The 72,089-nt window shown below is 41.4% G+C and overlaps 2 protein-coding genes across 2 annotated transcripts; one reads left to right on the plus strand and one right to left on the minus strand.

Annotated features, from left to right (window-relative positions):
* Window positions 1-32,830: 32,830 nt before the first annotated feature.
* Window positions 32,831-34,977, plus strand: LOC105034155 (adenylate isopentenyltransferase 1, chloroplastic). The gene has a single exon (XM_073259326.1). The coding sequence runs from the start codon at window positions 33,284-33,286 to the stop codon at window positions 34,295-34,297; it is 1,014 nt and encodes a 337-aa protein (XP_073115427.1). The 5' UTR covers window positions 32,831-33,283; the 3' UTR covers window positions 34,298-34,977.
* A 4,871-nt stretch (window positions 34,978-39,848) lies between these two features.
* On the minus strand, window positions 39,849-53,210 carry LOC105034147 (nuclear pore complex protein NUP43). Its single transcript, XM_010909194.4, has 5 exons — window positions 52,441-53,210; window positions 50,915-50,984; window positions 42,455-42,689; window positions 40,406-40,479; window positions 39,849-40,278 (listed from the first exon to the last, which is right to left on the minus strand). Exons 1-5 carry the CDS (start codon window positions 53,079-53,081, stop codon window positions 40,204-40,206), a joined length of 1,095 nt encoding a protein of 364 aa, XP_010907496.1. The 5' UTR covers window positions 53,082-53,210; the 3' UTR covers window positions 39,849-40,203.
* Between the last annotated feature and the right edge of the window lie 18,879 nt (window positions 53,211-72,089).

Raw genomic sequence — 72,089 nt, forward strand, 5'->3', positions numbered from 1 at the left:
TCATGATGATCAAGGGGTAATCGACGCCCTCTTATGCACTGACTTTTCGATAACTCTTCGGAAGGTTACTCGATTCTGTTATTCCGAACTTCAGTCGAAGAGTATTAACACTCTTTCAAGCAGCTAAAGCATTCTTTCATGGCCCACTTTAGCACTAGCCGAAGGCTGCTACGGATATCAGATAGTTTCTTCTCAATCAAGTAAGGTAAGACAGAGACTTTGAGGGATTTCATGGCTCGATTTAATGTGGCCACACTTGAGGTCAGGGACCTCAATGAAGATATGGTCATATCGACCATGAAAAGGGATCTGAGGGGGTCGAGTTTCACCTACTCTCTTGACGAGACTCTCCCTCAGCCTTATGTTGAACTTTTAGAGCACGTGTACAAATACATTCGCATGGATGAAGCTGCTTCTGACTAACACCAGACAGACAGAAAAGGTCAGAAGAAGAAACAAAAAAAAAGTGAAGCTCTGCCGCATCAAGTAAGTCGACCATCAATAAGTGAGCTTCACCTCGACGAAGGAGTCTGAAGTCAAGTAGCTACGATAGGTATGACTCCTATACTCTTCTTTCTGCTCTCCGTGCACAGATCCTAACAGAGATCGAAGGAGAGAAATACTTACGATACTCCCCACCAATAAAAGTACTATCGAGGAGCCAAGACAAAAAGAAGTACTATCGGTTTCATCGTGATCACGGTCACGATATCGAATAGTGTATCCAGCTCAAAAATAAAATATAGGCCCTGATTTGATGAGGCTATATCGAGAAATTTCAACATGATCGTCCGACTCAACCTCCCACCGACCAACAACCTCAGCCACAAGCTGATGAAACACTCAACAATCGACCAACAGCGGGAGTAATCAACATGATCTTCGGACGACAGAAGAATTGGGGGGCAATTTTTGAAGAAAAGTTGACGAAGAAACAATGACTCGATGATGTAATTAGTTTTTCGAAAGAAGATGTTCGGAGAATACCAACTCTCCATGATGATGCTATCATTATTTCGATAATGATAGTAAATTATTATGTAAAAAAATTTTAATGGATAATGGAAGCTCGATGGATGTTTTATTTTACTCTACTTTCTTTCGAATGCGACTACCGACTGATCGACTCAGGAGAGTCTCGACGTCATTAGTCGGCTTCACTGGAGATGCAGTTACTGTAAAGGAGAAATCACTCTCTCCTTAACCGTAGAAACTGAACCATAATAGAGTACTATTCTTGTAACATTCATGATTGTCCGAGTTCTCTCAGCTTATAGTGCCATACTCGGACGATCTGGACTGAATGCTCTGAGAGCAGTAGTCTCGACTTATCATCTACTAGTTCGATTTTTGACAAGAAATGGAGTCGGAGAGATATGTGAAGATCAATAATTTGCCTGATGCTACTTCCTAGTTTCCACATACAATAATCAACTTGAAGACTCTTTGTCCGTCGATAAATTGGACTAAAGAGAAAATAAAAAAAGGAGTGAACTGGCTGAGTAACTGATTTCCATCCACTAAAAAAAGAGGATCCTGAGAAGACAGTCCAAATTAGATCGTAGCTGTCTGATCCGGAGCAGCAGCAGTTAATAAATCTACTCAAAGTAAATGTTGATATTTTTGCTTGATCGGCTATTAATATGCCAGGCATTCCTCCGAAAGTAATAACTCATCGGCTAAATATTGACACAAAGATTAAGCCGATGAGACAAAAGAAAAGGTCTTTTGCTCCTGAAAGAAAGAGGGTCATCGATGAAGAAGTTGACAAGCTCCTTGTAGTTGGCTTCATCAGAAAAGCTATCTATCTCGATTGGCTCATCAATGTAGTGATAGTGAGAAAAGCTAACGAGAAGTGGAGAATCTGCATCAACTATACAAATTTGAACGAGGCTTGTCCGAACGATAGTTTTTCTCAATCAAAAATTGATCAACTAGTTGATACAACTTCAGAACACCAACTTCTGAGCTTCATGAAATCCTTTGCAGGCTACAATCAGATTCGGATGGCATCCGAAGTTGAGAAGCACATAGCCTTCGTAACTGATAAAAGCATCTACTGATATAAAGTAATACTTTTTGGTTTAAAAAATATCGGAGCCACATATCAACGACTAGTCAACAAAATTTTTAAGATATGGATCGGACGAAATATGAAAGTTTATGTAGACAACATGCTGGTGAAAAACCCTTAAACTACTGATCATGTTTGGGATCTAGAAGAAGCCTTCAGCACACTTCGACGATATCAGATGAAATTGAATCCAACTAAGTGTACATTCTGAGTAACTTCTAGGAAGTTTCTCAGATTTTTTATGTCGCAACGAGGAATCGAGGTCAATCCTGAGAAAATAAAGGCTATCATCAATATGAAGCATTCAAGTTCCAAGAAAGAGATACAGCAACTCAACGGAAGGATTACCGCACTCAGTTGATTCATATTAAGATCAGCAGAAAGATGTCTACCCTTCTTCAAGATTTTGAGATAATCAAACAACTTCATATGGTCAGATGAGTGTCGACAATCCTTTGAAGATCTCAAAAGATATCTGGCATCTCCACCATTGCTTACAAAACTAAAGATCGGAGAAATTTTGTATCTATACTTGCGACATCAACCAAGACGGTTAGTTCGGTACTCATCCAAGAGGATAAAAATCGAATTCAATGATCGATCTATTACACTAGCAAGATGCTTCACAATACTGAAGTAAGATATTCAAGAGCGAAGAAAATGATCTACTTTCTAATCATATCATCACAATGACTTCGTCCATACTTCCAAGTACATTTTATCATCATCTTGACAGATCAGCTGTTGAAGGCAATCTTACACTGACCTGATACGTTGGATCGAATGGTAAAGTGGGCAATAAAGTTTGATGAATTTGATATATAATATCACCCATGTCCATCAATGAAGATGCAAGTTCTGGCTGACTTCGTCGTCAAATGTACAATACCTGACAATAATCCTGAGGATGAAGCTAATGACAAAATAAAGCCAGTTGAAACTCTCAAGCCCGACTTAACGTTGGCATGGGTGCTACATATTGATGGAGCATCTAATATACAAGCAGCGAAGTTGGTCTCATCCTCATCAATTCCAAAGGGGTTATAACTGAATATGCCTTTCGAATTAATTTCAAAACTTCAAATAATCAAGCCGAATATGAAACACTCCTAGCCGGATTAAAAATTATCAAGAAGCTAGATATTGACAGCCTGAAGGTCTTCACTGACTCACAATTGACTGTTGGACAAATCAAGGGTGAATTTGAAGTCCGAGACCCTGTTATGATGAAGTATCTTCAGAAGGTGAAAGATCTTACGTCCACTTTGAAGTATTTTGAGATCTTTCACATCCAAGAGTAAAAAATGCAGGAGCCGACACACTTTCACGACTCACATCCACTTTTTTCAACTCGTTGGATCGGACATTCGTCGAATGCCTTGAACAGCCAAGTATTGATAAAGTCGAAAAAGTGCTACAAATCACTGATAAACCAAACTGGATGAATCCGATTATCCAGTACTTGACTGATGGAACTCTCCCTATAGATCCCTCAGAAGCCAAGCACTCAAATGGCCGACCTCTCAATACATTTTGATGGATGGTCTACTGTATAAAAGGTCGTTCTCTCTCTCTTACTGAAGTGTTTAGGATCGATAGATGCTGACTATGCACTCAGAGAAGTTCACGAAGGGATTTGTGAAAATCACTTGAAGGGCAAATCTTTGGCTTACAAGATCTTATGACAAGGATATTACTGGCCCACCATGAAGAAAGATGCAGCTGAACTTGTCTGAAGGTGTGAATCATGTCAGAAATATGCAAATATACAACACCAATCGACTAGTCAGTTGACATCAATTATTGCACATGGCCCTTCGCACAATGGAGAATTGACATACTTGGTCCTTTCCCTCTGGTATCTGATCAGAGGAAGTTCATAGTAGTCATTATTGATTACTTCATCAAATAGATGGAAGCTGAATCTCTGGCACAAATCACTGAGAGTAAGATAGAAGACTTCATTCAGAAATCAATCATATGTAGATTCGATCTACCACACATCATCATCGCTAACAATGATCGATAATTCGACAATTAAAACTTCAAAGAGTTCTATACGAAATTCTACATTACGTACAAACTCACATCAATTGACCATCCACAATCCAACGGTGAAGTGAAAGTGACCAACCGAACAATCTTGCATGGACTTAAAACCAGACTGAATGAAGCTAAAAGCCTCTGGATGGAAGAATTATATCCTGTCTTATGGACATATCGAACGAATCCTCACATACCAACGAGAGAATCACCATTCAATCTGGCTTATGAAACAGAAGCGATGATCCCACTTGAGATCGAACTACCATCAACAAAAATAGAACAATACAGTGAGTCGAGTAATTCAGAATGTTGGAGAGCCGAACTAGACTTGCTTCCAGAAGTCCGACAGTAAGCTCAAGTTCGGATGGCAGCATATCGACAAAGAGTAGTCCGATATTATAATGCAAAAGTTAAGCCGAAAGTCTTCCGTCTAAGAGACCTGGTCCTAAGGAAAGCAGAAGTCTCAAAATCGTTAGATCAAGAAAAATTATCTCTGAATTGGGAAGGACCTTACAGAATAACCAAAATGCTTAGATCGGGTGCATATCGGCTGGAAACTCTTGAAGGAATAGCTATTCTACGAATATGGAATGCTGACAACTTAAAGATGTACTATCAATACAGTTATTCACATGAACAGTATTTAGAATAAAATATTAAATTTCAGAATTACAAGTGTTGGGTATAAAATACCCACAGCCAAAATCCTCAGCGGAATCGACTACGAACAGGACAGCCCCGCCCGGACTCCTACGGGAGCCGGGCTCCGCCGTCGACATCGACTGCAGGACAGCTCTGCCCGGACTCCTACGGGAGCCGGGCTCCACCGCCGACATCGACTACAGGACAGCTCCGGTCGGACTCCTACGGGAGCCGGGCTCCGCCGCCGACATCGACTGCAGGACAGCTCCGGCCGGACTCCTACGGGAGCCGGGCTCCACCGCCGACATTGACTGCAGGACAGCTCCGGCCGGACTCCTACGGGAGCCGGGCTCCGCCGCCGACATCGACTGCAGGACAGCTCCGCCCGGACTCCTACGGGAGCCGGGCTCCACCGCCGACATCGACTGCAGGACAGCTCCGCCCGGACTCCTACGGGAGCCGGGCTCCGCCGCCGACATCGACTGCAGGACAGCTCCGCCCGGACTCCTACGGGAGCCGGGCTCCGCCGCCGACATCGACTACAGGACAGCTCCACCCGGACTCCTACGGGAGCCGGGCTCCACCGCCGACATCGACTACAGGACAGCTCCGCCCGAACTCCTACGGGAGCCGGGCTCCGCCGCCGACATCGACTGCAGGACAGCTCCGCCCGGACTCCTACGGGAGCCGGGCTCCGCCGCCGACATCGACTGCAGGACAGCTCCGCCCGGACTCCTACGGGAGCCGGGCTCCGCCGCCGACATCGACTGCAGGACAGCTCCGCCCGGACTCCTACGGGAGCCGGGCTCCACCACCGACATCGACTGCAGGACAGCTCCGTCCGGACTCCTACGGGAGCCGGGCTCCGCCGCCGACATCGACTGCAGGACAGCTCCGCCCGGACTCCTACGGGAGCCGGGATCCGCCACCGACATCGACTACAGGACAGCTCCGCTCGGACTCCTACGGGAGCCGGGCTCCGTCCTCAGCATCGACCGCTGGTAAGTCTCGTCCGGACTCCTACGGGAGCCGGACTTCGCCTTTGGCTTCAATTGCAGGAAGACTCCGCCCGGACTCCTATGGGAGTCGAGCTTCGTCCTCAGCTCCAACAGCTGCCAGTAGCCTCCGTCCGGACTCCTATAGGAGCCGGACTCTGCCAACAACGTCAACTGCAAGCGGATTCCTACGGGAGCCGGACCTCTCCTTCGACTCTAATCACGGGGGGACTTCGTCCGGGCTCCTACGAGAGTCGGACTCCGTCTTCAACTTCGACGGCCACAGACAGACTATGTCCGGACTCCGTCCGGACCCCCACGGGAGCCGGGCTCCACCCACGACCCCGATCGCAAGGAGGACTCCACCCGGATCCATACGAGGGCCGAACTCCAATCGCTGTCGAGCTTCAGCCAGCAGATCTGCACTACCAGGCCACAATCACGGCCACGATCCAGCTCCACTTCCTGCGGCGGACTCCGTACAGCTCCATCACTCCCTGACAGGCCGCAGTAACGGCCGCAACACTGCTCCACTCTCTGCGGCGGATTCCGCGCCCACGCGACTCCATTACTGCCTGACAGGCCACGATAAATGGCCGCGATCCTGCTCCACCTCCTGCAGCAGATATCGCACGATTCTCCCATCCACTGGCAAGACGCTGCAGCATCTGCATCCCACTTCCCACGGCAGATTCCACGTGGCACGCCCCAGTGATGGCCACGACTCTGCTCCACTACTCTTCGCAGTAGATTCCTCCTGACTAAGGGTGGCCCACTACCTGGCTGTTACAAACGTCACCATCAATCCGTTACCTCCCCCGCCTATAAAAAGGGGGACCTAGATACGTTATTCTCTAAGCTCAATTTCTTATCTCAAAACTCTGCTAAATTCTTCGTTCGAGCACTCCATTCTTGTTGAGGCAGAGAACTGACTTGAGCATCGGAGGGTCTTGCCGGAGCAACCCCACCTCCGATTTAGACTTCCTTTGCAAGTCCCGACGGCGACCGTGGCTTCCCCGACTCCAGCTTCTCCGGCGCAAGCAAATTTTTGCACCAACAGGATTGACGCTAGAGGAAGGGTTGAACCTTCGCAGTACCCTTGTTCTTGAAGGAGTGTTCAACGGAGCCACCTCCAATCGTCTCTCCGACACCCACTCCTTATTTTCCCCTGCGGGATCCACTCTCGATGCCTCCACGCAAGGCGTCCACACGACGGTCCACGGCCTCCGCAGTCAGATCTCAGGCTCCGGCCTCCCCTCCTGTTTCTCAACCTCCTCCTCCTCCTCCAGCGGCGGCGGTCGGCGCGGAGCAATTCGACTTGCTGGCACAACAGGTCAGAGGCCTCGTCGAGGCTGTACAAGCAATGCAGCAGCAGCAACCGCAGGCGTCGTCGCATCTGGAAGGGGCATCTCCGGAATGCCAGAACCCGGCGACGGGGCGGGCCACCTGGGCCAGCCGCCCCGTCCTTCCCGGGAAAACAAATCCGAGGGTAGAGAGCCCTCAATCGGATCACGACTCCACCCCTGGAAGGTCCCTGCCCCCGTTCTGCCAAAGGACCCTCGAGACTCGAAGTCGAGAGGATTTCCTGGACCAGAGGCTCCAGGAGATGAACCGGCGGATTGAAGAACTCCGCCACGCGCCCCCCGCTTATGGTGAGGATATTTGCACTGACCCTCCCTTCTCTCAAATGATCATGCAGGAACCGATCCCGCCGAACTTCAAGCTTCCCCAGTTCGAAAGCTACGACGGGACTTCGGACCCGGTTGATCATCTGGAGAACTTTCGGACGATGATGCTGCTTCACGGCGCTCCTGACGCCATCTTATGCTGGGCTTTCCCGTCTACTTTGAAGGGAGCGGCGAGGAACTGGTACTCGGCTTTGAAGCCGGGTACCATCTTTTCCTTCGATCAAATGAGCCACCAATTTGTGGCCCATTTTGTCAGCAGCCGGCATCCCCGGAAGGGTTCGGAGTCCCTCATCAACATCAAGCAGAGGGAAGGGGAGTCCATACAGGCCTACATCAACCGCTTTAACATCGCGGTGTTGGAGGTCCGAAACTTGGACCAGTCAGTTGTCATGGCCGCCCTGAAAGGTGGCCTTCAGAAGAATGATCTTTTGTACTCCTTGGAGAAGAAGTACCCCAGAGATTTTGCCGATTTACTGGCTCGGGCTGAAGGATACGCCCGAGCGGAAGAAGCCTTCAAAATGAAGGACGAAGAGACAGCAAGGAAGCGTCAAGCGGGAGATTCGAGTAAGCCCGCAGTTGAAAAAAGGCCAAAGAAAGCCCGGCCGCGTTCCCGATCCCCTCCTGGACATAAGCACACCCATACTCCACCCCGGGCACGCAGGCAGAGAAGCTCGGACCGCGGGGTTCGGCGGGGCTCCCCACCAGGGAGATTTCGCAACTACGCCCCCCTCAACGCCTCAAAGGTCCAGGTATTAATGAAGGTCAGGGAGCATCTCCCTAGGCCAGAGAGGATGCGCACACATCCCGGTAAGCGCAACCCCAACAAGTTCTGCCTCTACCACCGCGACCACGGCCACGACACCGAAGAATGCATCCAGCTCCAGGACGAGATCGAGGAGCTCATTCGGCGAGGTCGACTCGATAGGTTCATCCGCCGTAGGCCTGAGGGTAGAGGAGACCGGCCAAGAGCCCTCCCACAGCCTGAACCGCAGAAAAGGGAGGGGCAACCCGGGGACCGGCCTCCCATCGGGACCATCGACTCCATCACCGGAGGGCCTCAAGGAGGAGCGAAAAAACTGTAAATGTATCACTTACGATTTCGCCTTGAATCTAATTTTCTTTCTACCAAACGTGCTCTTCCCACCTGGCATGGATTTGTTACGACTGGATACGACCCCTCCAAAAACCACAGCCATGTCAGGAACAGGAGGAGAACCTCGTCCTGACATGAGCAAAGTCAAAGGCCCGGTTCTTTTAGACCGGATGGGGGGAGAGGCCTTACAATGCCCCAATGTGCCCCCACAGCCCTGTTAGGGACAGGAGGAGAACCTCGCCCTAACTTGAGCAAAGTCAAAGGCCCGGTTCTTTTAGATCGGATGGGGGGAGAGGCCTTACAACGCCCTAATGTGCCCCCACAGCCCTGTTAGGGACAGGAGAAAAACCTCGCCCTAACTTGAGCAAAGTCAAAGGCCCGGTTCTTTTAGACCGGATGGGGAGAGAGGCCTTACAACGCCCTAATGTGCCCCCACAGCCATGTCAGGAACAGGAGGAGAATCTCGTCCTGACATGAGCAAAGTCGGAGGCCCGGTTCTTTTAGATCGGATGGGGGAGAGGCCTTACAACACCCTAATGTGCCCCACAGCCATGTCAGGAATAGGAGGAGAACCTCGTCCTGACATGAGCAAAGTCGGAGGCCCGATTTTTTTAGACCGGATGGGGGAGAGGCCTTACAGTGCCCTAACGCGCCCCCACAAACCAGGCTGGTAACGAGAGGAGAACCTCACGCCGGCTCGAGCAAAATGGGAGGCCCGGGCTCCTACGGGAGCCGGGCTCCGTCCCCAACTTCTACCACAAGGAAGACTTCACCCGGACTCCTACGGGAGCCGGGTTCCGACTACAAGGAAGACTCCACCCGGACTCCTACGGGAGCCGGGTTCTAACGCCAAGGAAGACTTCACCCGGACTCCTACGGGAGCCGGGTTTCGACTACAAGGAAGACTCCACCCGGACTCCTACGGGAGCCGGGTTCCAACGCCAAGGAAGACTTCACCCAGACTCCTACGGGAGCCGGGTTCCGACTACAAAAAAGACTCCACCCGGACTCCTACGGGAGCTGGGTTCCAACGCCAAGGAAGACTTCACCCGGACTCCTACGGGAGCCGGGTTCCGACGCCAAGGAAGACTTCACCCGGACTCCTACGGGAGCCGGGTTCCGCCTATAAAGAAGACTTCGCCCAGACTCCTACGGGAGCCGGGCTCCAGCCACGACTTCTGCAGCGGGGGTTAATGGTGGCGAAACCCGGCCGCCTAACAAGATCGGATGAAGGAAAAAAGCCCCCACCCCCCGACGACATCTACATCAAACAAGTCAAACGATAAGAAAGGTTCAACAGACAACAATATTAGTGCAGCGCGTGGACGAGGTAACGCAAAATGCTCTTTTCATTTTATTTTCGATATGCACACTACAAGGCCAGGACGGCCAAGGAAAGAAGGGCAAAACGACAAAAAGGAAATAACTACATGATAAGACAGAAAGATAAAAGAACTCTAAGGAAGCCCTGCTCCCTCCGGTCTAGAGTTATCTGTTCCGTCCCTTAATCAGGACTGCCTCAGGTTCTCTATTGCTTCTTCTAGTTCTTCCCTCTTCCGCAGCGTGTCCTGGAGCGCCCGACGAAGTTGCTGGCTCTCAGCCTCCGCTTCTCGATGCCTCTTCCGCAAAACTTCGGACTCCGCCTCTGCGTCTGCGACGGCCTGCCGCTCAAGTGCCAGTTGGATCTTCACTTGTTGCAGCTCGACTGTCTTTTCCCCGAGGGAGACAAAAATCTCTTCAACAGTGCCTCTCAGGGCTTGGAGCTCTTCGGAATCTTGGGCGGAAGTAAGCTGCGCCCTATTAGCCAGCTGCCTCTGGAGACGAACGACTTCATCAGCCGCCGTCTGGAATCTCCCTTTATACTCTTCCACTTGCCGGCGCCAGCTGGCCCGCTGCACGTCGTGGCTTATCTCGGTGTCTTGAAGCTGCTTTTGAAGGTCGGAGACCTTCTGCGACCACTTCTGTCCATCATCAACCCGGGCCAAGAGCCGGGATGAGTTTCCTTCCAGCTGGCCGATCTTCCTCTTCGCAGCTGACAGTTCCACCTTAAGGGCGCTGATCCTGGCTTCTTGAGCCCAAATTCGGTCGCTGGTGCTCTTCTTGCATTCCTCGAGCTCCTTTGTGAAGTTCGCCTTCCTCCGGCTGTAATCCATGATCGCCTTCACATGGAGACTCCGAAAGTGGGCGGCCTCAGCGGTGGCTTCAGAATGGCCTTCTCTTGATTTGCGGAGCTCGCCTTCCGTCTTCTTTAACTTCTTCGTCAGGTGAAGGACCTCCTTTTTCAACCGCTGGATTGTCGATTTCAGCAGGACCCCCAGGGGCAAGGGGAGTGCTTCAGCAGGGCACTGCCATCGGAAGGTGAAAGCATCAAAGAATGGCTCATTGCAAGGAGAAAAGCAGAAAGAAGGAGGAGGGGGAAGGAGAAGCCATCCACAACAAAAAATTCGACTTTATTGATTGAATAATTTGAAGACAAACAGAAAGGAAATATGACGACAAAATAAGGGCACAAGGTCAGAGGTCTCAGACCTCAGGGGCGGGAGGTGGAGAACTCGGCGCGAGGGGTGCGACCGCGGTGGCGGCAGACGAGGGGCCAGCCTCGTCTTCAGACTCCTCGAGAAAGTCGAGGTCGAGTTCAGGGAATTTGCTGGCCACCTTCTCTTGACAGAGCTCGAACCCCTTGGTGAATGCCTCCTGGCCGAACTGGACATTCAGGTTCCTCATCTCCGCGGAGGCCTTGAATTCCTCCACCGCAAGGGCCCTGGCCTCCGAGACCAGAACCGGAGTTTGCTCGACCAAATGAGCGACCTCGGCCTCCGACTTCCTCGCCGACTCCTCCAAGATCCGTCTCTCCTCTTCCCGGGCTTGTCTCTCCTCTTCCCGGGCTTGCCTCTCTCTTTCCAGGGCCTCCTGGAGGGCGACTACTTCGGCCGTCTTCGCTTGGAGGCGAGCAACCTCGGCTTGGTAGCGTTCCTCCGCCTGAAGGAGGTCCCTCCTCATGCGGCTCGTCGCCCCGACATAGGCGAAGAGCTGGTGCCCAATCTGCAAGGACGGATAGAGAATTATGACAAAGGCCGAGTGACCATGTAAATAAATATCCACTTACCTCGAGGAAGGACCCCAAGGAGTCCCAAGCCCGCTGCTCAGGATCAGCACGGTCGATCCTCTCCACGACGTCGGACAGGATGCAGCCGTCGAGCAGCCGCCTGATCAAGTCCCTATCGTTGAAGGGATTCTCTGATCCCTCCTCGGAGCAGACGGACTCGTCTACAGCAACTCGGTGGCTACTCGCCCTACGAACCACCGATTTCCTCCTCCTCCCGCGGTGGGCGCCTCCGTGGGGCGAACCCCCGGAGCGGGGGCCCCAGTCGGCGGGCTCCTCGAGGAAGCCCGGGGGCCACTGGCTCGGCATCTGAAGGAATGTCGATGGCCAGGGCCGCCTGGACGGGCGCAGCCAAGCTCGTCTCCTCCGCCCTGGCCCTCTTTGCCGATCCGGAGGCCGCCGCGCCCTTTCTCTTCTGAGCTCTCATGCCCCTGGCGAGCATCCGTGTTGCTTCGGCGTCCATTGCTAAAAAAAAAAAAAAAAAAAAAAGAATGAGAAAAGAAAAAAGGAGAAGAAAGAAGAAAAAAGGGAAAAAGAAGCGACGTCGATCAGTCAAGAGTCAAAAAAAAAAAAAAAAAAAAAGAGAAAGAAGAAAGAAAGAAAAAGAAGAGAGTGGGAAGGAAAAAGAAGTAAAGAGAAGAAGAAGAGGAAGACAAGAAAAGAAAAGATAAGACAAATACTCGCTGGATCCTGGGGGCTCAGGCCGATATTGAAAAGAAGCTGCTCCCTCAAAAGATTAGGAAGGGAAGGAGCGGGATAAGTTAGAAGCTTCTGGGCGGCTTGGAGGTCGTCTTCCCCCAGGCTGGGAGCCCGACGGACGGAATCCCTCAGAGAACCCCAAGGGGGCAGGCCCAGTTCCAAGGTCGGGCAGTGGACGAAGAGGTATTTTCCCTTCCAATTGTGAATCGAAGAAGGGGCGCCCTTCAGCAACCCCTTCTTACCAAACTGGGGGGAGAAGTACCACCAGTCTTTCGCCGAAAGATGGCGTTTGAAGGTATAAAAATGCCTAAACAAGGAGAGGGACGGCTGAACATCGACTATGTGGCAGAGGGAGAGAAACCCTATCAAAAACCTAAAGGAATTCGGGGCCACGAAAGCGAGAGAAATGTCCAAGAAGCGGAAGAAGGCAGCGACGAAGGCAGGAAGCGGAAGCCGGAGTCCGGCACGGAACGCTTCCTGATACAAACAGAAGCAGCCGGGAGGAGGAGTGCTGGCCCGGTCAGAGGGGCCAGGTAGCTCCAGGTCGTACTCCGGAGGAACCCCATACTGAACCCTTATCAGAAGGAGTTCCTCCAAAGTCGACGAACATGGAATAGCGTTCGATGCGAAAACCGGGTGAGGCCCAGCCCCGGACGCGGGTTCGTCCACAGAGACAGGGACCTGGGGGTTTGAAGCAGAAGAACTCTCGGAACTGCCGGGAGCAGAAGAGCCAGAGGACATTTTGAGTAGTTTCAAAGGGAGGATCTAAAGGACCCTAAAAAGATGGACCGAAAGGGGAACGAGAGGCCGAAGGCTAACTCGGAGGGAGGCACAAAAGTAATGGTGAGAGGAGAAGCCCCTAGGCGGTGAAAGGAAGGTTGGCACTAACCTATATTACTCTGAGGGATCTAGGGGACGAAAAACAGGAGGCGCCTACGGCTCGAGAAGATGCTCACTAGAGCAGGGCTCTCGGAGAGAAGATAGACACCAGCGAAAACTCAGGAATGAAGTAGGGCGCCTAAAGGAGGGAGGACGGGTTTAAATAGACCCTGGGATCCGACGTCATAATGATCGCGAATTCCCCCAGGCCAGTCTGCATCCGACACGTGTCCCACTCCCCCTGGAAGACGGCTAAAAGCGGCTGATGGTTGGCAGGATCATAATTGCGTCGTACCTAGGCCAGAGTACCTACGGGATTTTCGAAGCGTCCCCTCGTACTGCTCCAATTCGAAAAGACTCCGGCACGCGCACATTTAATGCCAAAATATCCAGGGGCGGCAGTGCGCAGTATTCGAAGGGACGGTTTCGGCTGTGCCCATCTCTCTCTCTGTACTTCCTTCGTTTGAAAGTCAAACTCGAAAGTAGGGGGACTGGTGTTGGGTATAAAATACCCACAGCCGAAATCCTCAGCGGAATCGACTACGAACAGGACAGCCCCGCCCGGACTCCTACAGGAGCCGGGCTCCACCGCCGACATCGACTGCAGGACAGCTCCGCCCGGACTCCTACGGGAGCCGGGCTCCACCGCCGACATCGACTGCAGGACAGCTCTGCCCGGACTCCTACGGGAGCCGGGCTCCGCCGCCGACATCGACTACAGGACAGCTCCATCCGGACTCCTACGGGAGCCGGGCTCCGCCGCCGACATCGACTACAGGACAGCTCCACCCGGACTCCTACGGGAGCCGGGCTCCGCCGCCGACATCGACTGCAGGATAGCTCCACCCGGACTCCTACGGGAGTCGGGCTCTGCCGCCGACATCGACTGCAGGACAGCTCCGCCCGGACTCCTACGGGAGCCGGGCTCCGCCGCCGACATCGACTGTAGGACAGCTCCGCCCGGACTCCTACGGGAGCCGAGCTCCGCCGCCGACATCGACTGCAGGACAGCTCCGCCCGGACTCCTACGGGAGCCGAGCTCCGCCGCCGACATCGACTGCAGGACAGCTCCGCCCGGACTCCTACGGGAGCCGGGCTCCGCCGCCGACATCGACTGCAGGACAGCTCCGCCCGGACTCCTACGGGAGCCGGGCTCCGCCACCGACATCGACTACAGGACAGCTCCGCTCGGACTCCTACGGGAGCCGGGCTCCATCCTCAGCATCGACCGCTGGTAAGTCTCGTCCGGACTCCTACGGGAGCCGGACTTCGCCTTTGGCTTCAATTGCAGGAAGACTCCGCCCGGACTCCTACGAGAGTCGAGCTTCGTCCTCAGCTCCAACAGCTGCCAGTAGCTTCCGTCCGGACTCCTACAGGAGCCGGACTCTGCCAACAATGTCAACTGCAAGCGGATTCCTACGGGAGCCGGACCTCTCCTTCGACTCTAATCACGGGGGGATTTCGTCCGGGCTCCTACGAGAGCCGGACTCCATCTTCAACTTTGACGGCCACAGACAGACTATGTCCGGACTCTGTCCGGACTCCCACGGGAGTCGGGCTCCACCCACGACCCCGATCGCAAGGAGGACTCCGCCCGGATCCATACGAGGGCCGAACTCCAATCGCTGCCGAGCTTCAGCCAGCAGATCTGCACTACCAGGCCACAATCACGGCCACGATCCTGCTCCACTTCCTGCGGCGGACTCCGCGCAGCTCCATCACTCCCTGACAGGCTGCAGTAACGGCCGCAACACTGCTCCACTCTCTGCGGTGGATCCCGCACCCACGCGGCTCCATTACTGCCTGACAGGCCACGATAAACGGCCGCGATCCTGCTCCACCTCCTGCAGCAGATATCGCACGATTCTCCCATCCACTGGCAAGATGCCGCAGCATCTGCATCCCACTTCCCACGGCAGATTCCACGTGGCACGCCCCAGTGATGGCCACGGCTCCGCTCCACTACTCTTCGCAGTAGATTCCTCCTGACTAAGGGCGGCCCACTACCTGGCGGTTACAAACGTCGCCATCAATCCGTTACCTCCCCCGCCTATAAAAAGGGGGACCCAGATACGTTATTCTCTAAGCTCAATTTCTTATCTCAAAACTCTGCTAAATTCTCCGTTCGAGCACTCCATTCTTGTTGAGGCAGAGAACTGACTTGAGCGTCGGAGGGTCTTGCCGGAGCAACCCCACCTCCGATTTAGACTTTCTTTGCAGGTCCCGACGGTGACCGCGGCTTCCCCGACTCCAGCTTCTCCGGCGCAAGCAAATTTTTGCACCAACAACAAGTTTCAGCCAACTACAAAGTGATAATAGACCGATAGATGGATGGTCAGTTATTATTGATATATTTTAATTTTTTACTGTATAAATCAATACATCGACTATATCTCGACTTTCACTATAAAAGTCGGCATACCGACTGTATTTCGATGCCGACTATATCTTGATTTTCCATTGTAAAAATTGATTGAACGACTATTTATGCTGACTTAATTTTAATTAAGTGAAATATGATACCAATATGATCCAAATCGGATTGAAATCATACCGACTTGACTATGATCGGTCAAAGGATATTTGACTTGCCATCGATTATCAAATAACTAGACATACTAACCCGACTACGATCAATCGAAGGATATTCGACTTATAACTATTTATCCTGATACCTAAAAGATAAAGTATATCAATGGATATTCGACTATTCAATTAGACTAACAAATAATTCTACAAATACTACTGAACGTTCGACTTATCGATCGAAATTCGGTAGTCAAATGATAATTCTACGACATTATAGATACACAAGGAAAGAAAGAATTATACTTAAAAAAATTTTCTTTCATTCGTTGAAAAGAAGATTATAAAATTGGACCGAAGTCTAATTACAAAAATTTTTGATTACAAAAAGAAGATAAAAATATTACATCAATCATCAGTCATCGTCTCCATCTCCTTGCTCCGGTGCAGCATCGGTGGCTAGAACATCTTCTGGTGCAATCGGTGCAACATCTTCGATCGATGCAGCCCCTTCTTCGATAGCTTCATCTTTCGATGTAGGAGGGATAATGCTGCTTAAGTCCAGATCTGGATACAACTTTTCGATCGCATCTCGGTCGTTCTTATACCCGACATAATAAGAGACGAACCCACCTTCAAGGATTTTTTTCTTAAACTCCTCTGAGTTCTTGAAGTTCTCGATGGCTTGGTTCAAATCTTCCCTTGCTGACTCTGCTTCCGCTTTCGCCAGCTCTGCGTCTGCTCTTGCGGAAGCCTACTCATCATCAGCCAGTGCCAACCTTTCCAGGGTGGCCTAATATTTTTCACGTTCGGCTTCGAGTTCTTCAATGCAGCCATCCCTTTCTCGTTGAAGCGGTGGATAGAATGCTTTTTGCTCTTGATCTGCAACTCAAGAGACAAAATATTTTGACGAGCCGACTAAAGTTTAGCTCCAGAAGATTGAAGAATGGTGGTCAAATGGGAGACTTCTTCCTGAAGCTTTGCCCTCCGTTCAGTTGCCTTCTGGAGTTATTCAAGGGCAGCTGTCTTCTTGGCATTGGCGGCAGCCACTTTGTCCATCCATGACTGATGGAAGTCGGCAATCTTTCGATAGCCGATCTCCACCTAATGCATGTCATGAGCCTACTGAAATTAGAAGGCGAACCAAGTCAGATCAGATAAAAAAAAATGTTGAAGAACTTATCCCGAGTATCATCGGGTAAAAGGAGGAAAACATCTCGGCGATGGTCCGATTCTTCCTATTCTCTCGATTAGTCGGGAGAAGGGCAACTTCGATGAGCCTCCTGGCCAATACTGGATTGACCAAGGCTGACTCACCCTCAAATATCTAAATGTTGACAAGTGTCAGAAGGCCTTCAGCCGATCTGTCATTGGCCGAAGTTACTGGCGCCTTCCCCCGATCCCTAGTCGGCAGCTCCGTGCTTGAGAATGCAAGAAAATCGATGCTCGATTGTGCCCGAGAAGGTTTCATTGTCGGAATGATTGGCGCAGCCGTGGACTATTCTGGTTCGGCTGTGACTTCCATCTCGACCCTAATTTTTGTTGATGGAGCCACCGATGGTACTGCAGCAGCTCCGTCTTCTCCTGCGCCCCATCTTCAGCGGACGGCATTTCAGAGAGCATTGTCGGAGCCGACAATGCTAAGACTGGTTCAGGAATCCTCTCCAACAGGATGTCAGATTTCCTCGCCAATGTAGTTACCCGACCCTTCTTCGACGGTCCGGAGGGTCCAGCTTCAGATACTGTCTTCTTCTTGACAACATGCTGACGAATATCAGCAGCGGACACTCGTACCCTTGGCTGCATAGCTGCAATCAGAACAAAGAAATCAGTACAGTTCAAAAATAAATAAAAGTAAAAATAAAAGTGATCAACTATGCTATACCTAAGGAGGTGACCGAACTAAGGCCGGTATTGTAAAAAGCTTGTTCGGTCATCAGCTCTCTCTGTAATGGAACTGCTATGTCCTTCAGTCGGTGAAAATCTTTCTGATCATTGACCTCCACCCGACTATTCTCGTTGGGGTCAGATCGTGGATCACTCCAGCATGAAGGAAAGCTCCAAGGAGAATGAGAAGAAATAAAAAAGAATTAATTCTTCCATCCATGAATGGATGATAGAAGACTGATAATGAAAGAAAGGTTTTTTCTCGGATTGAAGAACCACCAACCCTTGACCTTCGGATTGGGACGAAGGACAAAGAAAGTTCGAAAAAGAGAAGGACGATGCACAGTCGGTATGAGCCGACATAGCAAAGCAAAACTAATGATCAGTCGGACAAAGTTCGGAGCCAGCTGAGCAAGACAGAAACCATAATATTCAAGTAGATTTCGGACAAACTCCGGAGTCGAAAACTAAAGACCGGTTTGAAGGTCTTCAACATAGAATGCAACTTGAACCGGATGAGGGGAGTTCACCCGACCATCAGTGCCAGAAGTGAAGAGCTGATACTACTCCGAGATACGATACTGCTCCCAAAGCCATTCAGCATTGGGTTCGGATAGGAAAAAAACCTCCACTTCCGGATCCGAAGGAGAGTCGTCGATCGAATTTTTCGACCGACTATCTCGAGAAGAAGAAGCCCTAACCATGAAGATGGAAACTAGATAAAACCTTAAAACAAAAACCCAAAGGAGAGAAGGACCCAAAGAGAAGGGCAAAAAAAAACTTGACCTGGAAGCCAAAAAAAAGGGTGGAGAAGAGATCCTGGAGCTCTGGTACTGGGGCGATATTCTGGCAGAACCTTCCGCAACAGAGGATGATGATAAAATACAAAATAAAAATTTGGCTGAAAGTGACTGCATATATATAGGACCCCTTAACAGTTCAGATGAAATTGATCAAATCTGAATCTCATCAGATGACGACATGTGGCAACATCCAGACCGATCATTGGTTGGATGGTTCGACGCACCTACTTTTGATCGTGCCACCTCACCATTATCCATGTGAACAGCTTCGATCCAATGATGTTCGATATGTGGCCAAGATCTACTAGTCAGAATCAAATCGTCCAGTGCGGAATTATCTTCCTGAAACATCCGGTGCCGAATTATCTTGTCGAAATGACAGCCCAATAATGATTTCACAGCTACTGAAACAGCAAAACAGCTAAAGATCTCTCGTATTCCAAAATTCAGAAAGGCCAGCAGTTGAGTCGGGGCTCGAAGCAACACGTGATGACTCCCTTCGTCCAACGTGGCAGACCACATGATAATATACACAGCGAACCACCTTGAATTTAGAAGTGGGGGGCAACTGTTGGGATAATATAATCGACCCTCAACTCCGACTCTATATCGGCCGAATGAACACATTACGCCAACTCACAATTGGCTGATCGACCGACAGTCGGCTATTATCAACTAATGACAGACAACTCGATTAACCTTTGACCGAAGACTATCGGCATATCAGAGTTACCGACCGATGTTCATTCGGATCTCCAAGACTACCGACTTATCACTATTTCGACATATAGTCGGCCTATCTTTTCAACACACCCTAACCATTATGAATGGTTATCAACTACGTGTCACGATCATTAGTGGGAATAAACAACCCACTAACTCCATGATTATGGCTCGATAATTTAGCGCCATAAAAAGTGAGACCACGTGCTCGACGGTTACATCAGAATCATCTATAAAAGGGAGGTAAATGAACAGCATGGGTAAGACAATTCTGGATGAAGACTCTGCCATTCCAAATTCTCTTTATCTGCTGTTCACTAACCCCCTCTGACTTAAGCATCGGAGAGTCCTTGTGGATACAATTCCGGTTGTGAGGACTTCATTTTGTAGGTGTCTTCACCGGTGATGGATGCAACAAGAGATTAGCCACAATATGAACAATTATTATAATCAAAGCATTCATCAAGTACCACGTTAGCTAGCTACATCAATATGATTGAAGTGGGTGATGGTATGATGCTTCGGATGTTCTATTTTTAATAGAAAAAAAAGGAGCTTATATGTGCCTAAGTTAATCCATGTGGCCAAATGGATCAAAATATTGGCAGAATCACGTGGCTTTTGACCGTTCTACCGTGAATCAAAATATTTTTTAAAAAAATGAAGAAAAAAGGGAATCCATCTGACTTTGCTAATTCTTGCTTATCGAGGGATCAATTTTTCTTGTGCAGGATATAAGATTTAGGGTGGAGGGTGAGAAAACATATAAAAGAAATAAATCCAATGTGGCTGGGTAAAAGCTATGACTTGTTTACTTGAATGTTAATGAAGGTGATGAACTCAGCTTCAGTTGAATGACTTGGCTTGCTGGAATTCTACACTTCCAAAATTCTTCGGCCCGCCCTCTTTGAAGTCGTTTCGGGTCCTTTTCATTAGACCAATACCAATATCCCAGTCTTTTCTTTAAAAAAATCTCTCGCTCTCTCTCTCTCTAATATATGTAAAAATAGCTTTGCTAGAAACCTCAATTCTGATAGCAAGAAAAAGCCTCTCATATTTGGCATACCGTGCGCTGGAAAGGGATTAGTATGTTAGACTAGGTCTGCGCGTGCATGGGATGGTGACAGTATAAAGTGCCAATTCTCTTGTGACAGATGGTGCTATCTTATGATTTTATTATTGTTGGGTTCTTCCCATGTGGAGCCTAATCATTAATGGGCCACGTGAGGATTTAGAAATTGCTCTCTCTCTCCCGATCACTTACAAAATGCTCTTCCTCTCCCGATCACTTACGTATGCAGCACTGCCATCCGAGAGAAAAAAAATAAAATTTTTTTGATGGTGATTTTTTGACTTTGATTGGAATGGTGATCAATTCTGATTGGTCTAAAATTTTGCAGACGTGTTTCCTGCATATGTTCTCCACATCCAACGATTTGATTATTGTCAGTACTCTCTAATTTAGATTTTTATTTGACTTTGGATTGTAAAATTTTCGGGATTGCTGTTTGTTGTGGATTTGGTGATTTATGATCTATGTAATATCTGAAGTTTCCAAAAGAACTGCATATCTCACTGATTATAGTGGAAGTTTTTTCTCTGGCTTGGCCCACGATTTTTTTCGTTTCTGGATTTTTCACATAAAATTTCTAGTGTTCTTTTGTGCAGTTTGATTTGTTTTGTTATTAGTGCTGGTTATTGTTGGTTGCTTGTATTTTTTTAACAAACTGATAGTAGAAATCATTTAATCTACAAGAAAAAATCAGCTTGCTTGTTTTCCTTAACAAACTGATATCAGAGCGAGTTTGGCTACAGTGATATTGTGTGATTAGATGGAAGACAATGGTACAAGACCATGTTAAAATTAACTCAGTCGAACTATTCGATCTGGAAGCTAAGGATGGAGGATTATTTATACTGCAAAGATCTGCATTAGCCCATCGAAGGAGACAGCACAAAACCAGAAGGCAAGTCAGAGAGAGAGAGGCAGGTTATGCACAGGAAAGCTGTTGGATTGATCAGGCAGTGGATTGATAATAGTATTTCCATCATTTTGCCACAGAGACCAATGCTAACTCGCTCTGGACAAAACTAGGCGAGTTGTATGAGAGAAAGAGCCTACAGAACAAGATGTTTTTTTGAGAAAGCTAGTCAACTTGAAGTACAAGGAAAGTCGTTCAGTGACTGAACATCTCAGTGAGTTTCTTGACTTGATGAATCATTGACTAGTGTTAAAATAGTCTTTGATGATAAGTATAGGCATTGCTTCAACTGAGTTCTTTACCTGACAGCTAAGAAACACTTTTGTATCACTTAGCAATTCTGCCCCTAAAGGTGTTTTGACATTGAATATAGTGAAGGATAGCATGTATAATGAAGAAACAAGGTGCAGAGAGCAAGAAATCTCTAGCCAATCTGAGGCACTTGTTATAGAGATGTGAGGGAGGAGTAACAGCAAAGCTCCTTAGCACCGTAACAAGAACAGAGGGAGATCACAAAGAAGGAAGAACATCAAGTGCTACCATTGTGGAAGGTAGGACACTACAAGAATGAATGCAAAAAACTCAAAAGAGAGAATTCAAGAGAAAGAGATGAAGAGAAAGATGACAAAGAGAAGGTACAGTAGCAGCAGCTTCAGATAGTGATGTGTTCATTATCTGTGATGATGGATATGTCAACTTCATCTGTCAGGATTCTACTTGGATAGTTGATTCAGCTGCTTCATATCATGTCACATTACGATATGATTTTTTTCACATCCTATGTGAAAGGTGACTATGGCCAAATGAGAATGGAAAACAATGGTATTTTCAAAATTATAGGCATGGGAGATGTGTTGTTAGAGATCGGCATAGAAGGCAAGCTACTGCTGAAGAATGTTAGATATTTGCCAGATATTCGCCTCAACTTGATTTCTATAGATTGCCTTGATGAAGAAGGTTACTGTAGTACCTTTAGTGAAGGGAGATGGAAGCTCACTAAAAGCTCACTGATAAAAGTCAGAGATAAAAAGTTGGACACTCTCTACAGGATAGAAGTCCAGATATATAGAGAAGAAGTGAATGCTCTTGAAGATCTTCCATTGAGCTGTGGCATAAGAGGTTTGGTCACATGAGCAAGAAAGCCTAGAACTTCTGAAAAAAAACTTCTGTCAGATTTGAAAGGTACTGATCTAACACCATGTACTCATTGTTTGATTGATAAACAATATAGGCATGCATTTCATAGATTACATCCTCATAGATGTCAGAGTATTCTTGATTTGGTTCATACTGATATATGTTCTATGAATGCTAAAAGTCTTGGTGGTGCTACTTATTTTGTTACCTTTATTGATGACCACTCTAGAAAGGTTTGGGCATATCCTTTGAGATCTAAAGATCAGGTGATGATGTATTTAAGCATTTTCATATAAGTGTTGAAAGAGAAACAGAAAATAGTTAAAGCTATTCGTGCTGATAATGACGATGAATACAGAAGTCCTTTTGAGAAATATTGTAAAGATTTTGGTATTAAGTTTGAAAGACTGTTCCAAAGATATCTCAGCACAATGGGGTGGCAGAAAGGATGAACAGAATAATTGAGGAAAGGATACGATGTATGCTTTCACATGCTTAGCTGCCTAACTCATTTTCGGGCGAGGCAATGAAAACTGCAGTTGATTTAATTAATCTTTCTCCTTTAGCTCTGTTGGATGGTGACATACCAGATAGAGTGTGGATGAAGAAAGATTTTCCTACAGACACTTGAGAGTGTTTGGCTGCAGGCATTTATTCATGTTCCTAAAGATGAGAGATTTAAGCTTGATATAGTAAGACAAGATAATATATTTTCTTAGGTTATGGACATGAAGAATTTGGCTACAGACTGTGGGATCCAGTTGATAAGAAAGTGATCAGAAGAAAGATGTTGTGTTCATGGAAGATCAACTATTGAGGATATTGAACAAACCAAGAAAAGACGTCATTCAGAGATGATCTCAGTGACACAGATATAGTCCCTTCACCTGCAGTTAACAGATGTGAGATACAAGAAGATCACCATGAGCTAGTAGATGCTGAAATTTCTATTGATATTAGCCTACACCTGATGAGTCTCCTACAGCTGATGAAGCAATCTCTGAGTAGCTTAGTAGCAGGAACTTACAGAGCCAGCACCTTTGAGAAGATCTAATAGGGAGAGATAGCTTCTACTAGATATTCTACTCATGAGTATGTATTGTTGACTAATGGGGGAGAACCAGAGAGCTACCAGGAAGCTACTTTAAGTCAGCAAAGTGAAGAGTGGATGAAAGCCATGCAAGAGGAGATGCGAAATTTGTATGACAATCACACTTTTGAGCTGGTGGAACTACCTAAGGGTAAGAAAGCACTCAAAATAAATGGGTGTTCAAACTAAAAAATAAAGAGAACAGCTCACAACTAAGGTATAAGGCCAGATTAGTTGTGAAGGGCTTTGATCAGAAGCAGGATGTTGATTTTGAGGAGATCTTCTCACCTGTAGTGAAGATGTCATCTATCAGAGTTGTACTTGGATTAGTTGCTACCTTGAATCTAGAGATTGAACAGCTTAATGTGAAGACAAATTTTTCATGAAAATTGGAAAAGAGGTATACATGGAGCAACCAGAAGGGTTCAAGGTCAAAGGCAAAGAGCATCTTATATGTAGGTTGAAGAAGAGCTTGTATGGTCTAAAGCAAGCACCTCGACAGTGGTACAGAAAGTTTGAGTCATTTATGATAGATCATGGATATACAAGAACCCCTTCTGATCATTATTTTTTGTTAAGAGTTTGATGATGATGATTTTACTATACTTCTGCTTTATGTTGATGACATGTTGATTGTAAGTCATGACAGAAAAAAATTGACAAGCTAAAAAGGGAGATGAGTAAGTCTTTTGCAATGAAAAACTTAGGACCAGCCAGGTATATTCTTGGTATGAAATTTTTGTGATAGAAAATAAGGAAAGTTATGGCTCTCTCAGGAGAAATATATCGAGAAGATTCTTGATAGGTTTAACATGAGCAAGGCAAAATCAGTGAGCTCTCCACTTGCATGTCACTTTAAGTTAAGCTCTCAGCAGTGTCTTACTAGTAGAGAAGAGAGGAAAAAGATGGAAAAAGTGTCTTATGCATCTGTAGTTGACAGTTTAATATATGCTATGATTTGCACCAGGCCGATATTGCTCATGCAATTGGTGTGGTCAGTAGATTCCTCTCTAATCCGGGTAAACAGTATTGGAAGCAGTGAAGTGATATTCAGGTATTTTAAAGGAATATCTGGTATTTGTTTATGCTTTAGAACTGATAAACCAGTGTTATGTGGTTACAGTGATGCAGATTGGGCTAGAGATGTTGACTCCAGAAAGTCCACTTTAGGATACCTAATTACTTTTGCAGGGGGAGCTGCTCGTGGCAATCCAGATTGCAGAAATGTATTACTTTGTCGATCACAGAAGCAGAATATATTGCTGTGACTGAAGCCTGTAAGAAAGTACTCTGAATGAAAAAATTCTTATGGAACTGGGACTAAGCAGAAAGGATTCATAGTTTACAGTGACAGTCAGAGTGGCATCCACTCAATAAGAATCCAATTTTCACTTTCATTCCAAACATATTGATATTCATTATTATTGGATTCATGATATTTTGAAAAATAAGTTGTTATCTCTTGAAAAAATTCATACTGATAGAAATGGATCAGACATGTTGACAAAAGTATTGTCAAGAGATAAGATAGAAGTGTGCAGACAGATAGCAGGTTTGGTGAAGCCCCTACATCGTCAGAAGGGGGAGATTTGTTGGGTTCTGCCTATGTGGGGCTCAATCATTAATGGGCCACGTGAGGGTTTTGAGAGACGCCCTCTCTTTCACTCTCTCTCTCCCGATCACTTAGCATGCAGCGCCACCGCTTGAGAGAAAAAAAATAAGAATTTCTTTGGTTGCGATCTTTTGGCTTCAATCGGAACAGTGATTCAACTTCGATTGATCTAAAATTTTGCAGATATATTCCCTGCATATAGTTCTCCACATCCAATGGTTTGATTATTGTCGGATACTCTCTAACCTAGATTTTTATTTGACTTTGGATTGTGAGGTTTTTGGGGTTGCTGTTTGTTGTGGATTTGGTGATTTGTGATCTATATAATCTTGGAGTTTTCAGAAGAACTGTGTATCTCACTGATTATAGTAGAAGTTTTTCTTTCTGATTTGGTTTGTGGTTTTTTTCGTTTTTGAATTTTTCACGTAAAATTTCTGATGTTCTTTTATCAGTTTGATTTGTCTTTATTATTGGTGCTGGTTATTATTGGTTGCTTATTTTTTTTAACAAACTGATAGTAGAAACCATTTAATCTCACAAAAAAAAAAATCAGCTTGCTTGTTTTTCTTAACAATTATTGACTAAATTTTGTTAGAAGAATAACTAATAACTAGCAATTTTTAAATAATCTCCATAATTTTAACAAATTTTAAACAGTAACGATCATATAATTATTATAAAGATTAATTTTATTTTAATTAGGAAGAATATCACTGTAATAATTTAAGATCTCACCAAAAAATTAATTAAAAAATATTATTTAAATTTTTTAATACTATATAAATATTTAAGATCTATTCGATACATACCGGTCATGACACTGATCCTCACGATCCCAGTGGGTCATTGAAACATTAGAAATAATTGTGGATCTTTCTCCCCCCTCCCCCACCTCTGACCTCTCTCTCTCTCTCTCTCTCTCTCTCTCTCGTGCAAGCGGTGCAAGTTGGCATGTTTTGGTGAGGGGAATGGAAACAGCCTCAAATTGCTGGTAGCTATCATTATAGTAGTTTAGGATGGCGACCAAGCATAATAAACAAAGGAGAACGAGGATGAGAGCCGACGGGACAAAGATATAGGTTTGAGCTGTGCGAATGCTGGCTTGGAAGTGGGAGTCCACACCGTAGCATCAGAAAGGCAAAAGTCAGCATATTGGGTAATCCCTGACTTTCACCTACAGAAAGCCAACACATCAAGGTGACGAAGACTGACATTAGATGTGATATTCTAAGGGTTTAGCTTGTGGCCGTGTGCGGCGGCGGAAGAAGACACCTTTTGGATACTACCTTTATTTATGGCAATATCTCTTTGTCTATACAACTTATCCACATAAGCTGCAAGTGCCGAAGCTGCTGATGCACCCAAGGACCATAGTTGTCAAATTTTTTTCCTGCTTCGATGGAACGGTGAATGAGACCATCCAACATTAGCTGAAGTTTCCTCATTAGAGACTTTGTTCATAATTTATTGCGATACTAGAGATCCTAGCTAGCCTTCTAGTGCATGCATGTTTGGTGCCTCAATATTGTAGGTTTGAAAAACTTTCCCCACCAAGACAAAAAGAAGGGAAAAAACACACAAACAAACAAACAAACAAAAGGCTACGTGATGGAATGTCATCTGGCTTTAATCTGCATGTCAGCATCAAGTGTGTTCAAGGCCTACGTTTGTTGCGCGTTTGCCAGTTGCTTGGCCCGAAGAGACCGAGAGCGTGAAAGGTGCAAGGTATGTAACTACGGCCCTTGTTCGACCAGTCATAGCTATCAAAAAAAAAAAAAATTCACATACATGCATGTAGACAGTAGATTACCCTGTCATGAAGCAATAAATAAGGCTTATGATATGAAACAACACTCCACACTAGAAACACGCTATCTAGGACATGCAAAATTATTGGAGAAATCAACCAAAGAAGAATCAAAGTAGTTGGGCAAAATTTTGGAAGGCACAAAGTTGTATGCAACCCTAAGGTATCAATGCCTGCAAGGGTAATTCATTTCCTCAAAAAATACATGGAGAGGTAATTCAGCCCATCTTTCTGTATTCTCATAAAAGTAGAAAACTCCATCATAAATTAAATTAATTGAAACATGTCAATAAATAGTGTTATATATCAAATATGACCATATCATACAAAAGTCTATAAAAACTGATCATTTGTAGTCTGCTCATTCTTAAAGCAAATCAATATCATTCATGTAGAACAATCATGTCATCAAATATCGAAGTTAGGACATTCAAAATTATATTTTCTTTTTTAAAAAAAAGAAAATAATCACAATGGTTTGGAAAAATTTTGGAAGCGAAACCTTAACTCTAAGGTATTATGGTTGGTGTGGATGTCAATCATATGCAAAGATAACTCCAATTATTCTATTATAGTAGATACCATCAAAATGTTTATTACCATTGTAGCGAGTATAACAGTTAATGTTGTTTTCCTCAGAAAAAGTAGTATTATAAATTCTTTATAGAATAATAACTATTATGTATAATGATTATTATAATGGTGTTATAATAAAAAATAATGGATATAGTGAAAATAACAACATTTATTCACATTATACAACACATCATTTTAACACTAAATAGTACATGCTAATGATATTTTCTTTTCCCATTATTATATACGTAATGTAATGGAAGGCCGTGGAAATCATTATAATAGTCATTAGAAAAGTGAATAATTCCATCACGAACAAAATTGGAAAATAGCAAAACTAAAATGAATTGTCACATCTAACCCAATCATACTAAATCTACAAGGAACTGATCATCACAATTGCTGTTTTTCTCTAGCAAATCAATATCATCCATGTAGCCCATTCACTTCCGCAGGAAGTGCGGAAGGAAAAGTGATGCAATGTGCACACAGTGAGGTGATCATTGCTTAATTTGTGAAAAAGAGGGCGGCATATATTACCACTTCCCTTCAGATGCTTCAGCGGCTTGAATTTAACTACTCTTCTTTTCTTCTAAAATACATTTCACCGTCTTTGGAGGAGGTACTGCCAAATGCAAAGAAACGCATAATTTTCTATGAAGAATCATCCCTGCTGGCCAAAAAGAGAAACACTTAAAAATTAAGAAAAGCATATATACAAGTACATGAATCAACGGAATAAAAAAGAAAGATTAAGAAACAGAAAGAAAAAAAAAAAAATGAAGAAGGAACAGAGGGAACCTAGTAGAAAGATGCGCTTTAATTAAATAATTTATTTTGGAAAAAGTATGCTTATTCTCAATCTCCATATCGGAAGTATCTTTATGTTATTCGGCACGATCTTTTCATGTTTTAGGCAAGGTATATGTTCTGCCATGCCTGCTATTAATGCACAAGAAAGGTTCCTAGCTAACGCTCACGAAGTACTCGCTTGTTCATTCAACATTCAATCACCACTAATGTATTTTACTAATTTCAATCAGTTATACTAATTTATTCCTACACATTAGTGGAGGAATTTTTCTACTGCAGGAGCACAATTAGCATTTGTTTCTTCAAGCAAAAGGCCGATTATCTTTAATTTGCTACGATGAATTTGAAAGATTTGGCTTCACTCAAATATAGGTCAAACTTGGACAAACAATATGCAGGCCATCTTCGAGAATAGCATCTAGCTCAATATGTCCTTCTTGGATTTGCAGCACAGGGCAGGAGAAAAGTTCGATTTTACTTGGCTCCACAACTCGTAGAATTTTACTAAAATATTTAAAATAAAAGAGACACTTCACCAACACTAATTATCACAAAACTTATTTTATGAAGAGCCATGCAGGCATGCATTTAGTCTTGCATCGGTTGTGCAGTAGGGAGATCATGGATACTTATGTAAAGTCAAGAATTGCAAAATATATAATACCTTCTAGCTTACTTTTTTTAGATAATATTATAAATCAATACAAATAGTATCAAAGCAAACTCAGTCATGATTCATATGGACTAGAAGACCCTATAGTATGGACCCATATGAGACTGACCGAGGGGCAATGATAGTTATCGTTTAGTTTGATTGGATTTAAATCCTTAGTCTGTCGAGGATAACCACGCGAGCATATATCTAGTTCTATATTATTTATTTGCTACGAAGATGTAGATATTTATATAGGGCAAAAGGCCCAAAATGACGTATTCTAGCTAGGGATGGCAAACGGATCGGGTCGGTCATAAACGGATCGGGTCAGAAAATAGTCAACCCAAATCCGACCTGTTTATTAAACGGATTAAAAATTCAAATCTGAACCCAACCTGTTTATTAAACAGGTAATCTGATCCGACCCATTTAACCCGTTTATTAAATAGATCAAATTAGGTTAGGTTAAACGGGTTAAACGAGTCAAGTTAAATGGATCAGAAACAGGTTAAACAGATTTTAAACAGGTTAAACGGATCTTAAATGGGTTAAACAGATTAAACAGATCGGGTTAAATGGGTCAGAAATAGATTAAACAGGTTAAATGGGTTATCTGACTCAACCCAACCTAAATATTAAATGATTAAACGGGTCAGATATCTAAAATCTATATCCGATCCAATTATTAAAGGATTAAACGGATCAATCCGTTTATGATCCGAATCCATTTAGCCTAAATTCAAATCTGTTTATGGCAGGTCGAGCACAAGTCGGATTGATGGATCGGATCATATTTTGCCAGCCTAATTTTAAGCAACTCTTTTAGATGAGGTCTTGTGTATTAGCATCTTCTTTGTGCAATTGGTACGAAGAAAAAAATTCGAAAGAAAGAGATTAACTTGGTTTGGAATAAGGCTTTGCTTGCCCAATTCTACCAACATAGAACGATTGTATTGTCACTACCAGGCAAAATGAGTTGTAGTGCCTCCTTATGACAATGGTGAGTTGGGCCTAGCTTTGCCACCTCTTGGTTAGTTCAACTCAGCCACGTGCACTCATGCTAAATCACATTCCAATATCTTATCACGGAGGGTGTTGCATGCTAGCTAGCTAGGTTAAGCTTCAAAGAAAATACAAATCCCATACCAACTTGACTACGTTTAGTGCGTGCAAAAGCTTTTCACGACTTTCCTGATCTCATCTACAATAGTTGCACTGAACACGTTCGACTTTTTTCTCTCTGCATCGTATTCAAAAATTGGCAACAGCTATTGACAGTTGGGAGTTCTCAGAGGACCTTTCTTATCTAAAAATTAATCCTATATACCATATAAACCAAAGGTAGGTTCAGTGCAACTTAAAGACCTATCATGATGGCCACTTGCATAATTAAGATACAACTGGCCATTTTTTTTTATTTTTGACACTCCTTCACCAAGTGACCTTTCTCAGCACACGAAAGACATTAGGCAGAATTGTATATAAATCCCCCTCCCTTGGTCTGAATATCAAATACGACCTAAGTAGGTGGCTTTAAATGAATAAGAAAAGCTTATCCAAATGCACCTATTGACCAATTAAAACCTATTACATACGCAGATCCAGGAAATTCCTACAACTTGAGCTATGAGGATCTGTTGTTGAGAAAACATATCCAAGGTGTTATTTCCAAAAACTCAAGTAACCTGGTACTGGGGTTTATAAAACAGCCATGATCTTCCTATTCTTCCTTCTTTTTACATCTTTTGTCTATAGAAGAGCACGAAGAGTTATATTTGCTCCATTTTTCTGACCCTACCAGGCCATGGGTAAACACAGTCGCTTGCCCATCATGTACCAAGAAGAAAGCACTTTTCATAATACCAGTAAAACTGGTGCTTGTCAACTTTAAAAATTTATCAATATGGAAATAAAAATATCCTAGTTTAAGCATTTCGAGTTTTATCGAGGCATAGTGGTGGATAAATTTACATATACAATTTGACCAATAACTCTTACCAAAAATTAAAAAATAAATAAATAAATAAATAAAATATGTAAGCGCAACGCAATCCGTCTTTTCTCAGGATGGGAGTGAATGAAATATGATACTCTGAGATTGGTTAGGACGTGAATTTTGTGTGTCAATTCTTTAGTTTAGTTATGATCACTCTTTCCTGTTTGTTCCCATTGATTTTTATTATTTTTTATATTTTTATTGTCTTTATTGCTCTGTTCCTCAACCGATTCTACGTGGTAGAGACAAATTTGATGGTTATTGCCGTGCTCCTTTCATCGTAAATGCATTCCTTTTGTGCTTGAATATTGTATTCATTGATACATGTATTTGATTGGAGATAAAATTTTTATAATTAGACTGGTTATGATCGGATTGTCATCACCTACCATGTCTTCGAAGCATGCCACGTGCATGTTAAAATATTAAAAAAATATGAATGGATAAATTTTAAAAATATTTAAATAGTTTTGATAAATATTATATAATTTTTTAAAATTTATTTATTTTTATTTTTTTAATATTTTAATATATATGTGGTATGATTCAAAGATGTGATAGATAATGATAGTTCGATCATTCTCTTTTTCATGATTATCGATTCGATCATAAAAATTTTATCTCTGGACTGGTGCTGTCTGTCCTGCTAGTTTTCTGCTTGCAAACATATTTATTACCATGGGGCATGTACAAAAGCACCACGAAGGGAACGTGTTTCATTACACTAGCCAAAAGGCCACACGTGATAGCTGGAACAAACTCGCTATGTCCTATTCCAACTTTTAGTACTCCCCGTCAGCTCTAGTCGGTGCCTTCGTATCACAGTGAAAAGCTCAAGACATAACCCTTCATTGGTGCCATCTCAGAAGATTCCCCTCTTTGAGGCCAGCCACCTTTACGTTTTGAGCTCCCTTGGTCCATGACAAAAAAGAGTCACCATCCTAAAGGTACTATGAAGTTCTTTGCATCCGGTCAAAGCAGAGCAAAGCCATAGCAGATAGCTAGTGACAACCCTCGCTTAGCTCCCTCCTATCCATCACACTTCCTGCAAGGCAATCCAATGCCCCTTTCCTCAGGGAGCTTGCAAGAACAAGAAAAGGTTGAAGGAAGCCAACCCCAAGGTGAAACGATTAATGAATAAATAGGTAAACACCCACTTGTATGCCCCAATGTAAACATATTGATAGGAAGCATAGCAAGATACCACTTGAATTGAGCTCCCTTTTGGGAGCATATATGCGAGACCATGGTTTCTCCTTGCCAATTTGCCATGGTCCTCGTGATCATGCAATGATTGACCTGTGCGTGGGGGCCAAAAACCAGCCAGAGGTGTAGCACCTACTACAACCAATCATCGCATGAGCATAATAGAAACTACACTCAATTTGTTACAACGTTGCCAAATGCAATGTTTGAACAAAAATGATGAAAAATACCAACCCTTTCTGTACCATAAAACACAGTGCATCACAACACAGTGGTCGTCGGTCGCCAAGTCGGCCAATCGGTTCGCATGGTATCTTTGGGGCGAAAGAATATTCAATCTTCTTTCATCTTGTAATATCAACCATTAGATCATATCCTACACAGACCACTTCAATCTCCTTATTCATCCATTGCAAAACGATCATTGTGTGATCCAATAGTGGATTAGGGAACCCTTCTACAAACATACAACCCCTATCCTTGGCCAACACCCACCATTCCCCCCTTTGCTGGTCTGGTCAAGCAGCTGTGGCCACCTGGCTAGCTGCAAACAGACCAGCCCACCACGTCTCCTGCGTTTAGGACGGACAGCCCCTGAGTAAGGTCGAGCCCAAAAGCACCAGGTATGCTCCGTTTTTATGCTTCCATTGATATTATCCACCACACACCATTTATATATAGGCGCACTATGAACTCGCAACCGCCAAGAAAAGGACTTGCTAGCTTATTGCCTTCAGAACACAATATTTAATGCAGTAACACCTAGGCGCATGGCCTTTGAGTTGATTAACCTAAAACTTGATTAAAATATATAGGATGGGTTAGCTCTTGCACGTGCATATATATATATATATATATATGCACACACACACACATGACACTTGGAGCGGTATACAAGGCTAGTGCGGGGATAACAAACCAGGGTAAGAGAGAGAAGGCAATGGTTGAGCGCGGGAGCGAAAGAGACCCAGGTCGAAAGTTTAGAAGGCCAACAACAACAAGAACAGCATGAAATGAAATAGCTGGCTGACCGACCTCAGCTACAATTGCTCGGACGTGAAATAGCATTCCTTCTTATCTCATCGTTTTGACTCCGTTTGTACAATGAGATCATATTAACAAATACTTGACATGCCCGTTCCCCCACATCCACTGCTTTCTATATCCTCTCCTCCATTCTCTCTTCTTCCTCCTCCTCCATAGAAGATCGTAAACAAAATTATTGTAACAATCCGGTTATCATCGGCCTATATGAGAATTTTATTCTCCAAAAGCGGCAGCACCACCAGAGCTTTTCTTTCCCCATTCCTCCAGGGGCTCGAGCGGCCGGCGGCGACGTCGAAGTTCTCGTCAGGGCATCCGAGCGTGACGACGGCGGTGGAAAGCAAGAGCCACCGCCACCACCTCCACCTCTTCTACCATCCCCAGAGAGCTTGTAGCGGCCGGCGGAAGGAGAGCGTGGTAGTGATCATGGGCGCTACCGGGACCGGCAAATCGAAGCTTTCCATCGATTTGGCGACCAGATTCCCATCGGAGGTGGTGAACGCCGACAAGATCCAGGTCTACCGCGGCCTCGATATCACCACCAACAAGATCCCTCTGGCCGAGCGCTTGGGCGTGCCGCACCATCTGCTAGGAGAGCTCGACCCGGCGGCCGGGGAGCTTCCGGCGGCGAAGTTCAGGTGCATGGCGTCGTCCGCCATCGAGAGGATCGCCGCCCACCGGCGGCTTCCGGTGGTGGCGGGCGGGTCGAACTCGTTCATCCACGCGCTTCTGGCCGCGCGGCACGACCCCCGGGTGGACCCGTTCGCGTTGGGGGATCGCCGGCGGGGAAGGCTGGAGCGGTTGCGGTACCCATGCTGCTTTCTCTGGGTGGACGTGGAGGCGGCGGTGCTGGCGGAGCACCTGGACCGGCGGGTGGAGGAGATGGTGGCGGGTGGGATGGTGGGGGAGCTGGAAGCGTACTTCGCGGCGGAGGGGGCGGAGCCAGGGCGGCACCCGGGCTTGGAGAAGGCGATCGGGGTGATGGAGTTCCGGGAGCTTTTCCAGAAAGGGAAAGGGACGGCGGAGTACGCGGCGGCGGTGGCGGCGATCAAGGCGAACACGCGGCGGCTGGCGGAGGAGCAGTTGCGGAAGATAGGGAGGCTCGGGGAGGGGGGGTGCGGGTGGGCGCTCCAGCGGGTGGACGCGACGGCGGCGGTGGAGGCCCGGCTGGGAGGGCGGGGCCGGCGGCGGAGGCGGCGGCGTGGGAGCGGGACGTGGTGAGGCCCAGCGTCGCCGCGGTGGAGAGGTTCCTGGAGTCGGTGGTCAGCTGAGTTCGTGGGTTCTCTCTGGCTCTTCCCTCTACTCTCAGCCCAGGCCGGCGTTTTTCTGAAAAGAATGAGAAAAGGTAACTGAAGGGGCCAAAAAGGAACGGGAAACGTCTAAAGGGAAGGCTGCGATCTTGCTTTTTAAAATTAGTTTTCAGAATTTTGCCCGGGGGAGGGTGAGGCAGGATTTAGCGGGGAGTCGGGGCACAGGAGGCGGCCAATTTTGGCGCGTTCGGACGCCCTGACACGAGCGTGGATGCCGACTGAGTCGTGGAGGTGGGGAACGGAAGGGACAGAGCTGTAGAGCGTCCGAGAAGCAAAAATTAAAAAATATATAATACTAGTAAAACAAATGCTGTCATCTCGGTCACTGCATCTTCTTCCCGTTCCCGTCCTCCATCTCTCTATTTTCCTACTTGGGAAGGGAAGCACGACCACATTTTAGTTGTGGATTTGAGAGATGGGGAGGGAGATTTGCCGAGTGTATTGTCGGGAGGCGTGTGATGTGGGTGGAGGCGAACACCTACATCCCCAGCACAAGTACGAATTCTTCTGTGCAATCGGTTTTTTAAAAATAAAAAATAGAGCTCTTTTTTGGAGTATCTTTTCGCCTAGAGAAAGTTGTCAACGATTATTCCTGTCCTCAGGCATCTTTTCCGTGCTGAATGTAAAAACCCCAGTTCTTCCCTTTTATTTCACTCATTATTTCCACTAATATCTATAAGTTTAGATATATATTTTGACCTACAAGTTTACATCAGCTTATACACCAACCTACATCAACAGGCCTATATCGGCCCATATACCGACCTGCATCAACGAGCCTATGTCGGCTTATATGTCGACCCACGTCAGATGACTTAAGAGACTTGGCGAAGAATTATAGCTGAGCTTAAGATCTGAGCTATTGAAGCTAGTTGGAAACAGAACACTTACAAAGAAATCGAGCAATGAACAAGCAAAAATAAGATAAAGACTGAATTTTCGTTTCATTATTTTCAAGAAGGTTTACATAAGAATAAAAAGATGAAGGAAAAGTACAAAACCATATCTCATATACATCCAAGTTGGAAAGATGTCTATCATCCTCTTCCTCTTCCTCCCATTCTTCCCCCGCCTGAGAAGACCCTACTTCAACGACAGCGACACCTCCAGGGATGATAATTGAGCTGAGCTCAATTTGAGAATGTAGATTGCCAACCATCTCCTAGCCGATGTTAAAATATTTGTTGAAGGAGTCTGAAGCAGTCTCCAATACCTTAGCACGGAACTCGTCGGAGCTTTTATAGTCCACGACGGTTTGCCATGCCTCTCCTTAGCCCAAACAATCAGCTTCTCGATTTGGGCAGTTCTGTTCTTTGCCTCAATAACTCTATCCTCGACCTGAGAAGCTCCATCTTCAACCTCCGCCATCTTGCCGCTGAGATGGGCTATTTTCTTCTTGTCTTCCTTTTTGAGCTAAGCAATCACGGTGTCGGCTTCTCTTTTCAACCCCCCGAGCCTCTGCAGTCTGCTCCATTGTAGAAGTCAGGGCCTCAACGACATCAGCCCTCCCATCAGCTTAGGGCTGGAATTGGGCTTGAGCTAACTCAATTTCAGATCGAACTTTAGATTAGATCTGAAACAGTTCAGACCGATCTTAGATCTAATTATAAGCCGGACTCAAACCTAATTATAGGTCAAGCTCGGGTATATTTTTGACCTAGTCCGGACCTGAGCCCGAAGTCTAGCTCGGTCAGAAATCTAATTGTGCCTAATCCCACGGTGAATAACATGCCATGTTAACCTCTAGATCCTACGGTGAATAACACGCGACGTTACCCCTGTATTTCATAAGTTCCCAATTGCACACTATCCACCATGCATATGTTTTGAGATTTGTTCTGACCGACCCCAAGATGAGGATCAAGTATTTGGAGATAGTGCAAAGCCAGGATACCATTACTTCAACATCAAGATCCACACATCCGATGTCATCTACACCATCAACGTCGATAGAGGAGAAGCTACAGCATGGTGAGCCAGGAGGGAGGGGGTGTGTAGCGCAAAGAAGTTGCAGGCACCATCAGTAGAGAAGTCACAAGTAGTGGGAGGCAGAGGAGGCACAGACACCAAGGGGGCTGGGGGAGCGGGATTAAGGGCAAAGGAGCCACAAGCATCAGGAGACCGAGGACGAAGGAGCCATAAGTATCGAGGGGGAGAGGGACTGCAGACAGAGAAGCGCGAGTAGAGGGAGGCAGAGGAGCCACAGGCGGGCGAAGGAGCCATAGGTGGTGTTAGGGGTGGGGGTGGGTGCGGAGAAGCCGCGAGCAAAGAGAGACGAAGGAGCCATGAGAGGATTTGCTGAGATTAGGATTTTTTTTTTTTTTTAAAGATTTAAGAGAGGGAAGAGAGAGCTAAAAATCTGATTGGGCTAGCCCAAATTAGATTCAGGCTTGGGCTCAGATTGGGTTCGGGCTAGGCTCGGGCCCGAGCTCAGATCAGGCTCAAGCTTGAGTTTTTTAAAATTTTTGGGCCTAAGCCCAGCCTGAAACCCAAAAAAAAGTTTCAGACTGGGCTTGGGCAGAGATGTGGCCTAGCTTATTTCCAGCCCTATCTCAGCAAAACGAGCTAGGGCCTCGATGTCCTTCCTCACTTTCTCAGTCGTTGCCTACTTTGTTTCTACTGAGATCCTCATCCGTTCAACCCTTTACGATATGGTAGCCACTTCTTATTTTTCTTTAGCCAAAAGATTGGCCTATTGTTTGACACCTTGCTCCTCTTTCGAAGAGGTCATGAGTTGGAGGTGCACTTTGCCCAACTGATGGAATTATATGTAGGACATGGTTTGGTCTAGTTCATTGTGATCCCGCATGATTTGTCATGATTCTTGATTCAGGATGATGGGCGATGTTAAGTACTACTTGATTGTGTAACCCATTGCCTTATGCTCTTTGGTCAAATAAAAATGAGGAAAAAAATGAAATGAAAGAAAGTAATTAATTTTATCTGTGTAAATGCATTGTGCAATTCATCATCCAATAGCTATGAACAAGCTACACCAAAACCTAAATTACAATGTTTCAATTCAAATAACTCTACCAATCTACAAGATAGCAAGGAATTTGAACACATAGCACTAAATGGGACTGTCTAATATATTAAAAAGAAAATAACATAGAAGGCATGTTTGGTCAAAGGGAGTCTGATTCTGAAATGAAAATAAGTGAGTTATTCCAGCTATTTGGTTGGAGCAAATTTCATTCCAATTCCGTAAAGAAATAGAAACGTCCTATTCACTAAAATTCAATTCAAACTTTTATCTAATATTTAAATTTTATTTCGATTTAAATCATGGACCAGATCCGTCAGAGAATACAATCGTTCTGATTTTCATTCCAACTCATTTGGCTTACAATCCATTCCGATTAAGATAGCGAGCGAAGCGCACCCTAAAACAAATGCAAGCCCCGAAAGAAGAATGGGGCAGAAGGAGCTCACCATCTTGGGGAGACGGGGCTGCCTCTCGGCGTTCTTCGCCAGCAAATGCTGTTTTCCGTACCTCTGTCTCGCTATAATTCCCTTCCCGTCCCCCGAAAACGCTTCGCCGACGCCTTCAACTGAAGGAGCAAGAGAGGGCTTCTCCTCAGAACGAATCGTGAGTGGGAAAGCTATACCATGTGGGTCTTCATCTTGTAGCCTTTGGCAGCGAAAACGGTGAGATTGGAAGAGAAGGGAGAAGGAGAGAGAAGAAGGCCAGGGAAGGAAGAAGATAACCTCAGCAAGCAGACAGAAGACGCCATTTTTCTCTTCTTTCTCGAAGGTGCTGTCACCACAAGTGCATGTCGTTGTTCGGGCTCCAGCAACAATGTTGCCGCCGGTTTGGAAATTACTGTCATCTGGTGCGAAGGAGTACACATTGAACATGGCTAAGGTGCTCTTGTTTTGGCTACTTTTTATTGGCTCTTTCGGCCATAGATTCAATTAATATTTGAAGATTATGTTCTAGGTTGTACTCTGTATCACATGTTCTAGTTGCTTAAAATTATCAAAGCCAGGAAAATTTACTGGTGTAGAGATCCATGTGGATTATTAAGAAACAATTCAGGCAAATCCATTGATCTGAACTTGCCTCCAAATTTACTCCTATGCTTTGGGGAACTACCAGCTCAAGGTTTATACTCATGATTTATTACAACGCAGAGCAATCAGTTTAAAAATGCCCGGAAGAATGGGCTTTCTAATCTGAGGCAAGTTTTAAACTTGTGCAGTTCTTTATATTTTCTGGTTAGACAGATGAGTTCCAATGAGAAATTAACCGCCATTGTAGCCAAGGCCTGGTAAGTTCCCATATGCCAGTACCATATAAAATTTCTGATTTATTGTTAGATCCAAGCATTAGGAATGCAAAGGATTGCAAAAGGAAAAAAAATGCATTCTTAATGGATTCGCTAGTTTAAGATCATTGTTTGGAGAGAGTAACTTGGAGAGAGGTTAATGAATTTGTCCATCAAAACTTGAACGTTTTTAGCTGGTTAACTTTTACTTGGCACTATCCACTTTTTGATAGCCCATCTGTTAAAGCCCTTAAGAGAGAACCATTAAGGAGTACCATGTAGCATTATACTGCACCCAGTTCTTGATCACGTATTAGCTGTCTTAAATTTGTAATCCGTTTGTGGTTAACATTTGTTCACCAAGATAATCTCACTTCAATTCAGCTTGCTAGCCAATAAATAGTTTGCACTTGTTAAGATTGCTGTATATTTTAATCAGGAAATAACACCCCTCGGACCAAAATTTGCTAGCTTTGAAACTGCATTCTGCTGGTTATAACTCAGTTGCTCAATGGACTTTTCCTTTCGATTAACAAACTTCTCTAGAACATTTTCTGAAGAAAATAATGAAGGATGGCTCTTAACAATCATGGTTGATGGGCAGCATTAATCTTCACTCAGGGCTTTGGTGTCGTATACATAACAGTTACTATCGGTAAATGCAGTAAAGATTTATAATCAAAATACTAAATACATGGTAAGTGACTCCATGAAGAGAATGAGGACAAACAGATAAAACTGAATGTTACTCAAATAGGTCATAAGATAGCATTAATCTTTACAAGGGCTTTCATGCCTTATTAGAGATCACAATTGAATTGCCGTGCAAAGCACAATGGGTATTTTAACTTAAGGGGCGGGATGCTGTTCACATGTCCTTGAAGTTCTCTTGAAACTTCTATCAAAGAAGCTCCAAACCAACGAAACCACAAAAGCACCAGTCATAAATTTCATTCCTATTCCATGATCTCACGAAGCTTAACCAAGAAAAAAGAGAGAAGGGCCATTCTATGCCTGAAAACGAACACAAAGTCTACTAGAATAAAATGGAAAACGACAGATTGCAAAACCTGGTTAACAAGTCTAGCTGAAAATGCCCCCAGCAACGTTCCATCAATGGAAACTCTGCACTGCTGCAGGTTTTATCTGCCTGCGCAGCAGAATTTTCCAGGAAAATGTAGAACTGCCACGGTCACAAGCTTTTCATAGCTTCATAAAATTTCCAAGAAGGAACTAGATACAGTTTCTTTAGAATGCCTTAGGATGACACAACATTTTTCCGAAAATTATAATGACTGATTCCTTGTCCATCTTGGAAGCCTCAGATACAAATGTTTTAGTACATCTGGGTAGTCTTACCTCAGAAACAACAAAATAAGGACATTAGGTGATAAAAGCTGCAGCAAAGAAATTCCATCGTTGGGATAACACGGTTCGAGATGAAATGGGAAAGAGAAGGTCTGGAGGAAATTTGCTGATCCTGTTGAAGCAGTCCCCACGCCATGATGACACAGAGGATACAATTTTACTTCTAAGCCATCAATTTTCAGTATCTAACCATGGTCTCTCTTGATCTTGTTAAGATTCCTATGCTTTCCCACTCCAGACCACAAATCACATCCTGTAAAAATAATTCATCATACAAATATCATGCAATATATTAAGTATATAAATAAGTTTTCCCCCAAAAAAAAATACAGTTGATTTTAAGATATCACAAATAATTTCTCCATTTTTTTCTGACTTACAGATGGATTCTGAGGATCTATGTCAAAGGCATTGATAGCACAGTTCTCTGCTAGCAGTTCGATGGGTTCCTCACCTGTGGAATGAGAAATAGCTCAGCTAAATTTACACATTACAAGGAAATAATGATTTTTGATAGATAATAAAAAACACAACAAAAGAGAGAAAATGAAGCAACAAGATAACAGAGCTTCAAGGTAATGATGGCCACAACAGACCAAAGAATCTTGCAAATGCAAAGCACAGAAAATAGAGATTAGACAAACAGGTGATGAAGGAATATCAAACATACTCCCAAATCTCCTAAAAAAATGGGCAAAAGTAGGTGTTTAAATCTCTTATGATCTGCTAGGGCTGAGCACGGTCGGGTTGAGAGAAAAATTTGATCCGATCGAATCCAATTGGATTGAAGAAAATCCAACCCGCTGCTGACCGTTTATCATATATAAACTGTTTGAAACCGAAGTTAACGGTTTGTAGCGGTTTCGGATGAGTTGTATTGGTTTGGACTTCAATGTTGATCCAATGTTGATTTTAAATATCAAAAACTAATACACCATTTAATTCATATAGAAACTAGGATATAATAATTTCATAACATCCATAAGTTAGTATATAACATGTCATAATTGTCAATTTCCAATTCTCCAAATAGCCTAAATATTGAAAATACTATATCGGCCGGTTGGGTTCGGTTTCATACAGGTTAAAAATGCAGAAACCGAATCCGACCGTAATTAACCAAATTTTTTATGAATCACAATCCGATTCAAGTTCGATTTCACACAGGTTTGGTTTCATACGAGTCAAATTAGGTGGGTTTCTTCGGATTTCGGTTATTTGCTCAGCCCTATGATCTGCATCACACCTTTTCTCCCTTCTTGAAGCTGGTATGATGCAAGAATATGAAGAATAAGTCTGGAGACACCAAGCAGTCCAGAGGAAGTAATCACTTACATGCCAAATGTCGATGTCAGAACGACAAGTTTTAATAAGAGAAGATTAGGACATCACCAGGTAAGTTTGTCTAAGCACTTCATTATCTCATTTCAGCTTCTTAAGGATTAAGATGGCAGCACTGTGGAGCACCAACAAGAACTAAACAACTTAGACTACTCATTACAAATGTGCCCTCTAAGATAAGAGCACCAAACCACCTCACCACCCCATAAAATTGCTCAATATCAGTAAAACTTTCATGAAAACAGTCTTATCATAAATCCATCCTAAACTGCTCTAAAATCATACATCTGAAAGCACCTATTTTGGAGAGGTTGAAGAGCCTCTCTAACCACCAGAGACAATCCAGGCCTCCTTCCCAAATACATCCTAAATTACATATTACAATATGTAATAACTTCAAAAGACTTAAAGAATGCCTGTATCAAGAAAACTTACTAATAAATTTCAATTTAATTGGTGATGATCTACTAGAGAGAGAGTGTGTGGTGGCACAGAAAAGTGAGTTTTGCAACAGACTTGCCCAAAAGACTTCCACATCTATTGATTGCGTCAGGTAGGAACTGAATTATATGCATGTAAGGAATATACAGTTCCACTACAGAACCACTAGTGATTATTAACCACTGTAATTTCCAATTTGATTTGTTGATTGACAAACATATTATGACATGTACAGAAATGTCATGAATAGCTATGAGAAAATTAACTTAACGACCGGAAATAGTTACCCAGCAGGGACATGACTCAGGGAGTGTCTCCTATAGTCTCACTGTGTAATTTATGAGAAATGCATTAAGTAGCTCATAGCTTATCATAGTAAACCATCCTCTATGTAAACAAGTGACTTGAAGTGCCATACAGTATACAAAAATAATGAAATATCAAGTTGAAATACACATTGGACAGAGAAATAAACTCAGATCCTTTCAGCAAGTCAAGCACATTCTATGACAATTTTGTTTAATAATAAAATGCAATCACCAGCAATTCCCAAAATAACCAGCTATTCTCGGAATTCAATAATGTTTTCTGTTTCATGATTATCAAAAATGGTAGTGTGCATCATCAGATATTTAGATGTAGGAAACCTTGTTCAAGGACTGCGAGGATCCCATCTTCCGAACACATCATAATAGGTAATATTCTTGTGGAAGGAGCTGAGTTGATGTTTGAGCTATGAGTGTAGCTATCATACTGGACCTCCCAAACGTCACTCTCAGAGATGGGTTGGGTTGTTTCATTTAGACTAACTCCTGAGAGCAGAATCGGCTGCTGCTGCAAGCGAAGGTCCCAAGCAAATACTGTACCAGAGGAGCCACCAACCTTCAAGGATTCAAAGGAACCAGTAATCATGATATATAATTAACCATCTGAAACAAGATTTCGAATGGTAAACTGAATGGAACTAAACAACAAAGACCAAACAGAAGGTATATCTCTGAAGAGATTAGAATGTCTAAGAAAAACATTATTTCAAATAATTTTAAATATTGTGGGATGAGGTTGTCCCGCCTTTTCCATGAAATGGGACATTCCACATACTGACACCTTGAGATGGTGGATGTTCGTTTCCCAACTTGTCCCGTCCCCACACTCAAGATGGTGGGATGCCCCACCATCCCACCGATATTTAAAACCTCAGCCAGTCATTAGCAAAAGAATATGCAGTAACAATAAGCGCATTAAATGAAAGAAACCATGTGGGCAGCAGAGTGGGTGGGGAACCCCTTTGTTGGTGCCATACTTGATATTAGCTAATTGGTGCGGACACCAGAGCCATCAAAAATCGGCAACATAATTTAAGTTCGATTTGGATCGAAGAAGCCTCATTAAATTGATTCTACTTCAGTTATTTATTTTCAGTCAATAAATTTTAATGCATTTGGCTTTGGGTCCATAGGGCCATACTTGGATTTGTCCACGTCACCTTTGGAGCCACCACTCTCCACATGTCAAGAGAAGAATATGCATGCCAGCATATGCCGTGCTCATGCCAAGTTGTGTCAAGCATCAAGCACCCACATGAAATTCCATTTCTTCCTTAGAATTCCTTAAGAGTTCTTGGCTACTTACTTATTTTGTTGAAGGCTGATTTCTTTCCTATGGTAGATTATAATGCTTTACTTTTTTGTGGAGGGTTGATTTCTTCCTTGTAAAAATAAGAGATTCCTAAACAAATAGGACCCTTAGAGTCCTATATAAATCCTTGTATCTTTCATGAAAAAAAACAATGAATGATTTTACAAACTCCACAAATACTTGTGTCAATCGCTCCGAGAGGAAGAGGGTGTGAGACCCAAAATCGCCCCACAAGGGGAGGGTGTGAGGCCCACTTTCTATCCTATTCCTTCTACTTAAGATTCAGTGTTCCTACGACTTTGATCGACTCCACCATCTACCCACGCAAGCCTATTCCGTCAAGAGAAGATCTGTCTCCTCCAGAATTTTCATCTGTCGTGCTGAGAGAAGGAGTGATTTCTTATTCTACAGATCATATGCTGTCAAGGACCTTCGTTCCTTAACAGTTGATCTTTGATTTTTTTTTAATCCAATGTTGGTAAAGACCTAGTTCTTTATCGATGGATCTGTTTGGTTAAAAGATTAAGAGCCCTAATCATAGTAGTTTCTTAACTACCACGATCCGGATTCTTATCATCTTCTTGGATTTTCTCACGGGTTTAATGTTTTATTTTCTCTCATTCCATTCTTATTTCTTTTTTTGCATTTACTCGTGAGCATGTTTAATTTCTGCTATCTGTTTATGAAATTTTCTATTGCTAATTGTTTACTGATCTCTCGAATGGCATTCGTCTGTATCATTTAGATTGATCTCGCTTTAGTCTCGTATCAATCAATCACGCCTCCTGAGCAGAGTATAGGCAACTATACTGTCTGTCCTGGGAATAATGAGCCCCTGGCCGGACGTGATTTGTTGTTGATGAACAGAAGAGAGCTTGATTATTAGGATTGATTTTCTTTTTAGGATTGTCCCGCATCAATTTGGTATCAGAGTAGGTTGATTAGGGCTTTAGTTTAAATTCAGCAATTTAAATTTTCGCAAGTTAAATTTTCGCATTCTAAATTTCGTACTTTACTTTCAAGCATTTTAATTTTATTGCACCTTATTTCTGCATCTTAGAGTTGCATGACCACTAGATCAGGTACCTGATACCAACATCCTACTTCCCCACCCAACACCAATATGGATCCCAATATAGCAGCCATCATTAATGCTCTGACTGAAAAGTTTGATGACATGAAAAATTTTATAAAAGCCATGGATGAGAGAATAGTGGTATTAGAAGAAGCTAGGCAGAAACAACCTGAACCTGAGTCTCTCCGACTACCTATAGGACAAAGAGGTAGGAATCTAGAACTTGATCGACCTATAGGGGCACGTCCGCACCATAACCAGTTCGATCAAGATGAGCATATTCTTAGGAATGTGAAAGTCGAAACCCCAAGTTTTGATGGTTGTCTAGATCCGAGAGAGTACCTAGATTGGGAATCAGGTATGGACCACTATTTTGGATGGTATGAAATGTCTGAAGCAAGGAGAGTTAGATTTGCTAGGATGAAATTGATGAGGCAAGCCCGACTTTATTGGGAAAGTGTAGAGCGTCTTCTCAATCAGAGAAGACAAGATCCGATAGAAACCTGGGATGAGATGAAAGAAAAACTCAAAGAGAAGTACCTCCCCACCTCTTACCAACAAAGACTTTTAGATCAATGGCAGAGGCTTACTCAAGGGAATAGATCAGTCACCGAGTATATCACGAGATTTGATGAATACCTCATGAGATGTGGAGTAGCCGAAGATAGAGTTGTTACCTTATCTCGATTTAGAGCTGGATTACGAGAGGATATTCAGCGTGAGCTCTTTCTGCGAGAGGTAACCACGTTGGAACAAGCTTATCAACTTGCCTTAGATTTTGAAAGATTTTCTAGATATTCGACTCTCCGTCGTCCTGAACCCAACCGAGTAACCCCTTCTGGATCGAGACCTAATATTAATCAAACTCCTAGTAACAGATCTCCACTTACAAATCCTATTGGGAGAAAAGAAGATAAAGGAAAAGGAGCTATAGGAGAGTTATCAAAAGGAAGTAGTTCTCGATCTCATTGCTTCAAGTGCCATGGTTACGGTCACTTTGCTGCACAATGCCCCAACCGATCATTATTCGTAAAAGAATTAGAAGGAGAAACTCTAGAAAATATTGAGGAGGAAGTTTATGAAGCTGATCCAGATTTAGCCGAGCAATTTGAGAGTACTGAGGACATCCTAGGTTATGCCACACCTGAGTCAGACCTTAGGCTTGGAGTCGTTAGGTATGTCCTAGCCCAAACTAAGGAGAGTGAAGACTGGCGTAGGACCTCTATTTTCCATACCTTCATAAAATTTGGCGATAAAATTTGTAAGGTGATCATTGATAGCGGTAGCTGTATCAACGCCATCTCCACTGACACGGTTAAGCGATTAGGATTAACTCCTGTAGATCATCCTAGTCCATACCGTGTGTCTTGGATTGATTCCTCCTCTATTCCCATCAAATTTAGATGTCGTGTGCCCATCCAGCTTCATTCCTATCAGGATCATGTGTGGTGCGATGTCTTACCCATGGAAGTCGGAAGTATCATATTAGGTCGGCCTTGGCTATTCGACAATGATGTTACGATTTATGGCCGTACCAACTCCTGCAGCTTTACTCATCAGGGTAAGAAGATCACGATTAATCCTTCCCCACCTAAGGCTACTAATAGAAAGATAGGCGATGGACCAAAAGAAAATCTTAAAAAGAAAAGCCTCAATCTGATAGGCGCTAAAGAATTAGAGACGATCATGAGTGAAGGATCACCAGTTTGGATGCTTGTTGCTAGAGAAGTTCGTGAGGATTCTAAGGTGGATTATCCTAAGGAAGTAGCTAGCCTTCTTGCTGAGTTTCATGATGTCTTTCCTGAGGATCTTCCAGATTACTTACCGCCTATGAGAAACATTCAACATGCCATTGATTTAGTTCCTGGATCTACCCTACCCAACTTGCCCCACTATAGGTTGAACCCTAATGAGCATGCTGAGCTACAAAGACAAGTTGGAGAGCTGATAAAAAAAAGATTTGTGAGGGAGAGTTTGAGTCATTGCGCGGTTCCTGCACTACTGACTCCAAAGAAGGATGGTACATGGAGGATGTGCATAGATAGCCGTGCCATTAATAAGATCACCATTAAGTACCGCTTTCCCATCCCTAGGTTAGATGACATGTTAGATATGATGGCCGGATCCACTATCTTTTCTAAGATCGATCTTAAGAGTGGTTACCATCAAGTAAGGATTAGACCGGGAGATGAGTGAAAAACTGCTTTCAAGACAAAAAATGGTTTATATGAGTGGATGGTGATGCCATTTGGATTATCTAATGCCCCTAGTACCTTCATGAGGTTGATGACCCAAGTACTACGACCATTTATAGGAGTATTTGTAGTCGTATATTTTGATGACATTTTGATCTATAGTCGAACTAGGGAAGACCATTTAGATCACCTCCAAAGAGTGTGTCAAGTTCTTAAAACAGAAAGCTTGTATGCTAATCCTAAGAAGTGCGCTTTTATGACAGACCATATCATCTTTTTAGGTTTTGTTGTTACCCCCAATGGTGTATCTGCTGATCCTGAAAAGATTAGAGCAATAGTTGAGTGGCCGGTGCCCAAGAGTGTGCATGACGTGCGGAGTTTTCATGGATTAGCAACTTTTTATCGTAGGTTCATAAAAGAGTTTAGCACCATAGTCGCTCCCATCACTGACTGCATTAAAAAGAAAAATTTTGAATGGACTAGAACAGCCAATAGAGCCTTTCTAGACATTAAGGACAAGATGACTCATGCCCCAATCTTACGTCTCCCTGATTTTTCTAAGGTTTTTGAAGTAGCGTGCGATGCGTCAGGAGTTGGGATTGGTGGTGTCCTTAGTCAAGAAGGTCATCCGGTAGCATACTTTAGCGAGAAACTTAACGATTCTAAACTCAAGTATTCTACCTATGATAAGGAGTTTTATGCGGTAATTCAAGCTTTAAGATATTGGAGGCATTACCTGTTACCGCAAGAATTTGTTTTGTACTCTGACCATGAGGCCCTTAGATTCCTGAATTCTCAAAAGAAATTGAATCATAGACACGGTAGGTGGGTCGAGTTTTTGCAAGCCTATACTTTTGTTTTGAAACACCGTGCAGGTGTAGAGAATCGTGCTGCTGATGCCCTGAGTCGTCGTCATACTTTGCTGTCCACCGTTAGTATAGAAGTTGTTGGTTTTGATAAGATTAAAGAAAATTATGAGTGTCCAGATTTTGGTGACATACTTACCGTTTTACGTAAGGGGCCATCTAGAGAACGTAGTGAATATACCCTTCAGGATGGTTACCTATTTAGAGAAACTAGGCTGTGTATCCCCCGTACATCTTTGAGAGATTTTTTAGTTTGGGAATTACATGCTGGAGGATTAGCTGGACACTTTGGTAGGAATAAAACTATAGAGTTGGTAGAAGCCCAGTTCTTTTGGCCAAGCTTGAAAAGAGATGTCGCCCGAATTGTTGCCCAATGTAGAACATGTGCCGTGGCCAAGCAGAGAAAACAAAACACCGGCTTATATACACCCTTACCTATACCAGACTGTCCTTGGCAAGATGTTAGTATGGATTTTGTTTTGGGATTACCTAGGACAGCCAGGAAGCATGATTCCATTCTAGTGGTTGTAGATAGATTTTCAAAAATGGCCCATTTCTTGCCCTGTTGCCAAACGTCTGATGCGTCGAAAGTTGCAAGGATATACTTTGATGAGATTGTTAGACTACATGGATTGCCTAAAACCATTGTTTCTGATAGGGATGTTAGATTTATGAGCTACTTTTGGAAAACCCTATGGCATCTTTTAGGCACAAAACTAAAGTTTTCTTCTGCCTATCATCCGCAAACAGACGGTCAGACCGAAGTGGTTAATAGGAGTCTTGAAAATCTTTTGCGTTGCTTGATTGGGGAACATATGGGTAACTGGGATCTTTTGCTGCCCCGAGCCGAATTTGCATATAATAGCTCTGTTAATAGGTCCATTGGCATGAGTCCTTTTGAAGTAGTTCATGGATATCAACCTAGAAAACCAATAGACCTCATCCCACTACCCATGCATGCTAGGATTTTCGAATCTGCAGAGTCATTTGCACAGCATGTCAAGAGTCTGCATAAAGAGATCAGTAAAAAAATTAGTATGAGTAATAAAGTTTATAAACAGAATGCAGATTCTCATCGACGTGTTCAAGAGTTTGCAGAGGGAGACTATGTGATGGTTCGATTGAGGCCTGAACGGTTTCCTCCCGGAACCGTGAAGAAGTTACATGCCCGAGGAGCAGGTCCATTTAAGATCATAAAGAAAATCGGATCAAATGCGTATGTTGTGGACCTACCTTCTGATTTTGGAATTAGCTCTACTTTTAACATTACAGATCTTGTCGCCTATAAAAAACCAACTCGGATACCTAGTGAGCCATTTGAGCCTGAATCAACTTTTGAGAGCGAACCTATCCCTGAGTGTCCACCAGCCAAAATGTCAGCAAAACACGATCAGATTGAGAGAATTTTGGATGAGCAGATCCTTTCCACCCGGAGTCGAGGCTATCAGCGGTATCTGGTCAGATGGCGAGGTCGATCGGAGTCTGAAGATACCTGGATCACTCGAGAAGAGCTGCAACGCATTGATCCCGATCTACTTGAGCGTCACCAGAGCGAAATCGACCCACACTCGACAGGGTCGAGTTTTTCCCACCTCGGGAGAATTGGTGCGGACACCAGAGCCATCAAAAATCGGCAACATAATTTAAGTTCGATTTGGATCGAAGAAGCTTCATTAAATTGATTCTACTTCAGTTATTTATTTTCAGTCAATAAATTTTAATGCATTTGGCTTTGGGTCCATAGGGCCATACTTGGATTTGTCCACGTCACCTTTGGAGCCACCACTCTCCACATGCCAAGAGAAGAATATGCATGCCAGCATATGCCGTGCTCATGCCAAGTTGTGTCAAGCATCAAGCACCCACATGAAATTCCATTTCTTCCTTAGAATTCCTTAAGAGTTCTTGGCTACTTACTTATTTTGTTGAAGACTGATTTCTTTCCTATGGTAGATTATAATGCTTTACTTTTTTGTGGAGGGTTGATTTCTTCCTTGTAAAAATAAGAGATTCCTAAACAAATAGGACCCTTAGAGTCCTATATAAATCCTTGTATCTTTCATGAAAAAAAACAATGAATGATTTTACAAACTCCACAAATACTTGTGTCAATCGCTCCGAGAGGAAGAGGGTGTGAGACCCAAAATCGCCCCGCAAGGGGAGGGTGTGAGGCCCACTTTCTATCCTATTCCTTCTACTTAAGATTCAGTGTTCCTACGACTTTGATCGACTCCACCATCTACCCACGCAAGCCTATTCCGTCAAGAGAAGATCTGTCTCCTCCAGAATTTTCATCTGTCGTGCTGAGAGAAGGAGTGATTTCTTATTCTACAGATCATATGCTGTCAAGGACCTTCGTTCCTTAACAGTTGATCTTTAATTTTTTTTTAATCCAATGTTGGTAAAGACCTAGTTCTTTATCGATGGATCTGTTTGGTTAAAAGATTAAGAGCCCTAATCATAGTAGTTTCTTAACTACCACGATCCGGATTCTTATCATCTTCTTGGATTTTCTCACGGGTTTAGTGTTTTATTTTCTCTCATTCCATTCTTATTTCTTTTTTTGCATTTACTCGTGAGCATGGTTAATTTCTGCTATCTGTTTATGAAATTTTCTATTGCTAATTGTTTACTGATCTCTCGAATGGCATTCGTCTGTATCATTTAGATTGATCTCGCTTTAGTCTCGTATCAATCAATCACGCCTCCTGAGCAGAGTATAGGCAACTATACTGTCTGTCCTGGGAATAATGAGCCCCTGGCCGGACGTGATTTGTTATTGATGAACAGAAGAGAGCTTGATTATTAGGATTGATTTTCTTTTTAGGATTGTCCCGCATCACTAATCTAATGCTTCTAAAGTTTGTAAGTTGTACACAAGTAAACCATTTACAGGTTCAAGAAGTTAAGCCTCCAAATCCATAGGTTTGTCCCGCTCACTTAAATTTAAAATTAAATGGTAAATGTAGTCCTAGAGCCTTCTGCATTGAAAGTGATAATTGTGCACTGCATTTCATATTTCAAGGCTTTGATGAGGCATATGATTATCATCACTGTGCACCATTAAAACTACCTAAGTCAGTGGTTTTAAGCATAAAGCTACCAAAGAAAGAAGGATTAGAAATCTTTATATAATTTTTTCTACTTATGGTGACCTTTATATGTATTAATGTCCCTGTCCAACACAAAAAATGTACTCTACAGGATGTCAAAAATTCTATTCTGGATATGCATATTGATGTGACAGGTAAAATAGAACATATTCTTGTATCTGACATCTGACATTAAATTTAAAAAAACTGCTTCTAAAGACTGAATAAGAAGCCTTGTTACCACACATATATGCTTTCGAGAAGGATGAATATCAATGGAATGCACAATGCCAGTCAAACTTCCTCGTGCCCTGCAGCATCAGCAAGTTTAAAAGAATTAATATACATAACAGAGCATGGCCGAACATTCTGTGTTGCGGAAGGATAAGAAGCACGAGATCCTCATAGTCAAATGTTCAGTTATAGTTTCTTCAACACATCTCATGAAGGACAGTAAAATAAAATACTTTAATGTTAATTCAAAAAAAGACATATGAATACAGTTTGTTTGAAAGTTCCAGTGCATAAGAAGGCCTATCAATGGAGCGACAGGTCCAGGACATATTTCATTTTTTAATATTAGAAGATATTGCAGGACAACAAAAGGCACCAGAGAGAGCCATGACTTGGAAAGAAGAAACTGTTGCCTTGCTTACACAAAGCAAGTGTTAATGCCCATAAAAGTTACGGGTATCGTCAAGATGCACACTACCCGAACACAGCAACAGACCATTTGATGCACTGGCATAGATCGAAAGAATTTGCTGCGCTATGCCACCAATCAATAGGTCATATAATAATAATTCTGCCATTACAGTGTTCTGTAAGGAATCAAAAGCACTTGATAATCCTCAATGTCAAACATCTATAGACCATGATAGTATAAAGATATAAGGAAAACATGGTGCAGTTAAGCCTATGCAAATCGATTGGCTCTTTGGTGTTTGAACTTAAAACAAGTTGTGTGCCTAACAAACTAATACACTTCCATGCTTCCTCCTGTCCAGAAACAACCTAAGGAAATGCCAATGCTTTTGCTAATTTGCCTTCTGATCATCTCAGCTTAAATAACAAAGTTGACATGGTAGTTTTTCCTTGTGACTATTCCAGCCATCCAAGTTTCTTAGGAGGCCTTCAAACTGCCTTGACAAGAAATTTGGCCCAGAACTAGATGGAAGAAGTTCTCAAAATCAAGTGGATAATTTTTTGATCCATTAAACTGGCTAACATTGATGTGATACAGAATGCAAGCTCAGGTTATCTAAAACTTCATGCAATTTAGGGCCTACGCTTGTGGATCCATTAAATTATAATAAGATTTTATCAAGTTGGGCACAACCATTATATATAATCTTTCAAGAATTCTTATAGATAACACTACTAATGATAAGAGGGTGAAACCAGATTTGTATGTATATGTTCCATTTCACCAATTTCGAAAACAAAATGATTGGTGACTCCAAGCAATGAAACAAGTCCATTTTGGTACAATTTATTCTTGTGAGTCTGAAGCATTTGATAAGTCAACTGACTGATAGACAAGAATCAAGTTTAATTGCAAAATTTGAATATGTACTCTCCAGTTTTCACCAGCTAGAGAAACTCTTGGCATCCTCTACAGGATAACAAGGTAAAAAATTGTCACAAAAGGACGAATTTTAAAGCACAGTAACAAAACCTACATGAGATAGAATCATCCTCGTAGCATTTCAAGACTTCAAACAGTCTAAAAAGCAGAATTTTTAACATCAAACAACTTCGACTAACCAGTTTCCCTTGAACTGAGAGACCAATCCTCCAGGCTTCCTCTGATCCCACCATTGGACCCCAAACCCTAACCCTCCCGTCGCAAATTCCGCCGGCGACGCCCATCTGGCGGCCATGTAGGAGACCAAACCCCGGCTGTCGTGGACCCTCTGGTGGTCCAGCCTCGACTCGCCAACGGTGACCAGGTTCACCCTCCCGTCCTCCCCCACGCTCACGCACGCCTGCCCGCCAGCCTGGAGGTCGACGGCCGAAATGGGGCCGGCGTGCAGCGAGCGGTCGTCGGCAATGGAGAGCTCGGAGTCGATGGACCCGTCGACGGGGTCGACGAAGAGGAGGTGGAGGGAGCCGGCGAGGGTGGAGGCGGCAGCGACGAGGTGCTTGTGAGGGGTCTGGGAGGAGCGGAGGGAGGAGATACGGGAGGGGGAGGACCAGGAGGAGCGGAGGTCGAAGAGGGGACTGTTAGGGTCTGCGGCGTCGACGGTGAGGGAGTGGATCTCGAGGGAAGAGGAGGCAGCGTCCGTGTCGTGGACGGCGGCGGCGACGAAGCGGTCGAAGGCGGAGAGGGGGGAGAGCCACCGGACGGCGTCGACGGATTTGGACTGGGGGAATCGGTGGAAGTGGAGATCACCGGATCTCGCCATTTCTTCGTCTCCTGTTCAGGGTTTATGATAGGGTTTAACGAGCATAAATACCAGTGCTTGGTAATGCTGTTGTTGTTCTTCTTTTTCCTCCCCGCCCCGCTTCTATGTAGACCGCACTGATGACGGAGTCGGCTGCCTGTTTCCACACCGATGCAGTGTATAAACCGATGTCCACCGTAGAAGTAATTCTTATTGCCATGGATTTTGATCCCAATATTTTAAAAAAATAATAAATAAAAAATATTTTAAAATTTTTATTAAACAAAAAATAATATTAAAAAATTATATAATAAAATAGACATTCCCTCTAGTACGTTAGTAATAAAAATACTAGTAGTTTATAATCCCGTGCGATACACAGAATGTTATTTTTTTTAAATATTTTATTTTATTTATCTATCCTATTATATCTATTCTATATATATTTAAAAAATAATTAAAATAATAAATAGATTGTATTTTATGCATAATATGAATTATAAGTTATCAGATAAATTTTATTACAATCAATGATCTTGATTCCACAAAGTCCCTTCATAAACCCATCATTTCTTACTATTTTTATTTTTAATTATTTTTTAAACTTTTTTCATCTCTCTATCTTCTCCTCCTCCTCAGCACACCCTCCAACTCTCCTAATAATAAAGTGACAATTTGTCTGTCGACCACCACTATCACTATTGGCAGCAGCATTTTCCAGCTCGAGTTGGAGAAAAAATATAGCAATATGGTGATAGATGGAGATCTTGTGAAATTATATTTTGTGCATAGTATAGATTATAAGTTATCAAATAAATCTTATAAAATTGACGACTTTGATTTCGCAAAGCCCCTTCAAAAACCCATTATTTCTTAATATTTTTATCTTTAATTATTTTTTAAACTTTTCTATCTCTTTTTCTCTTTCTTCTTGATTCTTTCCTCGCACAACCCCCAGCTCTCTCAATAGTAAGTCGACAATATTATCCGTCGACCATTACTGCCACTAATAACAATAGCATCTTCGAGCTCAGATTGGAGCGAAAATATAGCAATGTAGTGATAGATGGTAGCCTAATGAGATATCGATCAAAATCAGTTGGTGAGTGTGCCTCGAACTGATGGCTTGTGAGAGATTTAAATATTAAAAATATAAAAAAATCTTTCTTTTTTTAGATATTAAAATTTTTGAAGATCTAAACTTTAAAAAAATTTAAAGTTTAAAAATCTAAACTTTAAATTTTTTTTTTCCATCTCTTCTTTTACTTCTTCGATCCTCCCCTTGAGATTAGTGTCTCTAATCTGCAGAGTGTCAGATGATCAGTGTCAATTCTTTGAATATTAAAATAATTAAAAGTTTATAATTAATTAATACTATCCAAAAAATGATTGTAATTAATCATAATTGTTACTATGTAGCATAACTATCTTTCAAATCTCAATCATTGCTCTTGAGTTCCTTATCGATGAGTCAAAAAAAAAAACTTTAAAAAAAAAAAACTAAAAAGTCTCAACAGTAGAATCTACAATAATCAAAGATCTTTATTGTTATCCTATTTTTAAAAATAATCAAGGATCTCTTTTCTTTTTTTTTTCTTCTTTTTCTTTTTCTTTCTTCCTTCTTCTTCCTCTCTTCTTCATGGGATAGAGGAAGAAGAAACTACCCCAAGCCCCGCGCCACCGCAGCTACTTCAAGCATGCCAGCCCCACCGCTGTGGTGCCGTTTCATGCTTGTCAACGCTACCTCCACCACCACACTGATGGATGCTAAGGGTGTTGGAGCATTGCAAATGGAGAAGACTCAGATGTGTGTCCCTACGGTGCCTCTTACACGGTATCGGTGCTGCCTCCGCCACCACATCAGTGGATGTCGAGGGTGTTGGAGCACTGCAAATGGAGAAGGCCCGAATGCATGTCCCAGCGACGTCGAGAGGAGCATAACAAAGAGAATGCCGTATACAGTGCCAAAGGAGCAGCGAGGGAGTGATCAGGTGATGTGCATGGTGTCAGAGGCCCCTGATCCACCAAACCCTCTACCGCCTTACCACCCACCATGACCCCCTCTTCAGCCTCCACCTTAGCTCCATCCTTTGCATCATTGCTTTCTCCCCTGACCCCAACTGCGAGCTCTTCAAAAACCATGACACGGCCATCTCCGGCCGCCCCCAAACCACTGCAGCTTGCCACTTCGCCTACAATGCCTCTGGCTTCACCTTCGCCCCCTACAATCCCCACTGCGCTTCGTCAAGTGCCTGTGCATGTCCGAGCTCCTCGGCCCCCAGACCATTGACCTCCTTTGCCCCATCCACCGAATCCAGTTGCTCGACCTCTTACGTGCTGTTCTTCACAAGTGGCATGTTGTGAGCCCATCGACATGAGGTTGGAAATAATCAAGATGATGATCAATGAAGTCACAAAGATGGTGGCCAGCACAACGTCATCAGGCATCGAAGGGGAGACTGAGTTTACAACCTTCACAGGATGTCCCGCATTATATGTCCCACTGAACCCCTACTACTTGTGTCAAATGAAGGGTTGAGAAAAACCAAAAAATGTGGCGGATGAAGGCTAATACTTCTATTTTAATATATATATATATATATATATATATATATATATATATATATATATATATATATATATATATATTAATGCTGTAGTATGGCATGATTTTTTTTCAATATTTACCATAAAAATTTCTAAACAAATAAATAAAAAAATTAAACTGAAAGTGTAATTTTTGAAAGCAAATTTTTCAAGTACAAAGTGGCATTAAATCAAACCATATAATTTGCATGATTTGTATAAATGTACCTTATATCAACTAGTATTACATTCTCAAAGTAAGTTCACAATTTAATCTACCAAACCATGATTTGAGATCCAAATTAAATTGATGTTTAACTATGTTAATTTAATTCACTTATAGTATCATCATATTAATTGAGTAATTATAATACAATTGATTAAAGATATTATGAATAATAATATTACCATTATGATTCATATATGATATAGTTTTTTGATAAAAAACCTTATATATGATATTTTTAAAAAAAATATAGCTATGATAATACAATATATAGTAAGTCCTTGCTAATTGAGTTAATATTAATATTTATTATTTATAATGTTTTATTATTTTTTATTATAGTGGATATATAACATATTAATTAAATTACTACTAACATATTTAAAATATCTTAAATAAATATGTGTAAAATAATAAAATAAATATAATATTCCTTTAATTATATAAAATATTATTATACTAAAATATTAAATGTGCAAAATATAGTGCTAATTTTAGGATATATTTATTATATTTTTGATTTTATAATATATCACATTATAATTATAATTTAGATAAATTATCATAATTTTTTTTCAATTTTAGTCCAATTTTATTTACATCTCCTTGACTTTAAAATGTGTCAAACTAGTCCTTCAAATTTTTGAGATGTTCTAATATGGTCCGATCATTTATTTTTATTAACGAAATGATACTATTATTTTATAAAATGATCAAACTATCCTTATTCCAATCTCTTTCCTCCTCCTTTCTCTCTGGTTGCTCTCCTTCTCCACCTCTGATGCCGATGTCTCTCCTTCCTCCTTCCTCAGCCTCTTCTTCCTCCTCATCCCCTTCTTTCCTCCTCCAAATCCATCCATAAGCTCTCTTTCTCAATGGTGACTCCCTCTACCTCCATCCATTCTCATCAATGATCCTCATCTTTTCTCCTCTCCTTTCTCTTCACATATTTCTCCTCCTCCAAAAAATCTATTTGTGAGCCCTCTCCCTCCATGGTCGCTTCCTCCATCTTTGCCCATCTTGCTGGCGAACCCTCCTTCCTTCTTCTCTTTTTTTCCTCTCTTATTTTCCTCCTCCAATCTTGCACATGTCCCTCTCCACGGTGACTCCCACCACCTCTAACACTTATGGTGACCTCTCCTTCCCCTTTCTTATCCATATTTTTTCTCATTCTCCTCCTCCTCTAAGCTCATCGATGACTCTTTTTTTCTCTTTCTCTATATCCACTTCTCCTCCTCTTCCTCCAAACCTGCTCATGACCCCTTCTCCTCCGTCGTGGTTCCCTCCATCTCTGCCCTTCCTTGCCGGCTGCCCTTCTTTCTCCCTTTTCTCCTTCCTTCTTACCCATTTCTTCTCATCATCTTCCTCCTCTTCTAAGCCCACTTATAAGTGCTTTCCCTCTCTCTCACTCCCCTTCCTCTTAACCCCTCCTCATCCTCTCATCCTCCAATCTCATCTATGAGGCTTTGACGCCATCCTCTCCTTTCACGTCGATCTCCATGATCCCATCGTCCTCCATGGCAACTCCCTCCATCTCTATCTCTTCCTTGTCGGTGATCCATCCAATATAAGTAAAAGATATTTTCATCTATTGAAATAAAAAACTAACATTATTTGTTGATAAGTAAATGGTAGGACCATATTAGAGCATTTTAAAAATTTGAAGGACTAATGTGACACATTTTAAAGTCGAAAAGATGTAAGTGAAATTGAACTAAAGTTAAGAGAATGTTCCTATAATTTATCCTTATAATTTTAATATATACATATATCCATCTTAATCCCACCTTCAAAATCTTACACTCTTCCTCTTAACTAAACCTATTTATCAGATGGGCCAAGTGGAGTTCGGGCCAGGCTCAGTCTGGGGGAGAACAGTAATTTTTCACGCTCGAAAGGTGAACAAGTACAATAATTTTTGGGCCCAAGTTTGAATGGTCCGGCTTGATCTTCGAGCCTCCTTCCCAGGCCTAAGCCCACTCCATCCAAGCTTTGGGCTTCTAGATCGGGCCAAAGCTTTATCAAATGGTTTTTTTGTTCCAACTGCTATTGAAGGAGGAGGCTAAGAGGAGGGGAAGTAGGGAGGAGGTAGTGGGGCAATGGGGAGGAGGTGAGAAGGCCAGGAGATGAGGATGACTCGAAGAGGAAGTGGAGAGATAGTGAGGATATGAGGAGGAGGCAGCAAGGCGGTGAGGGCCAAGGAGGAGGAGGACCGAAAATATGAGGGTCGAGGAGGAGGTGAGGACGTTGGGAATGAGGTGAGATGGGGAGGCTGAAACAATAAAGAAGGTGGTAGAGAGGATCAAACAATGTGAGGAGGCGACGATGAGGATGGGACAATGCAAGGGCCAATGAGGTAGGGACACTGGGAAGGAGGCGAGCATGTCGAAGATGAAGAAGAGGGATTGGGATTTTGATTCTAGATTAGGGTTTGATATATGGTTTGGGCTAGGTCAACATAAACCTGAGCTCGGTCTATTTTTAAAATTGGATTCAATTTTTAGGCCCAAAGCAACCCGCAAGCTGAAAATTATGGCTCAAGCCTATTTTAAACGAGCCGAGCTTAGATGGGCTGCCCTTGAAATGAGCAGGTCTACTCTCAACATAAGTTTTGCCAAAGATAAACCCACATTTTTCAAGAGCCCACTTTTTGAAACATGTTCAAGCCCATGATTTCAATATAGGTCTTAAGTACTAAATCTCGAATCAAATCTGAAGCCAAGACCTACACAATGTGATCAATTCAATCATGCAACTTTTATCTGCTTGTAACTTGAATCTACCCAAATATTTAGCTCAAATTTAAGTGTCAAGCAAATAGATCAATAAGATTTGGGGATCCATGATCATGAGTAGAATTTTTTTTCCTTTAAGACAAGTGGTCGAACAGTATGTCTTGAATGAGAAATGAGCATCATGAGTGAGAAAGAGCATGCCTTGAGTGAGAAAGCTAGGTTCCTATCTCTACCCCTTCGATGGAGGGGAAGGAGAGATTGGTGAGTGATGAGAAGTTGAATCCGATGGTGGATCTTCTGTCTGGGTTCTCTCCAACTCCGGATCTAAAGATACAAGAGGTGGATGTCTCATCTCCTCAGAGTATGGCATCTAAGCATGAAGCTAGACCGACTGAGACAATGAACTCAAGCAGCGTGGGAGAAAGGAAGGCATTGGAAGAGGAGATTACGACCAACCCCTCCACAGGATGGATGAGATTGTGATGGAAAGTGAGAGGCCTGATATGGCAAGGGTTCCCTCCTAAGGCTCATCTGTTACTCTGAATCTATGATAAAAAAGGATGATAGGCTCTCCCCTTTGAAGCACTGTACTTGAGAAAGGAGATAAATGGGAGTGCACAAATTTTGCTAGGAAACCTCAATAGCTTCGGTAAAGGAAGTTACTGTCTTGGAGGAGCACTTCTCATAAGTGATAGCCTTCGCCAATGATGAAATTGACCAATCCTATGCTCGTTGGAAGGCTATACTAGTGGGTAAGCTCATAGGCAAAGATTTGCCCATTGATTTTATCAAGAAGGAGATGAGAACCAGGTGGAATGTAGAAGAAAAATTCTAGATCTCATCGCTCTCTGATGGGGTTCTTTTGTTTGATCTACCATTTGAGAAAACACAAAGCCACATCTTGGCCAAAGGTCCTTGGTCTTTGGTCAGGCAACTACTAGCCTTGGAAAGCTGGAGGCTAAGTTTTAACCTGAGCTATGATGATGTGCAACAACTAAGAGTTTGGATCATACTACCAAACCATCCTTTGGAGCTACGGGACCGAGAGAAGATCTCCAAGATTGTCTCCATCGTTGGATCCCCTCTCTTTCTTGATGAATGAATGGAGTCATCAACTAAGAAAGGGTTTGCTAGGGTTTGTGTGCTCATGGATATTGCTAAGATTGTTTGCCTAGGAGCTCGAATTAGAGTGAAAGATAACCTAATCTAGCAGTAATTTAGTTATGAGGAGTGGCTAGATATGTGCTACTCTTATGAACACCAAGGAGAACTCTAGAAATCGGTGGTCTTAATAAAATTTAAGAGTCTAAGCAGGTTTATGGATCCTGATTCATGCAGTCAAGGTACCAGTTCAACCATTAGTTAGGGAGGCTTCTAAAAACCTTGGATTAAATCCTTCTAATGGCCAATCCACAAAGATATGGGCTCAGCCAAAAAAGATTTCCAAGAACTTACCTCCCAAATCCTCTCTTGCAAGAGCTCAAGTTAGTCCCATAGTAGGTTCGGGATCCCGCTTCTCTCCACTGATGAATGACTCTTCTAAGGAGACAGTAGAACTCCAACAAATGGATATCGTGGTGGCCCCAACTATACCTATAACATCGATAATTATCAAAGAGAAGAGGAAGAGATCTCCAAACGAGGCACCAGAGATTTGTGGATCATCTAGATCTAAATCACCTCTGGGTCCGAATAATCCCAATCTAAGGTGCCAATTTTAGAAGAATCCAATACCCAGGATGCAGTCAACAAGCAACAGTCATCACAAGCCATCATTCTAAAGTAAAAAAATATAGTCACAAAGAGGTCTGGCATCCAGTGGGAGTCTTTGGTGCTAATCAGGGAGCAGTAACGCAAAGTGTTTTGACAACTACTAATTCTATTAGAGTATCTAGCACTTCGACTCCAACTAATTATTGGGGTAATCACTCTCTTAATCATACCTTCTATTTTAATTGGCTTCAATATATATATATATCTAGATGTTTTATGCAATGTGATGACCATACATATGAGAGATCTAGTGCAACTAGTATTGACTTGGTTGCATCAACTTGAATGATTCATGAAGATCCTAACATGGAACTGTGGGGAAGCTGCAATCCCATTTGCTTATTACTCTAGACTCTCACTTCATCAATATAGTTCAGAAATATGTTGCTTCTTGGAGACATGGTTATTGGAACAGAGTTGCCACCGAATGCAAAGAATAATGGGCTCCTTATGGAATATCTCTATGATTCCAACTATAGGTTTATCCGGAGGGATTGTTGTCGCATGGCGTAAAGGATTAGGATACATAAGTTCCCATCATGTTAATAGATAAGTTGCCTTCGTATAATATCCCAAGACAAGAAGCCCACATTGGTGCTGGGCGTGATATATGCAAGCACCTGCAGATTGGAGTGTCATGGTCTTTCAACTCAAGTAGAAGCTACTCTATCTTTGAATCTACCATTGCTTCTAATGGGTGACTTTAATTGTATTGTGAATGCTAAAGATAAGAAAGGAGGAAAGCCATTTCTTGTAGATAGAGATATTAGGAAATTAGGGGGCTTTTTTTTGAAGAACTAGCCTAGTTGATCTAGGCTTTTTTAGAGTCCTAAATTTAACTTAATGCAACAATAGACTAAGAATAGCTTGTGTGTGGGAGTGAATTGTTCATGCTTATGCCTCCGATTAGTGGCTAAGCTTTTTCGAAGCCACTATTATGACCCATCTTACCCGATTCAATTCTGACCACTGTTCTTTACTAGTTGATTTATCAGATGGTATTATGCCAATATCTACATCATATTTGAAAAGGTGTGGTTACATTGTGGGGATCTTCAAGATGTGGTCAGACATGCATGGTATTATGAAGGCAATCATATTCTGGCTATTAAATTAATACTCCTTCTGTGCAACACTTGGAGAGCAATCTTGCAGTGGAAGCATCATATTGGTAACATCTTCAACAAAGAGAAGCAATTGTATGATGAAATTCTCCAGCTTCAAGTCTTAGAATCCCAACAATGAGGGCTCATAATGCTGCAGCACCTACATCTCCTTACATTGCTTCAAGCCTATCATAAAAATCTTTACTTGCAAGAGGTTCTATAAAGACAAAAATCAACGGTCCTTTGGCTAAAAGAGAGAGATGCAAATATGAGTTACTTTCATTAGACCACTATTATCCAGAGGTGATGCAATCAGATATCAATGCCATGCAACTCACAGGATGAAGAGACAGACAAAATGGATGAGATCATTGAGCTTCTTCTCAACCATTTTAAAAGCAAATGGACTACTCAAATGGATGTGGAGGAAATGGATATCTCGATAGATTTTCCTGCAATAATTGAGTTTTAGAATAATTGCTTAACTAAAGAAGTAATTATAGAGGAGCTTGAAGGAGTCATTCAATGTATGCACAATGACAAAGCTCCTGGGCCTGATGAATTTTTTACCATATTTTTTCAACACTTTTAGGGTTAATGAAAAGTGAGGTCTATCAAGCCATTCCTTATTTCTTGAATCAAATTATGATGCTGGAAACCTAGGAGAAGACTTTCATCACCTTGATTCTTAAGAAAAATGACCCTATGGTGGTTAGTGATTACCGACCCATCAACTTATGCACTACTAACAAAATTGTATCAAAAACAATTGTTAGTAGGTTTGAACCACTCTTGCATTGTTTGATGTCGGCTGAGTAGGGAGCTTTTATTCAAGGGAGAAATATAACTGATAGTATATTGTTAATCTAGAAAATCATGTATACATTGAAGAAAGCTCCACCAACCAGAGGACTGATTATGATAGAGGTGGAAATGGAAAAAGCGTTTGATTGGTGCACTGGCCTTTCTTATTTTGAGTGCTATCCCAATTTGGATTTCATTCCAAATTCATAACTTGGGCTAGGTCTTGTATGGTTATGCCTCAATTTTCATTGCTAATCTATGGATCTTCCACCCAATGGTTTTGTATCTCATAGGGCTGCAGCAAGGCTATCCCATGTCACCTTGCTTAGTTATCCTTTACTTTGATGTTTTTTTGCAAATTTCTTCACTTTATGCAGTATGTAGCAATTTAGTGAAACCTATAGGATCTCTAGAGGGGGTCCAACTATCACACATATCTTTTTTGTGGATGATTGCTTACTAGTGCCTAAGGCTACATCTGGGATGTGAGTTGTATGAAGGTTATTGTGGATGCCTATCGCTAGCTCTATCTCCGACCAATCTATTAATCATGCTAAATCCCATATGATGATTAGCCCAACTACCCCAAGAATAATTAAAAGCCAAATTAGAAAACTTCTTTCTATCAATGAAAATTAAGGGGTGTGGAATTATCTTTGAGTTCCTTTATCAAGAGCTTAACTCCAGCCTCGGGCCTTATCTTCCTTCCAAGAGAAGCTGACCAAAAGAATAGTGAATTGAAAGTGGAAGACTTTATCTTTGGTAGGTAAAGCAACTCTGCTTAAATTTGTATTATCTTCTATTCCACTATACTGCTTGTCTTGTGTTCATGGGCCGATTAGTATTCTCAATAAAATGAAGAGAGTATGTGGCCTTCCTTTGGGGTCGCTCAGTTGAGCATAAGGGCCTACATTTGGTTGCCTAGGAGAGTGTTTGCATGCCACAAAATCAAGGAGGGTTAGGTATCATGACACTAAGGATCCATTCTTTTGTAAGTAAAAAAATTACTTAGGAATCTATATTTTTTAAGATAAATATTTTTCAAACAATATTTAGAGTAAAAAATAATTTATCCATATTCTTTTATGCATAGAAAAATAGTTTTGAAATATGTTATTTATTTATTTTTTGTATTATATTTTTTTTGGATAAGCTGCTAAAATTTATCCATATTTTTCATAATATTATTTATGCTTTTTAGGTTTGGAGAAAGTAAACAATTTAGTTATTGGGCATAGAATGATGAAAATATTGAAAATGAGGATGAGACATCTTAGGAATAAAATTAAATATCTATTTTACTAAATAATAAAAAAATAATTTAATCATCTCCTAGGTAGTAAAATTTTTTTTTATTTTATGAATAAATACTATTCATAGAAAAATAACTTATCTATCTTAAAAAGCACAAGAACATAGATAAGTTAGTCAATAGAAAATTTGACCAACTTTCTAATGATATTTCCCCACCAAAGAAAGAACAAAAATCATATGGGGCAGACACTATAAAATATCATATGGGGTGGGCTTCATAATATACAATGTTTCTCTTAATACTAATATTAAAGAATAAGTCTAAAAGTTAAAATAAATTTCTACCAATGGAGTTATTAGTCTCATGATTAAAGTATTCTTTTTTTTTTTTTTTTAGCACATAGTAATATATACCATATAACTATATGACACATTAAATATATAATCAGATAATACATATTGTAAGTTTTTTGATACACATCTAGCAGTAACCCAATACACACCTACAGCTATAGTCTACCAAACTTAGTATTCACTAGTATATAGTATATGACTAGTTGATATGCATCTAATAAAATATTCATCTAACATTCTAATATACATCTCTAGATAAAGTGGTATATAGTTTTTAAAATATAGTATTCATCAGTACAGAGCATACGAGCAAATGATACACATTAGATAGTTTATTGATATATACTGTAAACTTTTTAGATACATATTTAACAATGACTCAATACACACCTCGAGGCTCTTTCTCCTCTTCCAAATCTTTCTTCTTTTCTAAGATCTTTGCATCTAAAAGTTTATAAAAATTATGTATCATTTTACTTAGAGGTACATATTGAGGTGTCGGATAAATATTTTGCTAGGTATGTATTAAATGACTATATACTGTATATCAGTAAATACTAAGTTTGATAAACTGTGAATCAATTTATCTATAGATGTATATTAGATCGTTACTAGATATATATCCAATATGCTTACAGTAAGTATCAATAAGCCATTTAGTATATATCATTTTTTCATGTGCTGTATACTAATGAATGCTATATTTTGAAAACTATATATCTCTTTACCTAAAAATATATATTGGGATGTTGGATGAATATTTTACTATGTGTATAACAACTAATCATATATTCTGTATTGGTAAAAATAAGTTTGGTAAACTATATATCAATTTAACTAGAGATATATATTAGATCGTTGCTGGATATGTATCAAAAAAGTTTACAGTATATATTACCTAATTTTATATTTAGTGGTATCGTATAGTCATATAGTACATATCGCTATATCTTGAAAATAAGGAAGAAAGAGACTGTCTTAATCATGAGACTAATAACTCCATTAGTAGAAAAAATCTTTGACTTTAGACTTATTCTTTAATATTAGTGTTAAGAGAAATGTGGCACACTATAAAGGCCATCCTATATGATATTTTATAGTGCCCGCCCCATATGATTTTTGTTCCCAAAGAATGGGCAAAGAAGAAAGCCTTCATAGGTAAGTTTGCTGCTCATATCATCCTTAATGTTGATTCTCTATGGAGAAGAATGGTTTCGGCTAAATATAACTTTGTTGATTCTTAAAACTTTTATATTAAACCTCGACATTGTTTAGTAATTTGGAATGAGCTTTGTAAGTGAGGCCCCTGATTCAATATCATTTCTTGTGGTTGATTGGCAATTGACAATTATTAATATTCTCAAGACCTATGAATTGACAATGTACCTATCATAGCAAGACCCACCTATGTTAATATAGAGTATTCTTTGGATGTGATGCATGTTAGTGCCTTAATTTCTCCTGATCGATAGTGGAACATGGGACTTCTGGCTAATCTTCTCTGCTGAAATGATGAACTGAATTGCTCATATGCCTATTACAAATGAATCCTAGTCTGATCAATTGGTGTGGTGTTCTAATAGAAGCAATTGTGTATCCATTAAAGATATTTATCCCTTAATCAACCATCCGCAACCACCACAGAGACTAGCATTATTGGATTGGATGTGGAAGCTGGTTGTTTCCATGAGGGTTAAATTCTTTTGGTGGAAACATTTTGTGGAATAAATTACCTTGTAAACATTTTTTACTTAGAAGGGGAATCCTTGAAGATGCCCATAGGTGCTATGAATTGTGTCCTGATGTTTTAGAAGATATCAATCATATTTTCTTTGAATGTCCTTTTGCTATGAGTTGTTGGCACCTTCAAAAACAAGAATCAAGGACTAGAATTTTGCCCTTTTATTTGCCTAATATGGCGGACACCTTGTTTGCTGCTATGGTAAAGAGGAGGGTTCAGTCATTGTTGGCTACTCTGACTTGGTTGATTTGGTCGAGTCAAAATGAAAGGATGGTCTAAGGCTCCTTTCAATCCCCTATTTAGATAATTAGAAGTGCTTTAACTTATCTTATTCCTAATGAACATGTTCAGGTCCCAGTTCAGGTCCCTCCATCCTTAGATACTTTGGAGGTAAACTTTGATGCAGCTGTAAATTGGAAGAAGACTCCTATGGGCTTTCTCATTTGAAATTGTGATGTAGGCTCGTATGTGTTGGGGGTAAAACTTTGTGGTTGGATTTGACTCTTAATGTAGCCTAATTATTTCTTAGTCAGATGTAACTCATTGGATTAGTCACATATACTGAATCAATTACAGTAAGCCCAACTAATTAAAGAGTTCTATTCCTAATCAAATCTGGACTGAAAGTCAACTTTAATTAGAGTTAGTCTTTTGATGGGACAAATAAGTACAGATATAAATATAAAGGTGCTTTGGTCTCTTTCTTCAACTTTCAAAAAGATGTGAGCGATTTCTATCAATCATCCATGTTAAGAAGTAGGGTGAGGAGAAAAAAGAACAGACACCCCACGAAAGAAGATCAGACATCCTGTGAGCTACGGAATCATCGTATTGGATACATGATGATGTAAGGTATAATTTATTTATGGTTTGATTTTATGCATGAATATAGGAGCACAATCCAGGCATAATAGAAATTAAAATTATCTAACATGTAGTATCAGAGCCATGGTTTCATACTTCGTGTTCATGTAAAAATTTATAGCTTATTTTTAGAATATTAAAATCATATTTTTATTTTTTTAAAATAAATCATTGCTCAAGAAAATTAAATTAAAATTTTTTAATTTTTTTAAAAATAAAAAAGGGGAAGATTTTTTGCGATCGATCACGGAGACCCACCCGCACCGTCTGATGAATGGGGTAGCGATCGTACCAATGACACAACGGTGGATCACGTCAAAGGGGGAGGAGGCTATGGCTTCCCAGTGGCGGTGGAAATGGGGATCCACCATTGCACACAGTGTTTTGAATCGATCGTAAGAACTGCGGCTTCTGCCGTGGCAGTGAGAAGCGACAGGTCTTCGCTGCCCTCCAATGAAGGCACCGATCCACCATCCTTCCTGCTTGCTCCTCTGATGGTCGGGGTGGCTAGGGGTGGCTGCTTGGCACCCATGCGGTGTGGGAGAAATCCCTCTTTCGATCGGGCTAGAAGGGAGAATTGGGATTCGGGTTTCGGACCCTACATAGATCCAGATCCGAATCCATTAGGATCTGAACCCAAAATGGCCTATTGGATTTTTGAGTTTTGGATTTAACCCATGAAATTTTGGATCAAACCTTATTTCAAAGCAATTATTTTACATAAAAGCCCCTTTTTATCTGGGATTCATAGTTAAGTCCTCTAATGTTAAAAATTTTGGTAAAGATGCTATAACTTATTGATTTTACATCCAATTTGAGTGATTTTTAAACCATTGGAGTCATAATAATTTGAAAAATATTTTGGTTAAATTTTTCATGCATGATAAAATATTTAAATAATATATAGATTATTTATTTGATAATTTTGCTCACTGTTGCAATGTTTAAGTGTGCTTTTGTGTAGCCCCAAAAGGTCTAGAGCACTCTATAGATCTTGGATAGCTGAGTCATTAAGGACTAATACTTTACTCTTTAATTATAATTTAAAATTATATAAAAGTATATCTATTATAGTTGATCCAAAGGTATATAATTAGATATAAAAATAACAGGAATAAGTTGACTAACTTGAATTGCATAAAGATGGGAAGTTTTACTCCTAAAGGTGGGAATAACTTCAGATTTTTGTAATCATAGTTGGTTAAACCACTAAAAGTATAACTAATATAATGGATCATTGTTTAAATATAAATTATATATCCATTCCATAATTATTGTTCTTGCTTACATATTTCATATTATTGTTGATTATGAAAATTTTTATATTTGTGATTTATGTAGTGCATGCTTTATCATTGATTATTATGTTTAGATTTGTGATTAAATTAGTTGCGACACTTATTATATACTATGATTCTTGCCTAAAGGTGTTTTATAGTAGTATAATAAGTGTTATTAGCAGAATTATGTTATAAAATCTGTATCATGATCGTAATATGAGCATGTTCTTTTATTTATAGCTATAACCCCTGCTTCACTCTCGGTGTATTTATCTAACATTCCCATACTGAATGGATCTAATTATCTATTTGGTCCTTCATAAGTCTCAGCCTGATCCACTTACTCCCATTAGTTCTCCTGATCAGAAGGAATTATATGTAAAGTGGGAGTGTTCTAATAGATTATCTCTCATATTATTAAGAGCTCCATTAGAGAGAGATATTAGGAGATCTATTCCTGATAACAAATTGGCCTTTGGGTACCTTTTTTCTGTAGAACAACAGTTCACAAATCAAATAAAGCCTCAGCTGGTACCTAATGAACAAGTTAATCTCTATAAAATATGATGAAATTTCTGAAGTACGAAAGCACATTATAGAAATACATGATATAGCTGAAAAATTGAATAACTAGGAATGATAATATCTGAAAACTTTTTTGTCCAGTTTGTTCTCAATTGTCTTCCATCCAATTTATCTAATTTAAAATTTACTATAACACACATAAGAAATCATGGTCAATAAATGAACTCAACTCCCAGTGTGTGTAAGAGGATGAGATATTGAAATAGAAAGGGGTTCTAATTATTCACGTAGTTTTAGAGAAGCATCCTAAAAGAAAGAATGTGAAGAAAGAAAATAAAAGATCGAGCAATCCACTAAAAAAAAGTTCTCACAAATTGAAATATTTTTTTATAACAAGGAGAGACATATTAAGAAAGATTGTGAGAAAAGAAGTGGTTCGAAAAAAAAAATTTTTCAAGTCAAAAGCCAAATGATAGAGAGCGATGGATCTTTATGAGAATCAGATGAAGTCCAAAGTTATTTCAATCGAGATTTGCAGACTAATTATAGACATCAGATTCAAATTAAATCTATATGATGTCTTTTATGTTCCTTCAATATCTAAAAATTTAGTTTCTTTATCCAAGCTTGATTTAGAAGACTTTTCATTTACTTTTGTGAATTTAAATTTTAAATTAATGAAAAATTTTATTTTGGTTGGTATTGGAACATTGTGCAATGGATTATATAAAATGATTTGGATTTTTTTTGCACAATCTTTACTTATTTTGAATGTCAATTCAGAATGAAATATGGTATTATAAATGAAAGTTCTTCAATATTATAGCATAAGCAATTAGTCACATATCAAAAAAAAGATGATTAGATTGGTTAAGAAAGGTATTTTATCGAATCTAGATTTTAGTAATTTTGGTATATGCTAAGACTGCATTAAAGAAAAATAAATTAAAAATTATAAAAAGCATGCCACTAGAAGTCAAAGACTCTTAGAATTAATACATATCAATATTTATGGCTATTTTTCATCTTATTTTGAAGAAAAAAGATATTTCATCATATTTATTGATGATTTCTCATGTTATGATTATATTTTTTTATTACATAAAAAGTCTAAAGCTTTGAAAGTCTTTAAAGTGTACAAAGCTGAAGTAAAAAATTAATTAGATATAAAAATTAAGGTTGTGAGATCTGATACGGATGATGAATATTATGGTAGATATGATGAATCTGACCGTAATTTTAGACTTTTTATCAAATTTTTTGACCATCATGATATCGTAGCACAATATACTATGTCAGAAAATCTTTAATAAAATAATATGGCTAAAAGATATAATTGTACCTTAATGAATATAGTGAGGAGAAGTCTTAAAAATTACTATGTATATCTAAATCGGATACCTAGTAATGCTAGCGCTGTTCCTAAAACTCTTTTTAGTTATGGATGGGTAGGAAATCAAGTTTAGTATATTTACATGTTTGAGGTTGTCCTATAGAGGCTCGATTATATAACCCATAAGAAAAAAAATTGGATCCCAAAACTATTAGTTATTGTTTCATAAGGTATCCAAAAAGATCAAAAGTTTTAGATTTTATTATCCATTGCACACCACTAAAATTGTTGAAACTAAAACTACTAAGTTTATTGAGGATGGTGAAAATTGTGGGAGTGATGAATCACGTAATACAGTATTAGAGAAATAAGAGAATCTTTTTCTATTACAGTAATATGCAGAGATATTCCACATGAACCTATTCAATATAAGATTATGGAACATCAACAGATGGTTGATACATCATTCCAGAATAGACATCAATAAACTTGATCTGATTGAAAATGATCACAATAATGATACTGAATTTAGAGTATTATGGAGATCTACCAAAATTAGAAGATCAGCCATTCCAAATGATTATATTATTTATCTATAAGAATGTGATTATAATATTGGGATGAAGAATGATCCAGTCTCATTTAAGGATGTCATGAATAGCGTTAATTTTGAACTTTAGTTAGATGCCATAAAAGATGAGATGAAATCCATGAGTAAAAATCAAGTCTAAAAACTTATTGAATTGCCTGAAGGATCTAAGCTTATTGATTGTAAATGAATTTATAAAATCAAATAAGACTCCAAAGATAATATCGAAATATATTAGGCTAGACTTGTAGCAAAGAAATTTATTCAAAAAGAGGACATCAATTATCATAAAATATTTTTTTTATTTCTGAAAAGAATTCATTCAAAATCATTATGGCATTAGTAGCTTATTTTGATTTAGAGCTACACCAAATGGATATCAAGACTACATTCTTGAATGGAGATTTAAAGAAAGAGGTGTATATGGAATAGCCTAAAAGATTTTTAATACAGCAAAATAAAAGACTGGTATGTAAATTAAAAAAAAAATTATATATGATCTTAAACAAGCTTCTAGGCAATGGTTTGAAAGTTTAATCATATCATTACTTTCTTCAAATTTAAGAAAAATATTACTGATCAATGTACATATATGAAAATGAGTGGAAGTAAGTTTATATTTTTGATACTATATGTGGATGATATCTTACTAGCCAGCAGTAATTTGAATCTCTTACATGAAATTAAAAATTTTCTTTCTAATTATTTTGATATGAAAGATATGAAAGTCACTTCTTATATTTTTGGCATAGAAATCCATCATGATTGGTGTAAGAGATTGCTTAGTTTATCTCAGAGGACTTATATTACTAGGATCCTAGAAAGATTTAAAATATCGAGCTACTCATTAAGTGAAGTGCCAATTATTAAGGATGATAAATTCAGTAAATTTTAGTATCCTAAAAATGAGATTAAGAGAAATCAGATAAGAAATATATCCTATGCATCTGCAGTGGATGATCTGATATATGCTCAAGTATGTACTCATCCTGATATTAGTTTTAGTTTGAAAATGCTTAGTAGATATCAGAGTGATTCAGGTATGGACCACTGAAAAGCTGCCAAAAAGATGATGCGCTATCTTCAAGAGACTAAGGACTACATGCTTACTTATAGATGACTGATCAATTGGAGGTGATCGATTATTCAGATACAGATTATATTGGTTGCCTCGATAGTAGAAGTCCATAACAGATTATATTTTTTTGTGGCTGGTGGAGTAATTTTATAGAGGAGCACAAAATAATGTATTGTTGCCTGCTCTACCATGAAAGTTGAATATATAAGCTGCTACGAGGCTTCCTTACATGCTCTATGGCTAAGAAAATTTATCTCAAGGCTCGAGATTATGGATTTTATTTCTAAGTCGCTGAAAATTTATTGTGTCAATTCTGCTATAATTTCTTTCTCTAATAGTAACAAGATAGCCAATGCAAATAAGCATATTGATGTTAAGTATCTTACTATGAATGAGAGAATTAGTAGTCATCATGTGTCTATTAATTTTATTGGTATTGCTTGTATGATAGCTGATCCTTTGACTAAAAGTTTAGTATCCAAAATTTTCAAAGAGTATATAAAAGTTATGGATATTTATCATTGAAATTTAGTTTATCTATATTTAGTTTATAATAGATACTTATTTTGAGATCTCTTAATAGTTTAATGACTGCTATTACTTATGTTTAATTGTTGTTTGATACACTATAGTTGATTTTTATCAAAAATTAAAGTAAATAGAAGTGTCATTCATATGACATAAAGAAGGACTATTATGATAGGCATTATGGTTTTAATAGCCTATATACTCCAGTATATAAAACTAGATTAAGTGAGGATTATTAATATCATAATACATG

Source organism: Elaeis guineensis, chromosome 6, assembly GCF_000442705.2.
Source record: "Elaeis guineensis isolate ETL-2024a chromosome 6, EG11, whole genome shotgun sequence".
In the NCBI taxonomy this organism is placed as follows: Eukaryota; Viridiplantae; Streptophyta; class Magnoliopsida; order Arecales; family Arecaceae; genus Elaeis; species Elaeis guineensis.

Coding starts and splice junctions, on each gene's coding strand:
- LOC105034155 (XM_073259326.1), top strand. CDS start 33,284: ATGAGAATTTTATTCTCCAAAAGCGGCAGCACCACCAGAGCTTTTCTT.
- LOC105034147 (XM_010909194.4), bottom strand. CDS start 53,081: ATGGCGAGATCCGGTGATCTCCACTTCCACCGATTCCCCCAGTCCAAA. Junction 50,985..52,440: donor TCTCAGTTCAAGGGAAACTG/GTTAGTCGAAGT, acceptor CTGATGCTGCAG/GGCACGAGGAAGTTTGACTG. Junction 40,279..40,405: donor TAGATCCTCAGAATCCATCT/GTAAGTCAGAAA, acceptor TTATTTTTACAG/GATGTGATTTGTGGTCTGGA.